At 34.0% G+C, this 72,089-nt stretch overlaps 6 protein-coding genes and 1 pseudogene across 13 annotated transcripts in view; 4 read left to right on the top strand and 3 right to left on the bottom strand.

Annotated features, from left to right (window-relative positions):
- The first annotated feature begins 1,331 nt into the window (after positions 1 to 1,331).
- Positions 1,332 to 1,552, top strand: LOC122276126 (annotated as a pseudogene).
- A 14,199-nt stretch (positions 1,553 to 15,751) lies between these two features.
- On the top strand, positions 15,752 to 28,225 carry LOC122277150 (cyclin-T1-5). Of its 5 annotated transcripts, none has more exons than XM_043087036.1 (8): positions 15,752 to 15,909; positions 17,088 to 17,376; positions 20,640 to 20,721; positions 25,145 to 25,279; positions 25,971 to 26,146; positions 26,241 to 26,392; positions 26,783 to 27,849; positions 27,939 to 28,225. In XM_043087036.1, exons 2-7 carry the CDS (start codon positions 17,150 to 17,152, stop codon positions 27,817 to 27,819), a joined length of 1,809 nt encoding a protein of 602 aa, XP_042942970.1. In that variant the 5' UTR covers positions 15,752 to 15,909; positions 17,088 to 17,149; the 3' UTR covers positions 27,820 to 27,849; positions 27,939 to 28,225. The 5 variants fall into 5 exon arrangements, with proteins under 5 accessions (XP_042942970.1, XP_042942974.1, XP_042942969.1 ...); XM_043087040.1 differs by having other exon boundaries at positions 27,947 to 28,225; XM_043087035.1 differs by having other exon boundaries at positions 26,783 to 28,225.
- A 135-nt stretch (positions 28,226 to 28,360) lies between these two features.
- LOC122277151 (photosystem I reaction center subunit III, chloroplastic-like) lies at positions 28,361 to 31,072 on the top strand. The gene has a single exon (XM_043087041.1). The coding sequence runs from the start codon at positions 30,131 to 30,133 to the stop codon at positions 30,812 to 30,814; it is 684 nt and encodes a 227-aa protein (XP_042942975.1). The 5' UTR covers positions 28,361 to 30,130; the 3' UTR covers positions 30,815 to 31,072.
- Positions 31,073 to 34,584: 3,512 nt separating this feature from the next.
- LOC122277152 (LOB domain-containing protein 4-like) lies at positions 34,585 to 38,382 on the bottom strand. Its single transcript, XM_043087042.1, has 2 exons — positions 37,933 to 38,382; positions 34,585 to 35,422 (listed from the first exon to the last, which is right to left on the bottom strand). The coding sequence occupies exons 1-2, from the start codon at positions 38,107 to 38,109 to the stop codon at positions 35,081 to 35,083; spliced, it is 519 nt and encodes a 172-aa protein (XP_042942976.1). The 5' UTR covers positions 38,110 to 38,382; the 3' UTR covers positions 34,585 to 35,080.
- A 12,982-nt stretch (positions 38,383 to 51,364) lies between these two features.
- LOC122276922 lies at positions 51,365 to 51,973 on the top strand. Its single transcript, XM_043086812.1, has one exon. The coding sequence runs from the start codon at positions 51,365 to 51,367 to the stop codon at positions 51,971 to 51,973; it is 609 nt and encodes a 202-aa protein (XP_042942746.1).
- A 7,832-nt stretch (positions 51,974 to 59,805) lies between these two features.
- On the bottom strand, positions 59,806 to 67,341 carry LOC122277153 (probable phospholipid-transporting ATPase 4). 3 transcript variants are annotated; one of them, XM_043087043.1, is made up of 11 exons: positions 66,740 to 67,341; positions 64,810 to 66,266; positions 64,588 to 64,698; positions 64,094 to 64,370; positions 63,790 to 63,878; positions 63,575 to 63,659; positions 62,868 to 63,077; positions 62,253 to 62,378; positions 61,246 to 61,344; positions 60,975 to 61,166; positions 59,806 to 60,858 (listed from the first exon to the last, which is right to left on the bottom strand). In XM_043087043.1, exons 1-11 carry the CDS (start codon positions 67,145 to 67,147, stop codon positions 60,154 to 60,156), a joined length of 3,759 nt encoding a protein of 1,252 aa, XP_042942977.1. In that variant the 5' UTR covers positions 67,148 to 67,341; the 3' UTR covers positions 59,806 to 60,153. The 3 variants fall into 3 exon arrangements, with proteins under 3 accessions (XP_042942977.1, XP_042942979.1, XP_042942978.1); XM_043087045.1 differs by having other exon boundaries at positions 64,810 to 66,117; positions 66,740 to 66,876; XM_043087044.1 differs by lacking the exon at positions 61,246 to 61,344.
- Positions 67,342 to 69,523: 2,182 nt separating this feature from the next.
- The window catches only part of LOC122277154, a 12,512-nt gene continuing 9,946 nt past the window's right edge, over positions 69,524 to 72,089 (bottom strand). The window contains exons 5-6 of one of the 2 annotated variants that reach the window (XM_043087047.1): positions 71,472 to 71,743; positions 69,524 to 70,068 (exon numbers count right to left, since the gene is read on the bottom strand). In XM_043087047.1, coding sequence (XP_042942981.1) covers positions 69,825 to 70,068; positions 71,472 to 71,743 — 516 coding nt within the window. In that variant the 3' untranslated portion in view covers positions 69,524 to 69,824. Of the gene's footprint in view, positions 70,075 to 71,471; positions 71,744 to 72,089 lie in introns of both variants that reach the window. The other variant, XM_043087046.1, reaches the window with a different exon arrangement.

The raw sequence follows: 72,089 nt of genomic DNA on the forward strand, positions 1-72,089 counted from the left end.
GGTGGTGGATCTTGAACTCACCTTACTCCTTAGCAAATGTGATAGAACAACGTGGAGTGCGGTGGATAACCCACTAGGGCGGATATTGGCATTCTACTAATAGAAACATACAAAAAAAAAAAAGACAAAAATCCATTTTGCTGGTTAAAAAAAAAATGGTTAAAAAAATGAGAATGAAGCACTAGATAAAGGAGTCAATACCTTTTTCAATGATAAGAATTGTTTGATGCCAATTTGTTGAGACACAAGAGATATTATGCATGTATAAAAGTTATATCTATTATTATTAGTTATGGAATTAGCTTTGGGCTTTGTATACTTTTTTTTATTGCTTCCGAGTTTTTGGGATAAGTATGCATAATTTAAGGAAAAAATCTCCAAATTCGATGGAGGGATTCAAATCTTGGACCTTAAGGGAGTATAACACCAAGACCAAAGGTCTTTACCACTTGAGCCAACCCCTAGGAATTTTGGATTTTGTATACTCACCTAAATAAAAGAATTGTTAGAAACTTATATGGTTAAAACAAGACATGCGACAACTCTCTTGATTGTTGCATCAATCATCTTTATTTAGTTAAGAAATTCTGTGGAAAAACCTTTTATTTAGCTTCATTTCTCAACTTTATTTTGTTTTTATTTGTGCTACTGTAGCATATGTAATATAACTCAAAGTGTTGGAATGTAACCACGGTATTCCTCATCCATAAGTGAGGTTAATAATATATATCTTAAAAAAATATATGTAAAAAAGAAATTTATTTGAACCACACACTTCTTCCTCTCGTATCTTTGACCTTATTAACATGTATGGGCCAAGATTGCACAGTTTGTAGTTCTTCTGGTTCTAGGCCTTGTGAAACACGCATTACAAAATGCCAGTTTGTTTGGGTTCTCTCCCAGTCTCCAAACTATGGGGATCTTTGCCTGCTTTTATGAGTAACCAATCGAGTACATTTGAAACAAACAATGTTGCAAGATTCTAGAGAGAAAATTACTTATATGCAATTCCAATTTTCTAAAGCTAGTTCAGTTCTCTTGAAAAATGGCAACAAAATGGTCATTTTATATTGTTACTCAACCAGCCAAAGCCATTTTGTACTATTGTGATTAGCCCATAAAAAGTGTATCTTTTAGAAACTTTAAAGTTATGCCTACCATTGGCGAAGACATTTTACAATCTGGCTTGCACTTTTGGAAAGAATTTGAAACCTCTCTTTTAGTACTTTACTCCCTCATGTCTCTTCCCCAAGTGCACACAACAAATCTATCTCTAACATCCTGCAAGAACTCAAGGGCCTTGAGGAATGAAGAAAAAATCAAAATATCAAATGGGCATGGTGATGGTGATTTGATGCCTTTGATTCTTTTCTGCATACTACTTGGTTTTCGGTGTTATTTCTTGGGTAAAGCCAAAGGTAGACAAGAATTCCGCACCAATGGTCAAATTTATGGGATACCAACTCCAACCCAAAGAATTCCAGGTGTAGGAGCACTTAATTCTTACCCCCTCCAACCCCATTCCAAGCCTCACAACTCTACCCATGTTTGAATCCCTCCACCATGCTTATAGAGCTTCTTTTTTTTTGCTAATCTCATGCACGCAGTTGAGTGAGTCTTTGCCATTAACAGTGAACTTTTGACTTTGATATTTGATGTGTTATATCTGTGTGAATTATTGATATTAATATATAGCTCAATTCGACAGTTGGTTTTGGTTTTGGTGTATATCAGATGCAAGTGGAATTGCATAATTTTTTGCCCTAAATCTGCTTATATAGCTTTTGTTTGGTTGCAAAATTCATAAAGAAGGCCACTCCATAACTTTGGTTTTTTAATGTTGTAATGTCGGTTTATTAGCAACTATTTTAGGGCTCTCTTGGATGTTAGAAGCATCTAAGTGCAGTTCAATTTTAAATTCCAATCAACATCCAAACACACAGTTGAGTCTTCATTGAGTGCATTTCAATTTTAGACTTCATGAGACCCACAACTAACGAAACAAAAATCAAAGTAACTTCTTCCTTCCCGTTTATTCTCTCTCTGTCTCTTTCCCTTAAAAAACCATCTACTTCCCCAATCTCATTATTTGTAGCAGAACCACAATGGAATCGACTTAAGGCTTCATTAAAAGTGTAGCTTGGCTCAAATAATTGTATACACTGGACTTGTCTCTCGCCACAACCCAAGTCTTCATCATTTTTGGAGCACCGCTAGCTACACAGTAAATCCCATTACATCGAACGATAGAGATTGTTGCCAAAACAGCTATGCCGTTACGACTGTAGAACAATGGGAATGGAGACAGACTGACATGCATCTGTTGTAGTCCTACAAGCAACATGCTCACATAGTGTGGTTGCATCCCCTACAATTGATGTGGTAAATAAACACTACCTCTAGCCCATGGTCAAGTTAATCCCCCGCTCCCTCTGCTCTTACTTTAATCAAATCTGTTAGTTTCTATTACATTTGTACCCAACCCGTGATCAATTTTTGAATGCAAACACTGAGAGTGGAGTGTCGTTGTGGATCACCTGGTGTTTACAAATTTCCTCTATGAAAAAACACCTATGCCAAAACCCCAAATCTATGTTCCCCACAGCAATCATCCCTTAAAGTGGTGCTCCTCCATGGTAAAGCTACACTAGAGATCTCTACTATTAAGGAAATCGAGAAGCACGACTCCTAAGAGTCGCTCCTTCCAGGTGAGCAACGATCCACTCCCATTTTGTTAAATTGCACCATACTTAGCTTATAGGAATTTTGTCGAACATGTTGAGTGCATGTTGGAATGTCTATCATTGTGCCATCTTTTATTGCATGTTGGGAATCAAGCTTGGACATCAAACAATACTATGTGATTTGTGTTCAAATGACGGTCTTGGAATGAGCCATATATAGAGTTTGGTATTTTGGATTCGACTAGAGTTTGGACTCTTCTAGTGAGAAAGACATATGAAAATTGAATTATTGAAGAGGGGATAGAATCGTTAAGAAAATATTTGGATTGCTTGGGGGAATGCATTATATAAATCAATAATTAATTGAGAAATTTAGGTTTTCAACCAGTAGCCTTCCACTTTGGCAAGTGTAGAATTTTTTATTGTTAGTTGAGTAAAATTGACAATGGGTATGTTATTTATAAATACACCAACAGGATGTGTTATTTATAAATAGAAAATATTTTAAAATACTGTTATATTTGACGTAAATGAACTTAATTCACATGACTTTAATAGTTTTACTATCTAAATCATTGTAGAATTAGGATATGTTTTGATAATTGACAATTCTTCTTTGAAACTTACTTTCCTACTTGCTTTGTTTAACTTGCATCCATACTTTCTACGCTCATTTGGTAGCTCCTAGTACAAGGTATTATGCCTTGCTTTACTAGCATTTTATGATATACTACATACATTTTATGATATATACAGTATAAATACATCACACTTCAAGCCATATGCATTTAATTACTCAACTTAAATCTTTGTGCTCAATGCATTTACTATGGATATGATACATATCAATACGTTCTCATATGGCTTGAAGTGCATTGTCTATTGTTTGTATTATGGATGACGTAGAGGTCCTATGTGATCGCGATCTTTGCGCTAGTGGGTTAGAGGAGATTTCAGTCGACATGTTGTACCAAGAAATAATGGAGGGTAAATTGGTGGGGTCCAAAAATATCAACCGTGACACAATCCAACTTGCCACGTGCCTCACTGAACTTGGTATTAAACCAGTTGATGCATCACAAGTGAAGGGTAAAATCGCCAGTCATAAGAAGACACACCAACAGTTTATGAATTTAATGGGTCAAATGGGCATGTGTTCGAACCTCGTCATAAAAATTATAATTGGTACAGATGAACATTAGACAAATGCTTGTCAGGTAATTTTTTTTTAAAATCTATTAATATTTTCCATTTCTTAGGTCTGACCGCAGTAGCAAAAGTTCAAAGACTCATGGTTGTCAAAACTATGATGTCCACAGGGGTGTTGCATCATATCTCAACGCAGGAACCCCTCCTCTAGAGAGGAGGAGCAGCTGGAGCATGAATTGAGGACCCGAGGCCCCGTGTTGGGCATAGGCACTGGCACTACCACAGACTCGACCATTGATCTAGTTGACATCGAGATGACTGGCTTGCCTCACGGAGGGGGGTAGCAGCTAAGGAATTCTTGTAGGCGGTATAGGGACCCAACCGAGCTGTCAATCTCACCAAATCTTAGCAATGCCTTAGAAACAATTGCCACGAGTGTTGCGGCACAAACAGAGTTGGATGTTAAAATGTATGAGGCATGCTGTTTAAAGCACAGTAGGGTAAGGGTTCCTGCAATGGGTCTAATACAGCCTATAGCAATATTGCACAGTGTATGAAGTTTTTACGGGACATTATCCCTCCACTACCACTAGACCTTCATCTTAGTGTAGCAAAAGCTTTTATAGATCCTAGTATTCTAACTGTCTTCTAGCGCATGACTTGGAAGTTGAGATTATAGTGGGTTTGGTCGCTAGTCTGACCACGCATCTCAGGCCTAAACCGTTTATTTTATCTCATCTTAATATATTGTAGTTTTCAAACTTTGGTGTGTTGCTTATTTTATTTTCACTACTCTAATTTTAGTTGTCCTGATTTCTAACACCTATTTTGCATTTACTAATTTAAGTTCAAACTTTGCATATTGCGTTTAATGAAAATACTTGCCAAGTTCATAATAATATTTATGAAAGTTGTTTCTAGTATGTTAAACAGATATAATATTTATTGCCTAAAAATGTTTGCATGGACATTCTTTCCAAAAGCGCAGAATGGAAAATGATAGTCGGTGGAATGATGAGGTAAATACAAATATCAACAATGCAAGCGAGGAGGGCTCCAGTAGTAGCCCCTCAAACACATTTGATGCAAATAGATGGGCAGAATGGGAAGCATGGAGAAGCCGTGATGATGATGTCTACAAAAAAGTGGCCCTTCTAACTCTGATCACAACATATCAGCAACTTAATGCCCAACCTCCTATGCCTAGGCCACAACATAACATTGGGTTGCATCGAAGGGAGTAGATCATTGTAGTCTTGAATGGACATTTTGACAACTATTATGAGATGTTTCGAATGGAGGTATATGCATTTTAGGCCTTATGAGATCAATTACGTAAAGATGTGGCCTTGCGTGATTCGTCACGAGAGGTCTCGATTAAGGAAGCATTAGGAACATTTTGCTACATGGTCAAACATGGTGTAGTTCAATGAAATGTGGCTAACCTGTTTCAACATTCAATTGAAACCGTAAATCGACATGTCTATGCAGTAATGTGAGCATTATGCTGCCTATTGTGCTAGGTGATTAAACCAACTTAGATGATTAAGGTGATGTTTAATATCCAAGGAAGTCCTAAACATTAACCATGGTTCGAGATAAATTTTTTTTATTACATTTGCTACTTTAATAGGTTAATGCATTTTAGACGTATACTTTACAAATGTCGTTTCCTGCAATCAATACACGATTTTGAAGTTTATGCAAATTGAACAAAATCTGCAAAAATATCATAGTGCAATAGATTGGGTTATATCGATGTTGTCGTGTCGACTTTAGTAACCAATGTGCATCTAAATCAATATCACTAGATTGCCAAAAATGTCTTATGTACTGTGATTTCAATATAAAATTCATATTCATATACACCAAGTGGGAGGGTACAACCTATGGTGCTTGTGTTTAAATCAATGCGTTAAGGCATCCAGGGAACAATTTTCCATAGCCTCAAAACAGTAAGTTGTACACATTATTTAATTTGTATTTTCCCAATTTGCGATAATTTCTATATACAATAATGATAAAAGACTAATATTTTACTAAATTCTCATGTTAGTAGTATTTAGTACATTCTGCATTTCCCTGCATCGAGGGATTTATGCCTCTATATCTAAGGGCAGGGTACCACAGATCAGAACATTATGGCAATCATACATTCAAAAGATATAAAGATTTATTTGGAATGTCATTGAACGAACTTTCAATATGTTGAAAAGGCATTTCTGAATTTTAAAATTAATGCCCACATACATTCCAACTCGGCAATGATATCTTATTATTGCATGTTGTATGATACATAACTTCATCCACACGGTTATACCTGATGATGTAGTATTTGCGTCATATAGTAATCTTGGTTATTTTCCATATATGAATACGGATTAGAACACCAATGAACAATCTAATGATCCTAACATGTCAAATACATTGACACAGACGATGACTACAATGAGGGATGCTATTACACTACCTATGTGGATGTATAGTACTAGGCAATAAGAAAACACATAATGTTCAATATGATGTAACAACGTTTTTGTTCATGTCAGTAATGTAAAATAGATAAGAAATTGAGGACACTTTATTTACATATATTGATGTTTAATATAGAGATATTGTATTTTTTTTTTTTTTTAATTTGGAATGCACCTGTTGTCTCGTCGTAATTAAATTTGAAGTACAACATCAAATATTGTGAATGGCCCACATCTCGAGCAAGGGTTGGGCAAACTGTTGGTATGAGTTCCGCTCAAGCTCCACTTCAAGCGAGGGTTGAGTGAACTCTCTGTATGTGTTTCAATAGAGCGACACCTTGAGCAAAGGTTGAGCGAACTCTCTATATAGGTCGCACTCGAGCGACACATCGAGCAAGGGTTGAGTGAACTCTCTGTATGAGTGGTGCTCGAGCGACGCATCGAGCGAGGGTTGAGCAAACACTTTATATGAATTATGCTCGAGCAAATCTTGAGTAAACTCTTTGTACGAGTTCTGCTCGAGCCATGTTGAGCACACTTCAACATGTTTTCACTTTCAAGCTCCAACTCATCTAATCATTACAAAAATCTAAATTTCCATATAAAATATAATAAACAATTTAACTTTTTCAAATTCTAAAACAATAATATATTAAAAAATAATACTATAACAATATTTATTCAACTTTCAACTAATACATGGACCTAATCCTGATAGACTCCACATAGGAATCCCACATATAGGTGTAGTTTTGAATAAGGTGGACTATTTTTGCAATCACTGAACAAACTATTAAATGCCCTTAAAGCATAGAGATACAAGGACAAAAAATTATTCGCACATCTTAATTCAATGTCTACTAACAAATCAAGAATAAGAATTCAAGTAGAGACTAGAATTCAAGAAGTACAAAAATTCAAGTACAGACACGACAAGCACATGACAAGCACAATTTTCATCAAGAAAATCTTCTTTAAGAATTAATTGGATATTGAGTTTAATAAAAGAATACAGTGGCACAAAAAATGTGTGTCACAAAGAATTCAACTTTATTTGTTTACATGTTATTTCCCCCGACTGTATCCTATCATACTCCACATACTGCTCCCCCTACATATGATATCACTTCCCCTACATATATAGCACTCTCCCTTTTTGTCATAAAGTGACAAATGGCTCAATGACCACCATCCTGATTATCCTAATTAGTGATAGCAACTAATACCTCCTGCAGTTTGTCAAAGTGTTGTGTCACCTTGTGTTGGAGCCTATCAATATGAGTGTCCAGGATATCCATACTAACATCCACACTATCAAAGCGAGTCTTGATGCAATCAAAATGAGTCTATAAGTCATCTACACAAGCATCCATGCTATTAATGCAAGTATCCAGACGATCCTCAATGTGATGTATGCGAGCATCCAGATTATCAAAGTGAGTACCGATATGATCAAGACAAGCATCGATGTGATCAAGACTATCGAAGCGAGTGTCGATGTGATCAAGACGAGCATCGATGTGACTCAAATAATCAAGTATCATCTGTATGTTAGGCTCATTAGAATCTAGTGCAGAAGTGGACGGTGTTGAGCAAGATGGCTAAAAGCTGAATAGCCTAGAATCGTACGGCTGAGAAGTGGGTGCAAGAGGATGCTCAACATCCAAAGGATGAGGGTGAATGTGTGCACAACTCAGTTGAATGGTCTTAAGACCAATAGGAGACTTAAGAAAGACCAATAGGAGCCTTAAGAGGGATTCTAGGCTCATGGGGAGGAATAGCAACAGACTAAGACAAAGCAATGCAGGTGACAAGACTCACAAAAGGTAATCCAATCCTTACCTTGTTGGACTAATAAGCCTCAAGAATGACCATATAAAGATGACTTTCCAAATCGATGGGAACATCATTGATCAATGCATAAAGTAGAGTGGCTTTGTTAAGGCTGATATCACTCTGATGGGTAGTTAGGTAAAGGTTAGTGAGCAGAGGTGGTGGTATAGGGATTTGGGGGGTCAGTCACACGAGGGGCGTTAAGCAAATCGACTAACATGCCCGGAGTTACTTGGAATTGGATGTTTTGGAGACTGGCGTCAAAAGAACCATCGGGTGAAAATGGCATAAATGTTAAAGTAAAACTCCTGGACCAACTCTACATACGGAGCATGGATACTAGTAATTAATGATACCCACTGGCGAGACTAAAAAATATTAGGCAATATAGTCTCCTAAAGCTCACCTAGAGAGATTTGACGCTCAACAATGGGAATGCGATGAGAAAGTTTTTTAGCGTAAAGTTCTCATGCCTAAGCATTATGAAAGTGTGCTTAGGCAGAAGCAAAAGGATTTGTCCGGCCTCGCACACATCGCATGGTATTTGTCTGTAGGCATCATAATGACAATTAGACACTCCAAAAATTAATGTGAATAACCTAATGTATGCATGTCTAAAACACAGATTAGGTGCCCAAAGTGCCTAATGTGTAGACAATGCGTGCATGCATGCCCAATCTATAATGTCGAAATAAGGAGAAAGAAACATGCCCAATGCATATTCAATTTGTGTAAATGTCAGTTGTAAAACTTTATACATGTGTTATGGCTCTCCTAAGTACTCAATGCAATGCATGATACAAAACCATGTAAATGCATGTGCTTTGACTCTCTTAGGTAACGCATCGAGTACTTGGTGTGCATGCTTTGCGAAACTTGCGTTTCAAACCCCATGGGTGTTCCGTGTTCCATCACCCTTCTAATTTCTAAATACAACCTAACACTAAATGGTGATTAACCCACAACACCTCCCAAACGGTTATGCTAAAAAATCGGTGATGAACATGTGGTGACCAAAACATTATGGTCAATCCACTTCCCAACCCGAAATGCATGACTCATTTAGGCATTTTCTCAAGCACTTGGTGCACCCTCAATACAAGTTAAGAATGAAATATTTATGTTGGATCCAATACTTCCCAAATACAACAAGGACTTAATGTATGATGCAACAACATAAAGAGAATTCCAAAAATCCCTTGGTTAAATCCTAATGAAAAACCAAAATGCCCAACACAATCTTTCCATCTAAATTGAAATCTCTAATGGAAAATAATGTGGAAAATGTAAAAGGATTTGAGCAGGATAGGCTTACCATGAATGGAAGAGGATTTCATTAGATAAATCACTGGAATGACGCACGGTGAGGTGAGAAATGTAAGGAAAATTATATGGAGGAAAAAATTTGCGGGAATTGTGGGAATGGCTCGAGAGGTGCTGGGTAAAAAGTGCTTATATAAGTTTACTCGAGCGGTGTATAAAACCTTAAGCGACTAATTCGAGCTACTGAGCCTGCTCGAGTAAGAGACAAATGTCTCGAGTGCTGCATTGAGCGATGACTCAATTTGCTGGGCGACTATTTATTTTCTCTCGCATTACATGCATTTTTTTTATCACTAATAAAATAATATGCAAATAAATAATAGAATAAGATGTGGGCTTGATACTTTTATATTTTTATTGATAATTATTTTATTTTGTTTTTATAAATTTGGAGTAAGAAAAAATTTGCATACAAAAAGAAGTGGAAAATAATTTTTTTTTACATACATTGAGGGAATTTATGTTTGATTTATGTTATTTATTATTAAATTATTTAATAAATTAATTATTCAATCATTACAACAACTTTTCAATAATTGGTGGGCTCTATACTTTTTTTTAACTTTTTATAAATAGTACTAAACTCATCTTAATATCTAAACAAATTTAAACTGATTTTAGATTTGAATTGAGATCACAAAGTTGAGATGGTGGAGTGACTAAAGAACTCACTTCACCATCTCAGCTCACTATTATTGATAAAGAATTCAGCTCAGTTCAACATTCAAATGCAGCCTTAGTGTCTTGAGCACAAACTCTTGGCATCCATTTATGACTTCATGTCTAGATCACACCAAGCATAATAAAATCTTAGATCTTTTTATCCAGATCTCATCTAGAATGAAAGCAAACATTTCACCATTCCATTGGACTAGACCAACTTAAACACCCATCTTAACTCAAACCACTTCAGAATTCAAAGCACCCATCTTATCATTTCCTCGACAAAAACATCCCAAGCAACTCAATTCAACACGATAACTAATATTCCTTTTAAACTGGAGTTATCACTTAAAAGAAATTCAAAAATTTAATTCGACCACCAAGTGTGATGGACCACATGTAGTGCCATAACTGTGACATAGATGAAGTAAGAAAAATGCTAATTATACTTTAAAAAAACCTTATAAAAAAATTTTCTTCTATATGTGTCAGCTATTGATATGTTGAAAATTATGAAATCTGGATTTAAAAAAAAAAAAACTTATAAAATAAGTTTTATACGTAAATTTGTAAGTACATGTAACATTACTCATTGTTGCCCAGATGACTAACACAAGAGGAGGGTAAATTGTATTGTTTTAAAAAATTAAGAATTATAAACTAAATACACAATACAAAATATGAATAAAATACAAAGCAACATTGAATATAAAGAGTAAGAGTAAGAGAGAAGCAAACTCAATATTTTAATAAGGTTCTGCCCCACTGCCTATGTCTTCACCTCAAGCTACCTCTTAAAAATTCCTAAATTCACTATTCAACATCTTTCAGGTAGAGATAGAAACATATTACACATTTGATCAATATCGCTTTAAAGAATCAGTTTAGAACACATTCTACAATTAAAATCACCTTACAAGTGGTGATTCAATTATTTCATGTGTAGAACTCCTACACTATTTTATTGATACAAAGCTAATAAATAGTTGATAAGTTATCAAATAACACTACTTAATGAGTGAAATGAAAGCAATACAATGCAAACTATATTTATCTCAAAATGAACAAGTGTTTAAGGCTCAATGCTTAGAAAAGATAGATTGACAGCTTTTGATAAATAAATGTTGTAAACCTTGTAGTTGATGTGTGGTAGTGTGAAGATCTCAAATCAACTGCTTATAGACATATGAGACTTCATTTTTAAATTAAAAAATATTCACTATAAAAAAGGAGCACTACTCATTTTTCAAACTTTTCAAATAAAAGCATCTCTTTTGTACAATTGTCAAAGATAACATTATATATTTTTCAAACTTTTTAAACAAAATCATCTATCTTTTGCATATATCAAACTGAGCATCAATGACTTTAAAATTTTCAAATCTAATCTTTTACTTTTCACATATGACAAAATGAGCATTATTTACTTTTCAAAATTTTCAAATAAAATTATCTACATTTCGCATATGTCAAAAAAAGTATAAATCACTTTTCAAAATTTTTAAATCTAATTTTTTACTTTTTATATATGACAAAATGAAGATTATTTACTTCTCAAAATTCTCAAATAAAATTATCTACATTTTGCATATGTCAAAAAAAGTATTATCATTTTTCACATTTTCAAACAAAATATGCACATGTGAAAGTTTAAAAAAAAAATCAAATTTCTAACTTTTTATTTTTTTAAATATGTTATGTACATGTGAAAAATGCAAGTTGATATTTTATGGAAAAAAATATATATTTTTTTATCCTTAATCCAATTTTGACTTTATGAGAGATATACAAAATTACTCTAAAATCTTTATTTGTAAGTTTATTCTCTTTCTTGCTTATCCTTGATTCATTTATGTGCTTGACTATATCATATAGATAACTTGAGTTTAAGACTTTATACTTGAATTCATTTGTTATTATTAAGATCTATATGTATATATATAATTCCATGAAACTTGAAATTTGGGATTAAACACTCATGAAGTAAATGGTGATATTGTGATATGGTAGTAATTAGCTGCCATGTCATGACCAATCAGAATATAACATGTGGTAAACTATGTACAGTCTGTATGCCACATCAGCATGAATAGTAAAACAAATATAAAAAGATCAGGTAAATTAAAAAATTTTATAAAATAAAATAATGTGATAAATTAGAAAAAATAAACAAAATAAAAATAAAAACTCAACTAAAATTTATAAGCATTAAGAAAATATTTAAAATATAAAATTAAGAACTTTTTCTTATGAATTTTAGAAAATCTACAAAATAAAAAACATAAAAACCATATAAAACATTAAAAGAATTTATAAAAAAAAACATGAAATTAAAAAAATCTTAGAAATTCTCGTAAATCAACAAAACAAATAATAACACATAAAAGATTAGAAACATCACAAAATTTTAAAAACATAAAGCTAAAAAAATGAATAAAAAAAAATTTAAACAAATAAAAAACTTTAAAAATATAAAATTATAAAAATACATTTAAAAAACATTGAAAATTTCTGAAAAACATAAATTATAAAAAAAAGTATTATGAGAATTCTAAAGAAATTATTACTAAAATGTTTTAAAAAATAAAAAAAATATTAAAGAAGATAATGAAATTAATGTTAAAGTTTTGAAAAAATAAATAAAATTTCAATTAAAAAAATTAGAAATACGGGGTAGCACTTGGGTTGCCTGGATCCGAATGCCAAAGCAGGGCCTTGGGTGCCACCTCGGCCTGATAACCCTAGAGGGGTGGCCATTTGCTTATTGGATATTGTCAGGCCACCCACGAACTACCCAGTCCTTGCTTAGGCAATCTAATGGGGGTGGCAGGGTGTTACAAAAAATGAGGAATGCTACACAACCTTCTAACACTCCACATTCTATTTTTTTTTAATTTTTAATATTTTTTTAATATATTTTTTTAATTTATTCTTTTTAAATTAATTTAATTCTTTTATTCATTATTTATATATTAAATATTTTATAAAAGATAAAATAATAAAAATTAAAAAAAATGTAGAGTGTAGAGTGTTGGGAGGTTGTGAAGATTTTTTCACAAAAAATATAGGTGAATCGGTAATTTGGATTGGACCGAACTCTGGTATCTCGGTCCGGTTATAATTTTATTTTTTTTAAAATTGATTCATATATATATTTTATTAGTTTATATTATATAATTTATATATATAATATATAATTATAGATAAAATAGTTTTCTATCATATGATAAATTACTAATTAATATAATTTTAAATTTTAAAATCTTATATCACTATAGCTTATTGTATTAATAGTTATATTAATATTATATAGTATATATTAATAGTTATATTAATACTATATCACACTATATTATAATATACTATAACATATCACTATATTATATATTATAATATATTACTATAGTCTATAATATAATTATAATATATATTATAATATACTAAAATATATTATGACTACAGTATTATATATTATAATATATTACTATAGTCTATAATATAATTATAATATATATTATAATATATTAGAATATATTATGACTATAGTATTATATATTGTAATATATTATGTTATATATATTATACAATATATAATATAATATATTAAAATAAAAAAACCGTACTGAATCAGTAAAACTCGAAAAATCGATTAGGAGATCATTGGTGCAGAATCGGTTCTTAAAAATATAAAACCAGTTCATAATAATTTGGTCTCAAATTTTATTCAAAATCAGACTAAACTAGACTGGTTATGTCCCTAACGACAGCATTGACCACCCGTTCCTACCGGTTCACTAGCAGGGTGCTCGACATTGGCCTTCCCTGGTGGCCACTTCCTTGAGGTCATCTCTATCCAAACAAAAATTGTTTATTTTTTATTTTTTTAGTTAAACATTAATTTCGTTACCTTTCATAATATTTTCATTTTTTATTTAAAAAGTGTTTTAGTAACTTTTTTTTAATCAATTTTCATAATAAATCGTTAGTAGTTTAGAAATATTTTAATGTTATTTTTCAAATGTAATTTTATACATTTTAGAATTGGAAAATGCTTGTATGCACACCAAATGTGCATCCCAAATGTTCTTCTAGTGTATTTTATTTTTATTTTTATTATTTTTTTAATGGTTAAGAAAGTGATTTACTAATAAATTTGTATTTTTTTAAATGTTTAAAAATATTTAAAAAAAAATTGAAGGAAAAAGGTAAAAAAATGCAATTACACTAAGGTCCTTTAGAATTTTACATGTTTTTTTATTTTTTTCAGTGTTGTCTAATTTTTCAATGTGACTGTTATAATTTTAAAACTATGCATATCAATTAGAGAATTGTTTAAATCATATGGACCTTTTGAGTAATTTTCTTTCCTTTTAGTTTAATTGGATGGTGATTATATTTAATAAAAGTAAAATTATTTTTCTAAGCAAAAAGCCCAAATCATTAAAAATAAAATAAGCGTTATCCAACTTATCTTTGAAAATAAAATGAAAAAAATAGATTACAATCATCATCAATTTGTTTAAAAAATAAAAACCAAAAATCAGGGTTACTAAATTAAAAGATAGTAATTAATTGGTGAAATGCAGATGTATGGTACCAATAAAAAAATGATAATGATAGGTTTACTATTTCTTATTTCTCATTTGTTATTGTCTTTATTTTTTTTCCTTTTTATTATTTTCTTTTACTTAATGATTAAGAAAGTGATTATTAGTAAAATTATATATTTTTTAATTTTTTTTCTTAATAATTAAGGATTTAAAAAAAACTTAAAAAATAGAAAAATAAAAATTTCAAATATACAATATGCTGTAAAGAGGTGGTAGGAAGTTTATCATGTAAAAAAAGATGTAGATGCCTATGACATACTGTACTTACCATTAAACCGTTATGTTACAGATTTTATTTATCAAAATTTTTAATTTAAAAAATATTTTAACTATAAAAAAATTATATTAAAATAAATTATAAACTGATTTGTCTTGATGTGATAAATCAGATTATAAATTTATTTTTATATTATAAAATATATCTAATAGATTAAATGAAATCAAATTAATTTATAAATTAACTTTGGTATATTTTTTAACATTTTCTCAAAATAAATCTTAAATATATATTTTTTGGATGTCGAGACCTCTTCAAGGTAGAATTTTTGGATCCACCTTTGCATGATTTATGCATAGTATTTTCGTAAGTTTTCTAATATAGAACTGATTAAATCACCAATTTTTATCAGAAGATATGATACTAAATGATTGTTTGTATTCATGAAATATTAAACTTTAAATCTTGAAGAGAGTGATACTCCAAAATCAAGACTTTCACCACTTAGACCAATTGATTATAAATCTCAAATATTAATATATTATAAATAATAAATTATATAAAATAAAGTTAATTTATAATTATAATTTTATATTCTTTTAACAATATTTTCTTAAAAAAATCTCAAATGTTAATATATTATAAAAAAATAATTTACGCACAACATTTTCCACGACATATTATAAGAATCTTCGGCTCTTAGGCTACACTATTATAAATCTCATTAATCATTATTTCAGTGTGAGCCTGTAAGAGCCGAAGATTAAACAAGCCGTGGACTCGTAAGAAAAAGACTTTTTTTTTTTCTTCCTCTTTTAATTGAACCTTGCAATTACCCCATAAATTACCACATACGGAGCAAAAGAAAAAGGCATCCTGCGGCACGCGAAGCGAAGCGCAGCAGCGACCGCGGACAGCACACAGCAGCAGCCGCTCAGCACTTACTGTTCAGCCTGGTGCGCCCCCATTCCCTCTTCTTCTTCTTTGTTCTTCATTTTTCTTTCTAAAACCCTGTTGTTTTCTTCTGTCGATTATGTTCTTCTCCCTTCTCTCTTTTTCACCCATTAAATAAAAAATAAAAAAAAACTGCTTTAGTGCCTCTCGATCTCGATTTGGGAGATTTAGTTCTATTTAGGTTCGGAAAGAAGAGGGATTTTACGCTTTCTGGTTCCAATTTAATTTTCGAGTGGGTTTCGTCGGTGGACTCCCTAGGGAATTGGGTGAGGTTTGCGTTAGTTAGGTCTTGATGGGTTTGTTTGTTTTATATTACGTGGGTTTGTTTAATTTTATGCGTTTTTTTCTAAACATGAATAGTGCATATTAGGTTTGTACGTGTGTCGTAGGTTGTCCATAATGAGAGCTTTTTGTTTTCTTTTCGGTTCCGATAATTTTCCCCTTCTTTGACATTGAAATTTTAGTTTTAGGTTTTTGCCCCAGAACTTGGTTAGGTGTGAGTTTTCCCCTTTTTCACAAGTTTATTTTTTGTTTTATTTATTTATTGTTTAACTGGCTTTGTTAAAGTGAATTGGCACTCCACACAGCTCATTTGTTGTGAACTTCGTGTTTAGTCTGTTGTTCTCTACTAGAGGCTTGTATATTTTACCAGTTTTATATCATCGGGTGATACACCAATCATTCATTTAGGAGAATAAATATGACCTAAATTCACAACCGGCTTTCTTGAATTCCGTGCTTAATTATTCATGAAATGTACATTGTTGATTTGCGGCTTTATACTTTTTGTTGATTGTCTGCGTTTAGGTCAAGGCTGTAATGGTTATGACTGAAAAGATGATGTAGTGGTGTACAATTAATAACTACTAATGGCTTTAGCTTTGTGCCCTAATTTTAAATTCGTTTGATGAAGTTTTGTTTTTGTTTCTTTTTATAAGGCCATACTTATCAAAAAAGCTTTTCATTGTGTACTGTTAAGAGGATTTGCATTGTCTTGAACTTATTTAAGGCTTGCATTGTCATGATGACTTAGTTTAGTGTGTTCTGCCAATTTTTTAGGTCAACTAATTTCTAGTATTCTATATTTGTTTGATTTTTATTTTGTTCTTGATAACTTTAGTACATCATATTCAGGTGGTGCTTAATTTCTGATTGATCTATTTGTTTTGTGCCGGAAAAGGACATTTTCTTGCTGTAGCAGACGTATTTTTGTCCATTATTTTGTACTTTTTGGGGATACACATGGCTGGAATTTTGCCTGGGGAGTCATCTCATCATGTCACGTCTGATGGTGGGTCTTCAAGAAATTCTCTAGATAGGCAAGAGGATGTTGGTCGTTGGTATTTGTCAAGAAAGGAAATTGAAGAAAATTCCCCTTCAAGAAGAGATGGGACTGACCTGAAGAAAGAAACATATTTACGCAAGTCGTACTGCACATTTTTGCAGGATTTGGGCATGAGGCTAAAAGTGTGAGTCCACAATTACCAAATATTTTTTTGTTCTTGCAAGACTTCTGGTTGTTTCAGATATTAAAAAAGCTTTTGTAGTTTTCAAAATGCACAATTAAATCTGATTCTGGTTTTATATTTTTGTTAAATCATCAAAGGAAAAATAAAATGGGAGTTCTTACCTTATGCTTGTGTTGCACTAAAATAATAGATAACAGAAACTGTGTTCTGCATACATGGAGCTTCTTTATGGTTGAAAATGAATTGTATGTTTATCTACACTGTTCATATTGTAGACCACTATTAGATGTGCAAGCAAGTAGAGTGGAAGTTCGTGATCAAGACTGTTATTTTTTTGATAAGTTAGAATTTTACTGATGAGCAGAAAGGCATCACCCTCTTACACAGAGTATACTATAATTCCATTTAATCGTAAAAGTAAAAAGTAAAAGATCCAGAAAATTCTGGAAGCCAAAAGAAAGACAAGTATGAGCAGCTTTAATTTATTTGTTATATAAGATTCTGTATGTTTCAATTTAGTCAGCTCACTGATGGAATAAATTTCTCTAGAACCATTAGCATCTTCATTGGTGAGAATATTGATTTTTCTCCTTTTGATGATGGTAATTTCTCTCTCTAAAGTCACTTATAAAGAAAAAAATCTCTCACTAAAGTCGAAGCATTGTGAAAATTTTGAGGCCAATAGAATGGATATTTGTGAAGTAAAAAAATTACTGTTGGAAATGAGAGTTGTTAACAATATAAGGGATGTTGTAAGTGGGATCTCTTTGGACAAAGGAAATATTTTCCATTTAGAGATGTTAACAATATAAGGGATGTTGTAAGTGGGATCTCTGTGGAAATGAGAGTTGTTAACAATATAATATAATTTTTTATTGGTGTGATGGAAGAGGTTAATATTTTCCATTTAGTGAAAGCATCATATGACTTATACATCTGCCAGAAAGTCGGTTTTCCTTGGTGTTATAACTTCAAAGCGCCCGCACCCCCTAGGGGGGGGGGGGGGGGGGGGTTATTGCCTCTTTCTAAAGTTTGCGAAAGCCCCCTTACGCCATTTGATTAATTAAAGTTCTGTGCTACTCGCCACTCCCTGAGGTCAAGGATGGGGTTGAACTGTCATTCCAAGATTTGCAGTTCAATACATTTCCATTATGTTACCCGGCCAAAGCCGCCACCTCATGTGTCAAAATCAAACAGTTGTTCTTCCTTCTCCCCCTTTTTCTACATATGGAGTAGCGGGGAGAGCACACTATGACTGGCGATGGGTTATCAGAGAAGAGGGGACAACTTCTTTCTCCCTTGCCTGGCTCAATTAATTGTGCAAGCAAATGCCGCTGCACAAAGGGCCATAGTGTAGCTCGAGCCAAAGCTTTTAAGTTTTCCAACGAAGTTCTAGTCGGCCAAGGAGTGTGAGTCTTGAACGGTGGCATCCTAGTGCTAGGGAGTTTTCATTGTGAGTATTCTTGTTATTTGGGATCTTGGGTTTTGTTATTCAGTGAGAGAGCTTTTGCATGTTGGGGAGAATGCTTCAAAGATATCAAAGTATTGATGTGTGGAATTCTATACCGTTATTCTTGATTTGGAGTATATATTGGGATGAAAATACTAGGACTTTTGATGGAGCTAAAGTCTAAATGCTTTAAGTCATTATGTACAAGATCGCTTATTTGATTGGGAGTGTCAATCGGTTTTGCTTCTTCCTCCACGTTGGGTTTCTTAGAATTTTTTTTCTAATGGTATGGAAATCCTCCAAGGCAAGGCCCTTTGAATCCATCCCTAGGGAGTAAAGCTAGATACATGGTCTACCTGTCAAATTGTGTCTCAAGCAGTGTTTTAAATTTCGTACCGTACCGGCTGGTACATACCGTACCAGCCACTGGTCCGGTACAAAAATTTTACCTGTTTCGTACTGGTCCAAATACCTGCCGTACTGGCCGGTATTTCAGCCTTCACTTTTTTTTTTTTTTTCATTTTTTCAAACTACAAGCTCATTTTTTGATCTCAATTCAGACCAGACTATTTATAATTTTTATATATATGTATTTATGTATAATTTATTCATATATAGACTATTATTTTGGAATATAATTAATATATATATTTATATATAATTTATTCATATATCGACTATTCCAAAACGGTACCAGTACTGAAATATTTCGTTCCAGTGCCTTGACCGGTACGGCATCCAGTACGGTATTCAAAATATTGGTCTCAAGTAATCCAAGGGTCCGAGTGTGGAATCGAATTGAGGTTGTCTATATTTACAACCCATCCCAAGCCCACCATTTGACTAGTAGGCTTTGCCTACGGGATTCTTAGAACTTTGTAATTTAGACATTAATGCTTTCTTTCTTTTTATCTGCATCTCTCTTTTATACATCCTGTATACTACACCTAGGCCCTTTGTCTTACCCAAAAAAAAGATGGTTACACAACAGAGTACCTCTTCCTAAATTGTCACTATCAAGAATCTGTGGTCGTGGATGCCATGACTTTTTGGAGAAAAATGTTTATGCGTGGAATACTGGCAAGATACCATATTGTTGGAAAATGTGGATTGACCATAATGCTGATTGCAAAGATTTGGAACAAAGCCCCACTTTGTATCATGTGGACATGGTGGGGAGTGTAATAACAATAAAATTGCATCTGCCTTCATTTTTATGATTGGACACTTTTTCTAGGCAATGTTCATTGTAGCTTCATTTCAGATTTTATTGTATGAGCTTTGCTACTCATCATCCCCACACACCACACTTTTTTTATTTATTTTATTTTTTAAATTTTTTTAAGGGTTTATTTTTCTTAAACTAATTGATTTCTTCTACTCATTATCCATATATCAAACATTTGGTAAAAGGAAAAAAATTAAAAAATTAAAAAAATTGTGGTGTGTGGGGATGATGGATAAAATTTTTCTTTCTTGTATACTTAAGATTGTACAAGTAAAAGTCTGTGACCAAAAAAAGTTGTTTAGATTGATTTAGTTGTCAATGCATTTTCTTGTAAATTATTCAAATCATCTGTGCCATTGTCCACCTTTAACAACTATAACCTATGGTGAGAAATTCTGATAAGACTAACAGAATTTAGTATATGAAATATGAATGGATCATCTGGTGATTGTTTTTGTTAGGTAGACCCGTTGGTAAATTCTTTCACTAGATTAAAAAAAAAAAAAAAACCCAAAAGCTAATGTCAGAATGTTCTTCGTTAAAACGTGCCCAGAGTGACATGTTGATCTGAACTTCACAATGCAGGCCCCAGGTAACCATTGCCACAGCAATAATATTTTGTCATCGGTTTTTCCTTCGTCAATCACATGCCAAGAATGACAGAAGGGTAGGTTTTCTTAACTCTTTGGTATGGATATTATATTGGAGTTTGTTGTGCTTAGTCTTTGTTTAACTTGGTTTATGATTGAATGATAGATCACATGAGTGTCAATGATTTGTAGTGTAATGTGGATATCAAAGCTTCTCCAACATTTATTTTGAAACATGCTCAGCACACAACAAATAATCATTGATGTGCAGAAGATTATATTCTTTGATATTTGGTATCATGATCAAGCACAATTGTTAAATCAGGAGTTTCATTGTTTCCTTATTTTGTGAAGTCCATCCTCTGTGTTCTTGTGCGATAAATGATTTAACGTGCTTTATGTGATGATACAATTTTAAGACGTATTAAGCAGAATGGTTGTGGAATTTGATGTGGTTTTTATATTGGGGACATAGAGCTAGATCTGTTAACCATACTATATGGGCAGGACAGCTTTTACCTTATCCTGCCTGCACCCAGCCCTTACGTTAGCAGTGTCGCCATATGATCTTTACCTCTCGCCTCTGCTCCTATGGCACTCCGACTGCATTTGACCAACAGTCGGGCAGGGTGGGCCTAGTTTATGTCCAGGCCCTTAAAGCAATTTATGGGCTTTTAAAGCCCATTTTGCCTCCTTTTAAGCCCAATTATGGCCTCTTAAGCCAAATTTCAAGCCTGTTAAGCCAGATTATCATGACCATTTTTAACTTTTTTGATACAGTTATAGTAAATAGAACAAATTGAGAAAATGAAACAAATAGACTAAAAGGTTTACAGCTTACAGCCTTACAACACCATGTATTTAACTAGTTACAGCACTGAAATGACAAGTACACAACATCCTACTAAACAAATAACAGGTTACACCACCAAAATAACAAATACACAGCAGTACAAACCCTATATATACAGAATACAATCTATTCCTATTCCCAGAATTCAGAATACAACGCTCAAGTGTCAGTCAACATCTCTACAAATAAAAAACCTGAAAAAAAAAAAACAAGAAGTAACAAATACATGAATAAAATATTGTTGACAAAATATGTTAAATATAAGAAATAGTGAAAAGACCAACTCTTATTCAAGTGATCCGGCCTCAATAGTTCTTTATTTATTTATTTATTATTTATTATTTTTTATAGTTAATAAGAGGTTTAATTACCAGAAATAGGCCCAGCCCAAGTACACAGGAAGTGTACAAGAGAAAATACCTGCATACAGCATCTAAGAAGAAAGGAAAAAGCCAGAAAAACTCCAACAATTCATCACTATTCGATACAAAAGCCTTAGCCCAATGATAAAGAGTTTTGAGATGGCCTCAATAGTTCTTCCCAAGGATATCTCTGCGATAAAATAAGTGTTGAATAAATATGCCATAAAATAACTTTGAATTGATTAATTATGAGCATTTATGTTACGATCCTGCACTACTCAGAGCCTAACGAGGAATCCGATTGGAAGTAACACAATGTTTTCTAATTCAAAAGCTGCTTTATTCCGGAGACTACTTGGCTCTAAGTAGCATTGCAGATAGAGACGAAGTGATAAAGATAAGAACCTAACAGATAGAGATAAGAACATAGCACATAAAGTCTTCATTCTCTTCAGTTTGTCTTCATTTTGTGTCGGTAGCACTTGGTGAACTTATTTAGTAGTTGCATTTTTCCATTCCTTTTCTCCTTTTCTCATGGTAGAGACACTTCATTTTTTTTTTTTTTTGTTAGGCGAAGATTCAAAGCTGTGGTTTAAGTTTTAAATGGAGCACATATGTTAAAAGTTCAAAGAACCATGTCTGATAATTGTATTTTATGTAATTTTTTCACATGAAACTAAGATTAATATGTTGTGATGGTTTGATCTATTTATTTATTATTTATTATTTTTTATAGTTAATATGTTGTGCACATCAGTTTTGAATTTTCTTTGTTTGATTCTGAGAATCCTCGGTGATCCTCTTTTGAACTCAGATTTTAGCAACCTCGGACCACTCGAATCATATAATCAGTATCGGTATATATTTATGGTATTGGATAAGTCAAAAAAAAAAAAAAAGTTGTGCTGACCAGTCTTCCTTAAAGTGGCGTCTTAAAATTAACCACACATACAGGTCATGGAAAATGGTTCTCTTCATTAGATTTTGACCCCCCTTTGTTTATTACATTTTTGTTTGCTTTTTTCGTTGCAACTCAATAATATCTGATGTTAAAGAATGTCATTTTAAACTTTTGTTGGTGAACTTTCACCAGGGTTTGGTTACAAATACAAACGGCAGCAAGCACATTTCAGAATTCAAAGCAATGATTATTCAAGCTTTACATTAAGGGGTGTTATTTGTATTGTGAAGCATCTTAAATAAAAAATCCTTCACATCTAAAACTAATAATTTTGGAAATTTGGATATTATATTAACTATTAGGGTTTACATTCTTTTTTTCTAGGATTTACATTAACAGATCTTTCGAAACCCTCCATAATAAACGCTCAAAACAAGTTGAGAAAGACAAACACCAACAGAAACACAATGTAGACAAACATCAAACATCCGTTGAACTCTGAAGAAACCAAATCTCACTAATTGCCTTTCGGTACATAAATTATCATTAAAAGAACTCCAATATTATTGTATATTCATCACCATGTTGTTTGTGTTTAGCCGACATTTGCAATTTTCTATGTTTCTACCTTTTCTTGTGAACAGTGAGTTATCATCAAAATTTTCCTCACCATGCCTACCTCTGCATGCCCATATCCATAACCATAATACCCATACTTAATTCACATCCTCATTAACTGCTTCTGATCCTCCATCTCTCCCTCTCTTGGTGAAAAAAAAATTAAAAATGGTCAATGGAAATCTTTGTGGGTTGGAGGCAGCAAACTCCAAACTCCAAAACAACCATTATGAGAATGGTTCATTCACCTTTTCCAAGCGCGTGTGATGTTCTCCTTCTTGAGAGTTGCTGATATATGCAACAGCATGATCTTGAACTGAAATACTGTATTGCAAAAATACAGCTTTAGTTTTCTTCTTTCACAACCAAAGACACAGCTTTATAAACTCGTGCTATGTCTGAGATGCCTACGGACTTTTGGACCATTTGTTGGATTTGTTAAGGTGGTGATTGGCCATGTCATCGGCTTCAGTGCCCTGAGGCCATTGAACCCATTAACATCAGCATCCCATGGACTGGTCTTCAGTGCCAACCACTCCTCTAGTTGAAGATGAGCGGTGTATCACATTATCACTGCATTTATTAGGGATTGAATTGGTCATTGAGTTTCTTGAATGGAAGTTATATCTCAGTTCTCATTAATTGCTTGGTGCTGTTCTTGAAAGTTATATCGCGGTGTTGGTTGCATGGGGATTGTACCCGCCGGTTCTCTCCTGTTTCCTGTTTCAACTTTTTTGTTTCGTTATTCTGTGACTCAGTCTATTTATCTTCTCAAGCAATATGTGTCTCGTTATTTGGGTTGTGGTAGGCACACATGTAAAAAACTTAATACTCCTAGTAGGATCATTCAAGTTTTAAACTAGTTAAAGTCTTCTAATGGTGTTTTTTCCTCTTTTCTGGTTTGGTGTCCACGTGCTTGAAATCATGCAGTGCCTTTATATACTTGTATATATAAGATTATTATTTGCTTGCTAGCTGTCAGGGTGTAGCCTAGTTGTCATGGACTTGCAATGAGCTCTAGACTCAGACATCCTAGTTCGATTCCACATTAGGAGTTTCCCCTGATTAACTGATGCATGGCTTTGGCAAGTGGGGTTTTGTATCCGGGGTTACTCCCCAGGGGTGGTTTGAAGGGCCCTTCCTTGTTGCAATTCCATACCTTCAGTATTTTTTTTAATGACCCCTTCATTCAATTTTCCACAATTTTTATTTTTATGACACTAAAGAATCCTGGGATCCATGGTTTCATTCTGATGCCCCTTGATGTGTGATGCTTATTCTTGAAGCACCGTCTTGAAGATAAAAGCAAGCAACATGGTTTGAGAAATGCTTGTCTCAATCAAGTTATTCATTATTGTATTTTTGAGGGTGTTTACCTGTTTCTTTAGTCATCTAGTGTGGTCAGCATCCCTGTGACATACTGGTTTGATCATTTTTTTCTAGATAGATTAGACAGACTTAACCAGACTTTGCATTTATGCAAATTGATTGTTATTTTATTAGTACAAAGGTTTTGGTCAATTGATATATAGTTTATTGACATTTTCTGGTTTTTATAGCTTAAAATATTTCTCTTCCTTGATATTTGAATAATGTATGTATGCTTGACTTGGGTTAAATGTTCTCTTTCTTGACTCCTTGCCCCTATGGACTTTTGTGTGGGAATTTTTTTTTTTATTAGATTAATTAGGAAAATCTAATAAGAGTTGAGTTAAAGTGATCATTATTCTGTTTTTGTGCCTAACTTCATTAATTATGCTTGGCAGACAATTGCAACTGTATGTATGTTCCTGGCCGGGAAGGTTGAAGAAACTCCTCGTCCGCTTAAAGATGTTATTCTCGTCTCTTATGAGATAATTCACAAAAAAGATCCGGCTGCTGCCCAGAGGATCAAACAGAAGGTCTTCACTTACTGATGGTGCTTACACCGGTTTTTTGTATAGTTTCTCAAATTGATGTTTCCCTAGCTGAGTTGTTACTACCAGTATTTCTTGTGCTCTCTCTCTCTCTCTCTCTCTCTCTCTCTCTCTCTCACACACACACACACACACACACATTTTTAAGTAAAAGTTCTGTCCCCTATGTCCTTGTTCTCTTGATGACAGAAAGACCCACCCTTCAGTTTCATTTTCAAACCTAGTATTTTTATTTTTCAATGAGCCAATCTAAGTTAGCCTTGCATTGGAGGGAGTGAGCCTGTACATAGTTGCAGTCCACTTGCAAATAGATTGTATGGTTTGGTAGTAAATTGCTTAACTGCCATAATAATAAATTCTTGCTCAGTCCGCACGAATCAAAATTTTTGCAGTCCATGAAAATTTTTTACCTGCTTCCAATTTATTATTATTATTTTTACATATCAAAATAAATAAATTCTTGCTCAGTTTTCTCACTTTCTCATCAAGAGCTGTACCATGGGTAAACTATATTCCTACCCCGTTAATTCTTCCCCCCCAACACCCCCCCCCCCCCCCCCCCCCCCCCCCAAAAAAAAAACAAAAAATAAAATAAAATAAAATAAAATCCTGGTTTCCTGTTTATGGTATTTGAAATTATTTTTCTTGGTGTCTCATTGCCCTCTCTATAATGCAGGACGTATATGAGCAACAAAAAGAGCTAATTTTACTTGGAGAGAGGGTGGTACTTGCCACTTTGGGTTTTGACCTCAATGTTCACCACCCCTATAAGCCCCTTGTTGAAGCTATAAAGAAGTTCAAGGTTGCTCAGAATGCCCTTGCTCAAGTTGCATGGAATTTTGTTAATGATGGGTATGACCCAATGTTTTCTTTGAAGTTTTAAAACTTCCAGTTCAATGGTTTCACTTCTCTTGCTCTTCTTCACACACTGGAAAATGGCTTGCAGTCTGAGAACATCGCTCTGCCTGCAATTTAAGCCTCATCACATTGCGGCAGGTGCCATTTTCCTTGCTGCCAAGTTCCTCAAAGTGAAGCTTCCATCGGATGGTGAGAAGGTCTGGTGGCAAGAATTTGATGTCACCCCACGTCAATTGGAGGGTTGGTCTCCTTCCCTTCGTTTGGTTGTAGAAATTATCTGGACTCGAGAGAGTCCTTTAGATCTACTTGTGGGTCAAATGCTTTCTGTTTGCTCGTAGATTTTTTGTCTTCTAAAATAGTGGAAATATACCAAAACCAGAGGATTTTAGCTGTCCCTTACATCATTCCTTCAGATGGTGCCTTAGAAATGAAAATGTTGGGCAGTCTGGAAAAAGAATGATAAGGGATGGCTTCTGTTACCTGATGAAGGTGAGAAGAAGTCTCAGCCTTGGGGGGGTGGCATACACTGAATGATGTGCCATGGGTATTTCTGTGCAAATGGTGGGTTGTACTTTTCTGATTTCATTTCTAATTACTTTCTTAAATCATTTTGGTTATTTTGTCTTGCAGAAGTTAGTAATCAAATGCTAGAACTCTATGAGCAAAACAGAGTGCCCCCATCCCAAGGTAGTGAAGTGGAAGGAAGTGTTGGCAGTGGGCCAAGTCATCGGGCCCCGACGAAAGCTCCATCCATGACCGAGGAACAAGCTTCAAAGCAGATTTCATCTCGTCTAGTGTCAGATCTTTCATCTGGTGACAATTACGGCTTGCAGGCAAGAGGTTTGCAAAATCAAGGTAATGAAAATGGCAGTGCGGAGCTGGGTAGTGTTATTACCGAACACAAGGTGGATGTAGAAATTAAAGATGCTCAGCAACCTGAGCATTTGCCCCAAAAGGATAACATCAGAGAAGTTCCAAATAGATCCAAGGTGGGGGGGACAGAGCGACCTGGGGGTGAAGATCAAGAAAGGAATAATGGGAGGAATGAGACTGCAGAACCAGGAGAGTGGAGGGATGATGATGCTTCACGAAAGTCCAGCAGTATGGTTGGTCGAAATTTGGAGCTCCGTGAAGGTCCCCTTGGCCAGTCACCCAAAGAAGCTATGAAGATGATTGACAAGGACAAGCTTAAGGCTGCACTTGAGAAAAGAAGGAAGTCCCGTGGGGAAATTACACGGAAGAAAGATGTGATGGATGAGGATGATCTCATTGAGAGGGAACTAGAAGACGGGGTTGAATTGGCAGCAGAAGATGAGAAAAACAAGCGTGATAGAAGGCAAAGCTGGTCAAAATCTGAGAATTTAGATCATGGGAAGGACCATGAGGAAGTTGGAGTGGGAAACCACTCGGCAATAAAGGGCCAGTCATCAAGGGGGTCGCAAGTAGAGAATGCCGAAGAGGGAGAGATGTTAGATGATGCTTCTCCTATGTTGAACAGCCGTAAGAGAAAAGCTGGGAGCCCACTGGACAGGCAGTTGGAGGGGAAGAAGCGGCATGATTACATACCAAGTTATCACCACGACTCTATAGAAGATGGACACAGGATGAGTCGTGTTGGTTATGCAGATCGGGAGCACAGAAGGCATTCACAGGAGAATAATTTGTGAGTGATAAGGTGCTCTCTATGTACTTGCCAGGTTAGTACGATCTGATAGTCAGTTCACCCTATAAATATTAGTATGTGTTTGGTTTGGATTATCATGCAAGCCAATATATGTCGTACTAGATATCAAGGGATGAAGAGGATGCTTCAATTTTCATGACGGCGGGGCTGCTAAGAAAGTAAAGATGGAAGTGTCATTTATGTAGTCAGCATGAAGAATTAAGTCCAGATCTGAGCCTCCCCGGCAAATGATTTTACAAACCGTGCTATTCAAGAGTGAGGAATGTAGTTTTTTTGCCACATTTTTGGAGAACATATTATTTGTCAGTTAACGTGACAGTAATTATATCAAACACCTGCAATTTAAAGTGTCTCGATCCTGGTTACCAAGACACAAATTGTTACATCCACGTTACTAGTGCATTTATATTATTTCTATGATGAGAAAATCTTTAAACCGGTGCCTCTTATAATGTGTAGTTATCGGAAACCAATGGTGAGCTGACACTTAGGTGATGGAACTTGAAGGAATGAAGTCACGTTGCAGGGGATTATTTTGTTTTGTCCCAATTAGTTTCAGCTCTTCTTTCACCCGTATCCTATCTCGCCTTCGCAACTCGGTCTCTCTCATTCGAGTATTCCGGCCTATCTCTATTTTGAGTTTCAGCGACCCCAATTGGTGCTTCGCAACTCAGTCTCTCTTTCGAGTATTCCAACGACCCCCAATCGGTCTGGTTTCGGCGACCCCAAATGCATTCTCTGGCCTCTCTTTGAAAATCCACATGTACATATTCTCCAGGTCATGCTGAACCATGAAAACATCAAGATTGAGATCAGATTTGTCAAACCCTGACACTCCATTGCTGTCCCTGATAATCTTTGCCTTTGATTTCTCATTCATCGCGAGTTTAAAGTAAAAGTTGAAAAAAAAACCAGACACCCCAAATAGTATCAATCCACTTAGTGCATTTCCTTCCAGCTGAAGGTATGGTAAGAAAACTCTCCATCTCATAAACTTGTGGACCAAGCCCAACATCTAAAATATCACAAGGGTCTAGATTCCATGGCTGAGGAGGTGGAGGTGGATTGCGCTCTGCCGACAAGGGTAAATTGATATCTGGTGGACGGTGAAGAATGATTTGCCGATTCATCTCCAAATCCAAATCGTCGTGTGAGGAGGCGCTGGAATCCATGGACAAGAGCATAGACGAGTGGTGATTCTCCATTGAAAGGGCTGTGAGGAGAGAATCTCCCATTTCTCAGCGAATCTCCTTGGTGATGGTTTTTGCTGTTGGTAAGTTTGTATATTTTGCCATTCCCAATAGAAACAATTCAATTACAAACATCTTCAAGCAAATGAATCAATCCCCAGTCTATCTCCCTTCCATCAAAGCCCTAGATTTATCAATAAGTTAACAAATTTCTCACAAACCCACATGAATAATCAACAAAATTATTCAATAAAACAAATTCAAAGAAAAAAAGGACAAAAATTTAGATTATATTAAAAAAAGAACATCAAATGAAATAAAAAAGGAGTCTTCCGATCAATCTCTACCTAGACCAGGAAAAAGATAAATGAAACGCTAAGGAAAGCCTATAACTAATGAGAAAATCTTTAGTGGTTGGGTTTCGGCTTGCAGGAGAGGGAGGAGGAGACGGCGAAGGAGAGAGAGCAGAGTTCGGCGAAGGAGAGAAATGTAGAGCGAATTCGAGCAAGAGAGAGCAGAGTTCGGCTCGTTCGGAAGTGGGCTTCAATTCGATGATCAAAAGCTGATCCCCTGTTATGCGGTCGGTACCAATTTTTTATGTGCCTTTTACGTGTCAGCTCATCTTATCCAAAATTAAACTATCTCATCTTATCTAAGCTGTATAATCAAACTATGTCTAAGTAGTTGCAATGAAATTTTGTTGAAATCCTAATGTTTTTAAGGTAAAACTCCAAATGAGTAAAGGCTACAAGGTAAAAAACTAAACCAATGTGCAGTTTAATAATAAAAAATAGATATTTTCATCAATATTATTTCTCTTTATCAACTCAAACCTTGCAAGATAGATCAATACCATTAAGGTTCAACCAAAAAGCCCCCCCAACCAATGGCAACTATCCAACTCAGCTTCCTTGCTACTTCCTCCTTCCACTCCTTCTCATTCCACCACCAATCTATTCTTCACAGAATCTAAAAACCTTTTCCCCCGCTGCTCTCACACCCTTTGCTTTCTTCACTCTGCAACACCCTTCTGATATCTCAGAAGAAATCCAGAGGAAATAGTGAGAGAACATAAAAAAAAAAAAATTCACATAAACAATAAAAATGTCTCTCACTATTCCCACAAATCTGTCTAAACCCATGTTGAAGCCGAAGTTGAGCTCTCCATCGAGCCTAAAATCGAGGCCAATGATACTCTGCAGCTCGGCTTCTCAAAACACCAACCCAGAGAAAAGTTCCAGCACTTCACCACTGCAGACCTTCTCTGCTGCACTCGCGCTCTCCTCCATCATTCTCTCAGCGGGCCCGGTACCCGCCATGGCCGACATCGCCGGCCTGACCCCATGCAAGGAGTCCAAGCAGTTCGCCAAACGAGAGAAGCAGCAGATCAAGAAGCTGGAGTCGTCGTTGAAGCTGTACGCACCGGACAGCGCGCCGGCGCTGGCAATCAAAGCCACGATACATAAGACGAAGAGGAGGTTCGACAACTACGGAAAGGCGGGATTGCTGTGCGGATCGGACGGGCTTCCCCATTTGATAGTGAGCGGTGATCAGAGGCACTGGGGAGAGTTCATATCACCGGGGTTACTGTTTCTGTACATTGCGGGGTGGATCGGGTGGGTTGGTCGCAGCTATCTGATTGCGATAAGGGATGAAAAGAAGCCGACGCAGAAGGAAATCATCATTGATGTGCCGTTGGCTTCGAGGTTGGCCTTCAGAGGCTTCAGTTGGCCTATTGCTGCCTACAGAGCATTCGTCACTGGTGACCTTATTGCCAAGGATGTCTAACTTCTTTGCCTTCCGTTTTATTCTCTCTCTCTCTCTCGCAAAGTATTGAGACAATGATTTTCATTTTGATTTTATTTTGGTCATGCTTCTAATTGGGCAGTTGGCATGGGATGTGGGGAGAGAGATGGGGGTGTAGTGCCTGATCACCATGGGAAGTTGTATGAGGAGATGAAGGACTCTAATGGTGGGGAAGATGAATTCTTTGTATTAAAATTGTAAAATTTTATTTTTAATTGATTTTGTGTAATTATTTGCTTATGTGTTGTGTTGGACATCACCCCAAAAAAAACGAAAAAAAAATTCCTTCCTTTGAATTTCAATCCTTATTCACCACTAATACTATCCTACAACATTATTTAGCAGTAGTCTGCATGACCAAAGCCGGAAAGAAAAAGAAAAAGGTAATACCATAACAAGTAGTGCAGGAAAAGTGAAAATTCTGCACCATGGAAATGGGATTTGTATTTTGCAATCTAACTCACATGTATTGTAATTACGTAGGAGACATTAAGATCAGCTACCTAAATCACTAGAATTATTTGGAGGGGATGGGAGACATAAACAAGCACAGTAAAACAAAATGATACGCATTGGCAATGTAGTATCAATTGTATGAACTTATAATTCAGTTGGTAAGATTCTTGAAGTAAAGCTTATAGCATCTAACGATTTTCTTATATTGATATCAGTGAATGTAGAATTTTGAAATTTGAATCTTTGCTTCAAAGGTGCGTACATGTACAATTTTTCTTGAGAAAACTTTCGCCTCTACCAATTTGGATGAATTGGTATGTGAAATTACCTACATATTCCTATATAATAACACAAAGATCTACCAATTCACTCAACAAATTGGTTAGTCGTCAAAGATGCAATTATTTAATAATTACATGAAGTAAATCAATTGCATAACATTAAGATTGGTAATGAAGGAAAACTCTTTAAAGGTAAAACCCTACAGAGGAGACATATTTAGAAAAGTCAATTTTATTATTTGAAAATTAAGTTACGAGTAAGTTTTTAATTACAAAACTTTTGTCAATTAACTTTTTTACTTGACCAGACAAAAGACCCATTTGTCTCTACCATAATAGTAGTCAGAACATCTGACGATCTTTAAATATTGGCTTTTCTCCTGGAACTCCATTAACTGAATCACGATCCATGAATCTCAATCTTGAATCAACGATCACACTCTTTGAGAGAAACCATATGAAAATTTTTCAAGAAATTTTTTCACTAAAATATGTATTGGAAAATATTCTAAAAAATATCCAGAACTCAATCTCTACATTTACTAACTAGTAGGATCCCTTAAATAAACAATCTGAAAGTAGTTTAAATTGCAGTATGATTCTGCTGACGGAGCGACTTTGTCACGATGAACTCTTCTGACGGGATGCCAATACCTAACACTAAATCTTCTCAGCAATAGCAGTTTCTCATTCAAACCCTTTTGTAAATAATTACAGAATTCTTGGAACTCTATTTTTGCACCCTTAACTTATCTAAAACACTTCTTAATAACTTCATAAACTCAAAATAGTTATAGATAAAGTCAAAATATTTTACATTCATCCAAATTACAAAACTAAAAATAAGATGAAGTCTATCATTTTAGTTACCTAATCCTATCAAACTTATCGACTTAGTCACTTAATCCTAGCCAAACTCTTGCATATACAATATGTAATAAGTTAAGGCAAAATTGTCTCCAGAATACAATAATGACCATGAAAGTTCTGTTGTTTAATTGTGTTATGCACTTAACAAAATCAAACCGGAAAACCAAAGCTTCTGTGGTTCTAACAAAATCTAACGACCACCAACACTAAGCAATGAAAAGACCAACACTTAACAAAAAGATATATATATATATATATATATATTGTTTGTTTCCGATTAGGCATGTCTTTATAAAGACATTAAAACACTACTTCAATCAAGTTATGTGACTTTTGAAGAGTAGTTAATAACCGTTAGACGATATTATTATTGATTGGGCAGTTTTCAGCAGTTAGAACATTTTGTGACTGTTAACAAACATAATTTTAATCTCAGTCGTCGGATCGCACTATTAAATAATGGCCATTCAATATTGATGGTTAGATCTAACTTATTTCTCGTTGCACTGGGCAAGCTTCATTGCTCGCCATCACTCCTTGTTGCTTGGGCGTGAGGTTTACTGCTTGCACATATTCATTATTGCTCGAGATGACTTGAGCATGTAACGCGATTCCTTATTTGCCACTGCTTTAATGTGCGGGCTCACCATGCTTATTGTCCACGTGCGAGATAGATTGCTTGCCCATACGTTATGTTGAGTGATTGGGATGATACTCAGTTCCCATCAAAGACTTTGCCCGTATGCTTGAGATGAGCTTCATTGCTTGCCCGAAATTGTGCCCGTGTGCTTGGGGGAGAGCTTCTGCATGCTCGAGATTTCTCCCATAACTACACCCACTTTGCTTTATTTCTTTCCAAGTGGAATTCTTCCAAAGTTAGATTAAATACACCTATTTCAATTTAATAAATTCACACATTTGTATTCGCATAAATATATATAAATATAATAATTTGAAGATTCTAACAACCCCACCATTTTCAAAATTAAAAATTACTCTTTTCCAGAACTAAAAACCTGTGAATATATAAAGGTAACTTGAGTACTTGACCCTTCACTTAATGATAACATATGAAAGGTAAGTAGGAGAGCATTGTAGACGTACCTTGAACTAGTCGTCCTATTTGATTAGCCAGACACATTTCTCACACAAGATTTCTTCTCTTTTGATAATTCCCTTAAGCCGACATGTGAATTGGTCTTGTGTCTATATTTTGATTTATTGAGTGCTCTAGAGATTAAAGCTTAAGTCTCGTAGAAGGCGGCATCACCTTTGACACTTGTATAGGTAAGCTCATCATAAGTATCCTGATTTGAGGTGTCAAGGCCAACCACCAAACTGAGGGCTTCTTCGGACGAAGTCCCAATTATCCACCCAATGAGGAGATGATCGACCTTGCGCCATTGAAGATATGACTGACTTAATTCTTTTGTTATGGTGAGTGAGTCACCATAGGAGTGCTTGGGAGGTGAAGGGGAGTCGCCCATGAGGTGGTCGACTAGATCTTGGCTTTCTACCAAGGCCAACAGTTGCTCCCTCCATAATGGGTAATTCCCTTGGTTGAGTCTCAGAGTAATAAAATTTTCAACACTCAATTAAATGGATGCCACGGTAATCGAGAGGAAGACTCTCTTGCACTCTCACACGTCTCTTGATACCATAAAAACAAATGGATTTAAGTGTTTGTACAAATGTCTCATGCACTGTGAGAACATGCTTGAGAGCCTTGCTTTATATATGGAGTATGTACAAAGGTGTATAAGAAAAATATAAAAACATGGAAAACAAAAGAACGCCACAGAGGAGAATAGAAACAGAGTATTTTGTGCTAAATTTCAACCAGTGGATCTGTAGTGATGGTGGGTGGCTCGGTTTCCATATGGGTGTTTGGAGCCATTGGTGTTGTGTCGTCATCTTCAATAATAGTCCTATAGTTCAGCTCCGTAGAGGGGAAATATTTATACAACGAGCCCTTGGAGGCTCCGATTATCGAGTAAAAGCATGAGCATATTGATTTATTGTCAAATTATTTTCATCAAAGCAACCATCTCTTTAATTTGTTTGACGTATGAAAGGAGCTAGCTAGGTTAGTGAGGAGGAAAAGTTTCATCTCTAATAGGAAAGAAAAAAGAGAGGAATGATAGGGAATCAAAAACTCCATTCCAAATGCATGCTGACATGTCATTGTATATATCCAAACCACAAGAACAAATTACATACCAAATCCTGAAACCAGTAGTAAATGCCACCCATTGATGCTGACTTGCTATCGTACCCAAATCATCTCTTAATAGCGTAATCACTGTGGACAATCCATTCAAATAGTATGATCTCAAGTCCTCAATCTACTATTAGTTCTACTAACTAACTAGATATATCAAAATTACATTTACAAGATACATATAATATTATAACTTAATGATAAAAGACATATTTCAAACCAAAGCGGGCGAATGGCCTCCGCCACCGCTCCAATCACCACCACCACCACAATCACCACAGCCAAGGCAATTAATTACTTCTACCAAGCACAAGTATATTGAGGATATATATCAGATGGATAAAATTTAGGGGGACTAATTAATATTTTAGATATATATATATATATGTAGTAGGGGCGACCCACTAGAAATAATTAAAACTAGCATGACCACATTGACTCTCCCAAGCTGGCCTGATCCACCACCATGTGATCCATGTCAAAGATGGGCTTGACATGTGAACCCATGAGCCTAGATGAGGGTGAGCCGCTACCGCTTGGGCTACCGGGGTGGAACCCATGGGGGGAGAATGATGCAGTCTGCCGCACTCGGAGGTGCACCACCTCGGCCTGAGCTAGTGCCAGTTGGGTCTGCAGCGCATCAATCTGCTGCTGCAGAGAGGATATGGCCCCAACACAGCCATACACAGGGTCACGCAGCCTTGCATTTGCTTCATAAACCATGCTACTGACTGCATCACCTCGCTGGTGCACTGGCAATTCCTGCAAATTACGTTTCACAATATGCAATTTCGTCTTAGCCATATGGCTCCAAACCTTAGGATATATTAATGACATAACTTTTATGGTCTTTTTTTCAAAAAGCTTAGTGCATGCATGCATGCACCTTGTCTTCCAAAGGGGAAAAAGCAAAGAAAATGATCGGGTTGGTAATGGTTAGTTAGTTCGGGTAGTTGAATTATGGGTACTATTTTAGTAAATTAATGGGGGACCAAATTAATTAAAAAAATGAGTGCTTGTTTGACATTTCCTTTTGTTTTTTAGTTTTTTTTTAATGTTTCAATATATGTATGTATGTATGTATGTATAGACAGATACAGATGCACCCACAAACATATCAATCTAACAAAAGGTTACAATTTGTTTATTTATTTTGATCTAATGAAAGCTTGACTTTTACCAATGCAGGGCTAGAGCCTAGAGATATCTACCATGTCTACGAAATTATTTAAATGCCCCTGATCACTGTCTCGTGCTCCGAGCTGTCAAGCTTTGTCTATCTTGGAGTAAGAAGAGACGAGGCAACTAATTTTAAATCACACAATCATAATCATATTTTCTTTTCTTTTTTCCTAATTTCAGGGTATTAATTTTGAAGGAAAATCTCGGGTAGAACGTATCTTTCAACTTTTTGTCATAATTCAGAGATTCCATTTATGGCATTCCTCAGTGGATTTCAATCAATTTCTTTTAATTATCATAAGTTTTACATATTTTAATATAAAATATAATAAATAATTTAATTTTTTAAAATTTTAAAACAATAATAATATTTAAATATAATATTATAATAATATTTTATTCAACTTTCAATTTTTATCTTAATTCAACTCATTATCCAAATACAGTCTTAATCACATTTAGGTGGTGCAGTAATTTCAAATACTCTATAAATAATAGTTAAAAAGTAATAAAAAATAATAATAATAGAATATTTAATAGTTATAAATAGTAGTAAAAATTATACTAAAAGAAATAATAAAGTAATAAATAATAGTGAAATACTGTCCAAAAAATTTCAAATAAGAGATACTTCATTCACTTAAAATACTCACAAAAATTTAAAAATCCTTTAATAAAAAATTATCCATTCTCTTAGGTTGTGTTTGGGTGATGAGATAATTTCATATATTCTGTAAATAATTATGAAAAATTAATGAGAAGATATTGAATAGCAGTTAATAGTAATAAAAAGTAGTAAAAATAAATAAAAAGTAATAATAAAATAAAAAATAATAGTGGAGTGTTTTCTCATAACATTTCAATACCTAAATAAAGCCTTAAAATAAGTTGTGTTTGGTTGTTAAACAAAACTTAATTCATTTTAACTCATCTCAAATCAATTATTGATAGAATTCATAACTTTTTCAACTTTTATAAAAAATTTAAACTTATTTCAATCTATTTCATACATTTTAATTTAAAAAATTAAACTTATCTCAACATAAAAAAATTAAACTCATCTGAATAAAATTTATAAAATATTTCTATTTATAACTTAATTTAACTCATTTCAATATTTAAAATGAGCCTAATTCTCCATTAATATATATATAGTTTTCAAATACTCCCTACGATTTGGATATATTATTATTATTATTATTATTATTGAAATTACACAGAGAGAGAGAGAGAGAGAGAGAGAGAGAGAGAGAGAGAGAGAACATTAAAGTCCAATCAAGAGGTCGAGTTCTTCTTTTTGGCACTACATAATTAAGTCTGTTGGTTGCTTTCTGCGCGTGCAACGCAAACTCATGGGGGTTAGTTGGATTCTGATCTTTGCAATTATATAAACACCAAACACAAATCCGTCCAAAACATTCAAAACGTGTTACAGATACTTTAATTTAAATTCTCATGGTATAATATGGTTAGGGATTTGGAATTTTTTTTAATTAATTGTAATAATATTATATGTCTAATATCAGTACTGATCATGTGTATAACCTACGTACTTCTACTCTTCATATACTATATATTGTGTACGATATGTGAAGAATTCAAAAAAATAAACTTATAAATTAATACAATTTGATTTAATGTGATATATCAAATTATAAAATTATATTTATCATAATAAAATAGATTTAATATATTATATAAATTCATACTAATTTGTGAATTTAATTATAACGATATCTTTCGTATTCATATTATCTCACAAAAGCAATGTTAACATCACGTGAACCTGAAAAGTCAGAAAATTAACAAGAAATATCGTGATAATTAGGGTATCTTCGAAAGCTACTTCAAAGCGATGAGAAGCAGTCTTACGACAGTTGCAACCTTTCAAGGTGCGGGAATTAATGACTTGAACAGATGTGAACTATATATGATCTGGGATCATTCAAATTACGTACCATAATATAGAGTAAAACTCCATTTTTGTGAAGAAAAGTTTGATCCTAGTAGTAGAAGAAAGGCAGTCTTTTTATGCAAGAATTTCCTAACCCAAATTAACTGTATGAAACATATATGAAGGTAGAAATTACCTGTAACATCTTGTTGACATTGCTGGCACCAAACACCTTGTGGACATTTGCAAACTTCTGGGGCTCATCTGCTGGAAAATAAGGAGCAAAAACGCAATCCTGAGCGCACCTTCTCCTGAGCAGTTTGCATGCAGCGCAGGGTGAAGGGGCACCTGCTTTCCTGCCACTCTCCTTCATGATATGTACCTTGTCTCAACAACGAACGTATGTGTCCGGCCTGATGATCTGCACCCCAACAGACTCTAGTCTTCTTAGTTTTTACAGGGAGCCCGAGGGAGGGCAGGCAGCAGGCAGTACTCTTCCTGGAAGGAACCAAAAGACAAAGGCCTGCTGCAGCCTATCTAGGTGTAGAGGCCGAAAGACAAAAGGAAGAGAGATCAGCTTTGTGACAAAAAAGAAAGGGAAAGAAAGAAACGAGAGAGTGAAAAGAGAACTAGAGGGACCATGAAAGAGTCGAGGTGGTGGGCACTATATAACAAGACGGACCAAATTAACACATCTGAAACGGCCCCACCATAGAAACCTTTAGATCTTGGAAGAGCTAAAACCACATCTCTCATGACATGACACCTAATTTGGCGCCATTTTTCTGGCAATTTCCTTTACCATTTACATGCTTGATTCTTTTGTCACATCCAAAGGTCATATATTATTCATTCATTCATTCTTGTACTAATGATACTTAGCTAATATATGTAGAGTAATCCTAGAAATTGCAAAAACCTTTTTATTTTTTTTATTTTTTATTTTTTATTTTTTATCTTGAAAATCTGATGTAGAATTTAGGGTATCCAGCTTTTCACTTTGGACATATCCTATTTAAAGTCTCCCCGTTGACCCCTTATTGTTATTATTTTACAATACATATTCATCTTGCTTCCCTGCAAAAAAGGAATATATATATATATATATATATATATATAATATAAAGTTAAAAGGATGAATGTAAAATTGAAATTGAAAAGTATATGTAGGCTAATTAGTACTATAAGTTACAGTACTGTTGTGTGCAGTAAAAAAGAAAGTAATATTATATTGTTGTTGTAGATCCAATGCATGAAAAGAAGCATCTATAAGTAATAGAGAAATCATAATTATCATCGTGATTATGCAAGCGACACGTAATTATTATAAAAAAAATGAATAAATAAGAAATCTACATGAAAAAAAAAATAACTTTTAATAGTTGACCTCACCATTTTTCAAAATGACTACACACCGTTTATGTATTTCATAACTATATGTTACATTACTCTTTAGTTAATTTGTAGATTAATTAAGTAGAAAGAACTTTTTCTTACACAATGAATAAAATATAAAAGGTTATATTTCATTTCTTTACAAGAAATTTTTCTTTTCTCTCTTCAGCTAAATGCTAAGAGAAGTATTTATTCCAAAAAAAAAAATAGAAGCACCCCAATCCTTTATGTTTTTATGTCACATAATTAATTTCATTAAAACTAGTTACAATTTACATAATTACCCTTCATTTAATTTGAAATATATAGTATTGTCAAACAATAGTTGTATGGTAGTAAGTTTATCATTTTTTAATTTTTATATGTACACATATTATATATAAATTAAATATAAATTAAAACGACAACATAAAAAATAGAGAATAAGGAAAAATTAGTAAACGCCACGGACTTAATTGGACTCACCTTTAGTATCATGAAAACTAAATAAATAAGGATTCATAAAACGGGAATTGGTGTTATTTATAATATGAAAAATGATAAACTTATAATTTGTCTACATTTATTTTACTATTTTACTTAAAATAAAGGGTATTTATGTAAAATTATAATTATTTTTTAATAAAATGTCACAATTACATTGATTGATTTAAAATAAATTATAAAAGCTAGAGTTGTAGGTGTCTCATTATCCAAGAAAATTCTATGGATAGTGAAAGGAAGAAATGATAGAGTTATGCAAATTTTCATTAGATTTGGACTCATAAGCAATTAATGATCCATCAAATTAATAGTCTTTTCATTTGTTTTTTTTTTTTTTGAATTATAAAGCACTCTAGAGAGAAAAGCTTTTGTTTTTGTTTTTATTTTCGATTTGGTCAAAAAAAAAAGTTGGAGGGATGAATATCTAGGAATATTAAATTAAAATGATCGTTTGAGGGCGACATTAATGTTAATTATGACTTAATTCACGTTGCGTACTCAGAGAAGCAACATATTAGAAAGATTGGACATCTTGCTTACTTGCCTTTGTGTGAGCCATAAATAATTGAGTGGTGCTACATCTACCGAAGGATGTAGCCCAAAAACTAAACCAGTTATTTATTTATTTATTTATATTTTTAAATATTTTTTTACAAATAAAAAGATTTATAATATTATTGAAAAAACACTTCCTTAATTACTAAAAAAACATATTCGAGACATTATTTCATATTCAAATTCGGGTTCTAAAGTATTTTTGTAAATAAAACATCTTTGCTAATGTTTGAAGTTGACGTTTTTTATAATTCTTAGATATTTTATGATTAATAGAGAAAAAATGGTAAAAAAATAATAATAAAACATTAAATAGTAATAAATATTAATATAAAATAGTAAAAAATTAATGAATAGTAGTTGAGCATACGAAGAATATTCCACCACTCAAACTGGGCTCAATATTTCACTATTTATATTATTAGTACATTAAATTATAAAATTATTTTTATTATTAAATAACTCTGACATATCATGTAGAGCAATATTAATTTATGTATTAATATGTTATATATAACACGATGGTTATAATAATATATAATTATAATACGAGGCCTTTATTTTGAGTATTATAATGTATTAATATCATATCAATTAAAAGAATATCTTGTATCCACTAAAGGGGGCATTGATATATGCTCTTTTTCTTTTCCCTCTTTTTTTTTTTAACCACACGAATAAAATCAGCACTCATATCCAATAGGATTTGTGCAATTAAAGCTCCATCCTTAATTAATTGACATTAGACTTCTTAATCAGCTAGTTGGAAACAGCCCAAGACAGAGCTAGCAACATGGAATTGTCCTGCACCTACACCAGGGCGCATTATTGCTAAATAGTTACAATGCCATGGAAACAAAGACTTAGGCACTAGGTTACATGTTCCTAAGAGTTAAATACAACCATTTTGTTATCAATTAAATAATTTAAATCGAATCAAATCTTCCCAATTAAAGTCGGTGGATAAGTGTGTACTTTGTATAATTTGATTTTGAAAATAAATTTTAAAATTTAAATCTTGTAAATTAAATTTTACTGTCTAAATGATGTAAATAGTGTGTTCTATATATCAATTTAAAACTAAAATAAAATAAATAGTTTGTCTCAAAGTTTCTATTTCTCTTTATATAGAATGTCTAGATATAATAATAATTCAAAAATTGCAATAGAAAAGAAAAAGGGGTGATTTCTTAAATAAAAAATTGTATGTACAGTCAATTTTACGTATTCTTTATACATTTCATTAATGTGATTAGTTGTATCACTTTTATTTAATATAAAATAATTATTTTAGTCAATTATATCAGTAGAATATACAAAAAGTATTTAAAAATAACTGTATAATACTTATAATATTGATATATAATGCGTCTCTATAATTAGCATTAGATTGACCTCAAATAATAATTGTACTAGCTTTAACACATTTTTTGTTTGGTTTCTTTTGGAAGAATTACACACCTTTTTATTATGGATATTCTGCTAGAAATTCAATGCGTAATTTTAGCACTCAATGCGTGCTAATGAATAATCTCATTTTCCAATTATTTAATTAACTATTCATTTTGCCAAGTTCAATGTTAATAGACTAATCAACATTTATATGTTTTGATGGAACAATATTAAGATATTATTTATAAAAAGTGGTTCTATTGGTTGGCTATTATTGACCACGTTTTGTTCATGAAAAGGGTTAGGTCGGTGTTAGTTTTGATATAACAAAAACATTCTAATAAATATAATATACTTTTAGATATAGAAATAAATCATATTAGACTCATTTGCATTTCTAACTAGAAAATTATATTTGAGAGAAATCATAGTACCGACACTCTACCTCTCAAACTCTCTCTTAGAAATCCTCCAAATCGCAGCTTCCTCCTCTCATTCTCCTTTCTCATTCTCCCTCTCATTCCCTTCTTTCTCCATTTCTCATTTTTATTTCTTTCCCCATTTCCTCCCCTTTTCTCTCCATCCCTCTTTTCCTCCTCTTCTCTCTCCGTCTGTCATTTCTCTTCTTTTTTTTTTTTAATTTATTTTATTTCCTTCAAGACTAAAAACAAGGATTTACAATTCTCCAACACATTTTGTGAGGCACAAATAGCACAAGATACTTCAAAGGCCGATTGTTGAGAAAATAGTAGTGGATCACTGAATCAGAACGTTCAGATCGGACTTTTATGGCTGATTTTAAATTCTACCGAAGTATATCTAAACTGTAATTCGTCATTTTCATATCTATTTTTCTACTTTCATTTTTGTTTCCTTTTGTTTAGTTAAAAAATAAAAATAAAAAGAGATTGTCTCTTAGACATTTTGTCAGAAGAGGTTAAGTCTTCTCCTCCTATAGAGAGTGTGGCATGAGTTTCTATTTTAGACAGAATACTATCTTCTAAACGATTTGTTTGTAGAGACCTACAGCAGTAGTTAAGACAATACCAGTCACAAAAGAATTTGTGTACCGGTGGAATTTAAACGCAGTAATTAACTTATGATTCGGAAATTTCCCTATATGTATCCTACTATGGATATTATTATAACTTTTCTCTGGTGAATGAATGAACTCAATTTCTTTTAAAAAAATTAAAAAATTATATTTGCTTATATGTCGTTGTCAATAGTATGAAAGTTGTGCTTTACACACCAGCCTATACAAGTTAAAGAACTCAACTAACTAACATGTTTCTCGATCTTAGTAAAAGATTAGCTAAGAGTTTAAATTAGTTATTATCGAGCTTATATATATATAAGCATTGTTTATAAGCTTAAATCAAGTTAAGTAGAGCTTAATATACGAGTTTATATCACTTAATACGGATCCGAATCAAAACTCATAGTCATAAATAGGTGTTTTTAAAACGAATCAAAGCTCAAGTGAAGCTTATAGAAATCAAAATCATCGCGTTATTCATGAGGCACGAGTACTTGGTTTGTTTACAGTTCTAATGACACAGCTGATATGAAATTGTGATAAATGTTGTCTCCAAAACATAATTGACCATTGAAACCAACCACCCATATGCATGTAGCCTCGTCCACAGATTTGAGAGGAATATTATTTCAAATCTTTTAAGGGGGATGAACGGTGGGAATATTTCTTCCAAGATGACTTGCAAAAAGTTTATGAAAGCAAAATCATTCTAATTATAGCACTGGAATTTATTTATTTCTTTTTCCTTGTATGCGTTGGTCAAGGAGTTGAACTATTATATATTTGTACAGAGAAGTGCTACAACTATAAATAAATTTTATAAAAATAAGTTCATAATAATGTAATATATATGACTTCATATAACCCATTAGACTTTATAATAAATATAATTTTACAATTTAACATATTATATCAAATCATATCAGCAATATCTTTATAGTTACATTTCTCTTATATAAAGTCCGCCGTTCAATACTACTACGTTTACTTTAAAGGCCAAATCTATATACATGAGATCTGATTTATCAAAGGTCTCGTAGGTATTAGGGAGGTGGCCTAGGTATCTAAGATGACATTTTAACAACCTATAACCGTCCCTTGTCCCCTCTTGATCATCTTCTTCCCTTTTTCCTCTTTATGTCACACACCATGGGACCAATTAAGTGTGACATGCATGAAGCTCCAGTCACCGTCTCCTACATTCATTTCTTATTCTTGCAATGCTTAATTTAGCTAAAAAAAACTTAAAGTAGCATGGAATGACGGATTGAAGTTTCCTTCTAAACTCCGGATAGGTAAAGAACTTCTTCATCATGGCTCGTATCCGAGAACTTGCGCACTTCTCGGATCCGAGAACTTATTCATCGTGGCTCATATCTATATATAATATACCCGAAAATAGATATAGGAGGATAGGTAAATAATATCTAAACGATGAAGATATTAATAGCAAATTAAACACAAGTTATGCTTATGCATATATAGCTATATATAGGACGTTGGGTTCGAGATTATGCTATAATTATAATGATGTTGCTATATTTGCAATATTCTGACTGGAAAACACCTAGCTATTTTGGCTGGCCATGTCAAATCCCTATCCTCCTGTCTATTTTCGCTTGCACGGTGATACAAGAGGATCGGGCGTTGGATACATAGTCAACCTGGAGAGCAAAGGAAAAAGGAAGCAACATTAATTAATTAATTTCCAGTTTAGTAGGGGTAACATAAAAGGGCATGAAATTCAAAGGAGAGGGGCCCCAATTGGAAGAATTTTTTCCCATTTGTAGTCCCCAGAACACGTTCCATTAATTATAATATGATATATCAACAGAATTTTCTTTTCGATCTCTCCTTTTTTTTTTTGTATTTATTTGATATATATATATATAGGTTTATTAGAACCGTTAGTTTTTCAAGGAGAAAGGAGCACATAGATTTGGATATTCCTTCAACCCATCCAATATAGCTGGATTAACATATTCCCTACTTTTCCTCTTTTGTGAGGAGAAAAAAAGGCAATCTAGCTTAGGGATGATTGGATGGGAGAAATAGTTTTGATGAGTAGTAGTACTATAAAAATGTTCATAGTAAAAATCATTTCGAGGGAGTTTTTAATGGGTTTTGTATAAATAGTAGGACTAGGAGAAATGAAATTTGTAGTCGTTGAGTGCACAATCAATGTGCAATCATTTTGAAAAAAAAAAAGTGAGTAAATATGAGATCAACATGGAAAAAAATTAATTTTTTAATAGTAGACCTAACTTTTTTTCAAAAAACTTACACAAAATTTGCATACTTCACAATTATATCTAACATCACTCGAAAAGTTATTTAAAAAAATGCAGCATTCTGATATGGCAAATAATCAGCTTATTTCTAGCTCAAATCTAGGGCACAGATATCATGCTATCTTGTATTTATAATGGAAAATATTAGTATAGTCTTACAATTTGTAAGCTCACGTGTACTTTGATATTTAAAAAAAGGGACAAATTTGAGAGTCACAGAAAAAGAACTTCACTTTTTAATTGTGGGCTTCACTATTTTTCAAAACGAGTATACGAGACTTGCATATATATATTTTTAGAAATAGATTTCATTCCATTCAATGAAACCGAAGTTACAGCTGTGACTTATCAATACAAAAAAAATCTAGACTACAAGCTAAACTGCACAATTGCTCTGGGGCATTCCCACATACAAATTTCTTTGTGATGGATATTATCTTAACTTTTATAAACTCTCTCTTAACAGAGAAAACGCTTTGTAAAAACGGAACTCAACGACTAATCTTCCAAAAAAGAAGAGAAGTACTATCAATCTTCATCCTTCCAAAGAGGATGAAGTACTATCGCTCCGACTCCTCCCAGAGGAGGAATGAGACTCTGCTGCTATGGATACCAAATCTAATAGCCTATTTCTTTATTAATCAACACAAACAAAAAACACATTACAAACATTAAGGAAACACTACAAACATTGTAGAACTGAAGAGAAATTGAACATAGAGGTTGCGGGAGTACATGCATGACACGTGCCAGTCAAGGAAGAAACCAGGTAGATGATCGTGGCGATGCCGAAGGAGCTTGATCCAAACAGCGCCAAGCATAGCACCAAAAAGAGAAACTGGACAGAGGCGCGTGTAGGAGACGCTCTGCTCCTTTGAACGATGTGTTCGGTAGGCTAATAGATCGGCAGCCTTTAAATCCCCCTGTGGGGCGCATGGTGTTCTTCAACCACTAGAAGGTCTCCAACCGGCACTCCACCCTTATTTGGCCTGAGAAAATCAAAAAAATAAAAAACACAACAGAAAACAAGAAAAAGGCTAAGAGGACTAAGGGGAAGGGGAGCGGGGGGGAGGCGAAGCCCCCATCCCTCAAAGGTGATTAAGGTTTTTTTTTTTTTTATAGAGAGAGGTTAGAGTTTCTCTCTCAAGACCTTCTCAAGAAAACAAGAGCAGGATGAATTTGATGTTAAACGGCGGGAATTTGCATATTTTAAAATTATATCTAATATTACTTATTTATAATTTGGTTAGATTATTATTGAGAATTACTATGAAGTAGCATTTGACAATATGACACACACATATATTTATATATTTAGAATCTTACTGTTTTTAGAATATATTTTATATTTTTTCAGGGATTCTGTGGGTCTTGTGCGTGAGGGGTTTCCTGAAATGGAAGCAAACACATACGTACGAGTCCACTTGTATTCTCTATAAATTTTTTCCCAACAAAAGAAAAAATACGAAAAGTAGATCCATTATCTTCGTAAAGAAAGAAAAAGGAAAAAAAGGAAAAGTAGATCCATTGTCTGAAATGCATGAAACGCGCGAACGTAATTTTTTCGTTGTTTTTCCATTCTAATTTCCAACAGTTATTTTTAGTTGCAAAAAAGTTATTTTAACCCTAGAGAATAGATAAATGGTATTTATAGTCATTTCACTTTTTTTTTCAAAAAAAGATAAATTTAAAATTTAAATAAAAAAATATTTTTTTAATAATGACCCTACTTTATTTCTAAAAGAGTACTCATGAAGAACACATCTTCAAGACTATCTATAGCTTTCATTAAAACAAAAAAAGTATTTACTTTTACACTATTTTATGAAAATTAATAGATTTCATTAAAACAAAAAAAGTATTTACTTTTACACTTTTTTATTATTGGATCTATTTTTTATATAAAATAATAATAATCAAATGAGACAAAACACAATATATATATACACATATGATTCATTTTATTAAGAATGTTTTGTTCAAATAATCTATTAATATTCTATTCATAAAACTAATTATTAATAAAAAAAATTGAGTTTGAAAAGATCTTTAGATCAGGAAGGGTAGGTCTGGAATATCAATTTTTTGTAAGACTCGATCCGAATAGATTTATCAATATTGGACCAGCTATATATATATATATATATATAAATATATATACTCATCTGGGAAAAATATATTTATATGTTTAGCTAATTAATTTTATATATACCAATGCATGCGGTAATGTCACCATTCACCAAGATTTTCTCTTGATCATAGTTGTGTGAAGGATCTTGCCTGGACCTTGACATTAACAAATTATTGTTTGTAATGACACTGACCCTTTTATTTATTTATTTATTTATTTATTATTATTATTATTATTATTTTTTATTTGGCAAAATTATCTTGAGAGCTCTCGATCGAGTCTTAATTAGTCGTATTAATTAATCTAAAAGCATGCATGAGTACAAGGCCTTCAACGCGATATAATTAATTAATTAAGTAATAAAAGATTAAAACAAAGAAGCTGAGACTCTGATTGGATGGAGCGTATTAATTAATTTTCTGGGTGAGACATGCAGCGTGTTAAGTGATCTCATGAAGAGCATAATTTTTATTGGAAGGTAAACATCATTGATGGAGAGTAGTGATGAGGTACGTACGTGATAATGAGTGATGAGTTGCCTTGATTCTTAAGCAATATCTTTTTGGTCCAAATCTCCAATATTATCCACTAATTTAAAGTGATTACTAATAAATAAAGTTTATTATTAATTTATATGTGCATTATTTAACCGACACCATGTTATAGTCTTTTGCAAGATTATGATACGATAAGATTCTCCATGTCTTCTACATCACCTACTTTTTTACACAATGTTGTCGACCCCCTCACTTTTTCAATTTTTCTTTTTTCTTTCTTGTTTCCCACCGTAGATTAACAGTAAGAAAAATATTATTATATGTAACCGTAAAATATAAAAATATCGTATAGTCGTTTAAAAAAAAATAAAATTTATTATTAAAAAATTATTATTATTTTATATAAATTCTGTATTGATTTATTTTTATTTAAAATAATTACACTGTACTTATATTCTTATGATTGCAACTATCATCTTTTTAGTAAAAATTAATGCTTTTTCTTCGTCTTGAACTTTTTTTTTTATTCTTAATTTCATATGCTGATATGGTGCGTTTTAAGAACTGTTGGAGAAAAATAAAAAATTCAAAAACATAAAAATAAAAAGAAGTCTTAGAGAATAAAAAATTTTATAAAAAGAAATGATATTTACAGTCGTAGTTGTGCAAGCGCTGCACAGTCTCTTTAAAAAACTGAATTAATACTGGACCTACATGAAAAAAAAAATTAACTTTTTAATCATAGACCTTACTCTTTTTCAAAACGATTGCACGATATTTACATATTTTACGACTGTATGTAACATTATTCAATGTATTGATTCTTTATTTTATTTATAATTATATTAATGGATTCCATAGTAAGTTATATATTTACACACTGAATCTGGTCATAAATACCATATATAAGTCGATTTAATGTCAATTACATACTTAAAGATTTATTCCATTCAATCTCAAATCAATGTGTACAGTACATCATCTACATCAGTTAAATAGTAAAATTTAATTTGTAAAATTTAAGTTTTAAAGTTTATCTTTCAAATTAAATTATGCTATATTAGTATTTCATTAAGTCATGTGCTCTATATACTGACTTAATAATAATATTTTTCTTACTTAAATAGATATATAGCTCATGCTTAAAATGTATAAGATGAACAAATACGGCTAGAGATTAAAAGAAAATTATGATAAATTATAATATTTTCATTTGAAAGTTGCGTTTACTCCACGTAACTCATGTGTATATAACAGATAAGACTTATAAATAAATCTCTCTCTCTTCCTAAATAGGCTTATATAGAAGGAAAAGTATAGTTGCAAACATAATTGTGTATTAATATGTGTATCAATGTGATGTGATTGGTCAAAAAATAGATTTTATTGAAAATAGTGTTAATTTAAATTTTAAGTATGAATAAATCAGTGTTGATACGCAGATTAGTGCGCGACTATGCTTGTATGTAGCAAAACTCTATATAGAATTGCATGGGAAAAGGTTACGTATGTGTGTATCTATCTGCTTTATAGATATGTTCTTGCCTTGTACCGATCAGAAGAAGATTGTAGGCACATCAGTACAGAATTATTAATTCAACACTCAACAGCAAGATGGATTGCGCGGTGCACGTTTCATACGAGGAATACGGCTACGGGAACATGGGATCGAAGAAAAAGATTATATATAGTCTTATATATATGTTGAGGGGGACAAATTTACAAGTCTTTAATCATTATTCTGCATGATCACTCATCTTTTTTGAACCTCACTTTAATATATTTTGTGCTGATCTTCCCTTGGAGCTTACGGAGCAAAGCATGGTAGCTATGTTCATCATGGCATGATGAATTTGACTTTGCAGATTTCTCTATTTCTTAGTGGACTCGTTCTTTATAACTCTCATGCATGGGAGTGGTCCAATCCTCTTCTAGCAGGAAAGTATATTTTATTATATTGAAAAAGAGTTCTGCTACTTATAAATCTGTATATAGACATAGACATCGATATTGCTTGTAACTGTATGTGCGCACACGAGACTCATTAACACTAAACGAAAAACGTAATGTGCTTGAGAGTTTCTTATCAACCGTGGAATGAACTATTGATGTTGGTGTGGGAAGCAAATGGAGTTGCACAAACGGGACATCTCAAGTACTCAAGGCCACGAGTGTTTTTTTCTATTTTCTTTTTCTTTTTCTTGCAAGTAATCCAACAAGTAGACATGTACATGATGGACTAGTTCTACAAGGAAAGATGAGGGGACATGCCCCTTCTTGCAGATGTAGTGGGTTGAACATGAGGGGCCCCGATATACTTTAATGCCATGCGCTCCTCGGAACAAACAAACAAGGCATGGCCAAAAAGCAAATCATGCTCAAATGTCAGGTGCGAAGAAAAAAGAAATTTTGCAGAAATGACTTAACAAATCATCAAATTAAGACTTTTGTTCCATGTTCTTGGCTTCATCTATTCCCCTGGATCCTTCTTTTGTTTTCCTAGAAAATATCCCTTGAGCCCCAGAAAAGAGAAAAATAGAAAATATCCTTCTTTTGTTGTTGGGTTTCTCACCCTTTTATCTGTGTGTGTGAGAGAGAAAAGCTTAACTATAATATGAACGCTAATTCACTTTTCATATTTTTCTCCTTCAAATGTGCATGACAAGATGAGATCACAGGACTTTACTCTTAACTATGAAAATGCTAGGTTGTCTCTAACTTTAATAGTTAGTGCATCTTTATTTTTTTTAAAAATAAAAAATAAAAATATATTCAATATCAAAACCTTTTAAAAATAAAATTAAATACAGTACTAACAATTAAAATCAGCAAGCAAAATCAATGGATAAGGCCATATACTGCAAATCAATTCTATCTTGTAATAAATGATATCTAACAAATGGAGTGGTTGTGGCCATCCTTAACAATCATCACGAGGCTTATTCTCTATACCTGCAAACCAGTTATCATCCATAAACTTTGTAGTGTACTTGAAATTATTAACTTCGGTTGAATGATTCAGAGCATCGATTCTCATCCCATTCTCTAAAATTTTTCTTAAATTTTAAATAAAAAGTACATTCTTATAAATTTATCTTAAATTTTATTCATTTTCAAAAAATTTTCTACATCTCATTCTATATTCTTTATCTATTCTATTAAAATAATATTTTTCTATTCTTTCTTTATTATTTTTTTTCTCACTTCCATTTCCATTTTTAACCACTAATTCTTTTATCTTATTCTCTTCTTTTCAAATATCACATTCTAAATTTATTTATAAATGCTTATACGATTTTTTTTCCCAGATACAATATTATTTTTCAAACCAACATCAATATTAAAAATAATACTTTAGTAAAATATGTACATTTTCCAATGCAATGGCATTTTTTTAATTTGAATTTTTCTGTATATACTTGAGTAATATTTGATTTGCATTTGGCTAATAGTAACTCTTTTCATTTTCACATAATGGTAATATTTTTTCTAGTTTCTCTAACGGCACCACGCATCCGCATATCGTCTTAAAAAATTTTTGCCATTTCTCTAATGGTAACATTTTTGGTCTTAAGTCAGCATCAACGGTAACATTTTTTATCCTTTTTCCGATGATGACATTTTCAATTCCCGCCTCAAACGGTAACATGCTTTATCCTTTCTCCAACGGTAACTTGTTTTGTCTTTTTTCCAATGGTAACATGTTTTGTCCTGTATGTAATGGTAACTTTTTAATCCATAAATTCGGCTTCTGCTAGCATACACATTCTCACAAACCCAAGTCTCATTTGATTTCAGAACCGAAATTCAACATTCCTCCCTCGTCTCCAATTCCCTTTCATCAAATGGCTCATTCTTTCTTCTGCCAATTGCTCAAATATTTGTCCTCTAAAGATAAGTTGGAGGCTGCTCTTAATATCGAAGTTGATGGAGAGTCATCGAAGTATCATGGCAATCGCCAATATCGTAAGTTTATTCGGCGTGATCATATTCAAGGACACGAGCGCCTATTTGGCAATTATTTCACAGAAAATCCAATATATCCTTCAAACTTATTTCGAAGGATATTTCAGATAAGTCGTCCCTTATTTCTTCGTATTCTAAATGAGGTAGAGGCTTACAAGCCGTACTTCGTCCAGAAAAGAGATAATGCCGGAAGACTTGGGTTATCTTCTATGCAAAAGATAACCACAACCCTTAGAATGCTGGCGTATGGAGTTATAAAAGATTTTATAGATGAATACATACGTATTGGTGAAAGCACTACAACGAAGAGCTTAAAGAAATTTTGCAAGACAATGGTAACTGTTTTTTCAGATGAATATTTGCGATATCCAAATACTGATAATATTACTCGATTGCTTGCAGTTGGTGAACAACGGGGATTCCCAGGATGGCATCAACACTACTATTTAGCTATGTGGAGACAAGTAACTTGTCTTCTTCGAGTGTAAAGTTTTCACCCTTGACTGATTTTCTTTAGGTTGTGGGATGAGTGGAGAGTCATCCAAAATGACAGAATGTTGTGAACTTTGACCATCAAAGACGTGGTCAAATCAAGCTCCTAAGCCAGGAGGCTTATTAAGAACATATTTCGATGGTTGGGTGAATTCAATAGCCTCAAAATCATAGTAACATAAGAGAAATGGCAAATTACCGCAATCAACCAATAGTTTCTTAATTAAAAAAAAAAAAACCATACAAACAATCAAAGTGGTAAAGAAGGATTGTAATCAAGCAGCCCCTTCATCACAACAAACCCTTCGTTGGAAACAATCAATCGAGATACCAATATGAACAAAATACCAATAGCCCAAAAAATACAAACAATCCATCGAAATTACAAACTGCCTCAATAAACAAGCAATGTTTTTGAGCATCGATAGCTCATACCAACAGCCCCAAAATCACAATAATTGAAGAGAACTGGAAAACTGCCTTAAGAAACCAACAACCTTTTCATAAAAAACAAACAATCGAAATGGCAAAGAATGGTTGTAATCAAACGACCCTTTCATCACAACAGGCCCTTTGATAGAAACAATCAATTGATATACCAATCTGAGCAAAATACCAACAGCTCCAAAAGCACAAGCAATCCATCGAAATGACAAACTACCTCAATAAACAAACAGTCTACTCACAAAAAAAAAAAAGGCAATCGAAATGGAAAATAAGGGCTGTAATCAAACATCATATTCATCACAAACAACCTCCAATACAAACACATATACTCCGTAACCAATCTGACCAAAATACCAACAACCCTCAACTCACTAACAACCCAATGGTTGGGCAAACTACCTCAATTGTCCAATATTAATAAGAAAAATTTACAAGCAATCGAAATGATAAAGAACAGTAGTGATCAAACAACTAACTTCATCAAAACAGGCTCTTCAATCCATGCCAAGCAATTGCCTTTTCAATCTGACCAAAATTCTCACAAAAGCCCCAAAATCACAAACAACATGACAAAATAGCGAGGTCATGATTTAGAAAATCCATTGTAAATGTTTGGCACATCAAAATGCCAGACCCTAGAGCAAATATGAAAGGAACAAATATTACAATCAAAGATTTCATCAGCTAAAGTTAGACCCAAATGCAAGAAAAACAAATTCTAAGGAAATATGCATCAGAGATTCAGTCATGGAAGCCCAAAAATTGTGCTTCAAAGACGACGAAATCCAGCCATGGGAGGGGTCTTCAGTAGTATAAATCAAAACAGAGTGACAAATACTTACAAAGTTTCTGTTCCGATGAAGAGAAAGCACAATGGTGGCTACGCTGAGAGAGGGAAATATCGAAAAAGAAGGCAACAAAGAGTGGAGAGAGAGGGAACACGCGGGAGCAACAACCGAAAGTAACTTTGGGGATGAACAGTTGTCCCCCATATATGAGGAATCACTATTTGTCTCTAATAGCAAAATCCTAAAATAGGGAATGGGATTTGGTGAGGGGGGGAGGGGTTATCAGCTCTTCCCTAAAATTTTTCTATATAATTTGAGGATAACAGTAAAATAGGACACCGAATAAGGATGCTCTCAGAGATCACAAAAGAACTTATTAATAGTAACATCATTTGGAGAATTCCTCGATCAGATCCATTGCTTATAGAGTTTGCATGAGTAGTGACTTACCCAGGTTTGGTTGCTTTAATTTTTATTCAAATACATGTCAACCTCAAGTTTATTATCATATTTTATTTTATGTTTATAAATTATTTATTTATTTTTCAAATAATTGCGTACTTGTTTACAACCCATTATCGGTCGTGATCGTTAGCCTACAAGTTGCTATGTAAGTGGCAATGTATGCCTATGACAACTCTGATTCTTAAGTCAGTAACAAATTATGGATAATAATTTGAGAATGTGCAATCAGATATTTTGAGAATTACCTGTCACCTTTATATGTAGGCATAGAGACCTATTGGATGAGTGCCATAAACAAATTAACTTTATTATCCATTTGCCACATCGTGAATATTCATAAGCTAAGAATTCATCCCGCATAATAAACTAGGTAACTAGGCTGTATTAAACTACATGGCTTCCTTGGATAGTTATCTTTTAGTGGTGATGGGTCTTGGGTTCTAATTTGGGCCAGTTCAATATTAACCCCTCTCGTTCTATAACTTGATCAACATATTTTGATAAATAAACTTTGGGGTTTTGTGTGTACACACATTAAGAAATACATCCTTTCAGTTACGTAAATGTTCTTATTGTAATGCAATAAATAAATCTATAAAGATAATAAATAATAAGTTATTTAAACTTATACGAGCTTATACTAATTAATTGAGGAGTCAAATTTTAATGGGCTATATGGTTTAATAAATTATTATTTTTTTGTGATAAAAAAACGAATTATTCAATAAGTAAACCGAATTGAGTTTGGCTGTACTGATTCTCAGTAATTTATCGAATAATTTTGTCTATTTATAGTTCTAATCGTTTATAACTTTTGAATGATCATCCTTTTGTTCCTTTAGTGTTCACTTTTATTGTGTCACTCTGTGATACAATTTTATTAATAAGATTCATCCTTTTATATTTTCTTAATTGCTAATTTAACAAAAATCCTGGCGTAACATTCTAAATAGTTAAAAAAAAAAAAAAAAAATTTACCCGAGAACCTTACACTACATAACTCCACCTAACCAATATTATGTATGTGCATATATAATGTGATATCCCTTTTTATGTGTATTTTTACTGAAAGAATTTTTTAATTTAATTAAAATATTAGTTCTTTTATTTTAAATTATCTTATTTTAATTAGATTTATTTGGTTGTTAATTTTTACTAATTATTTATTATATTTTAGCTTGATGTGGTATTTAAATTATTTTAGTCATTTTATAATTTTTAAAATTGTTTTTGTCGGATCAGTTTTTGGACTCCAGATGTGAGGATTGGATCTTATTTCTTTTTCCATCTTTTTTTTCTCTTTTTCTTTTTCTTTTCTTTCTTTTCTTTTTTCTTCTTTTTTCTTCTTCTTCCCCGTTATTTCCTCCCACGCGCGACGTACTCTCTCTCTCTCTTTCCTCACTATCGGTGTTTTTCTTCTCCGCCCAAATCGCCGCCGTCCAGCCACTGTGGCCTACACCACACACCCAGTTTTCTTCCCCTCCGACTAGTGAACCTCCCAACCAAGTTTCACCTCCATCCGAACCACTGTTAGCCGCCACGAGCTCCTCCAAGCCACACTGTTCTTCCCTCATTCCACTACCATCGTTCCACTTCTGGCCACCATTTCTTCACTACTTCATCACCTACCTCTTGCCATCCTAAACCACCTATTTTCAGCTCCGATCCGTTGCAGGAGCAGCTCCCACACGAGCTAGTCTTTGCTTTACCATTTTTTTGCGTCCACCGCCATTTCCTCGGCCACCCACGGCCCATTCTCAGTTCCACTAGTTTCATAAATACTTCTAGGTCATTCCCTATTAATTTCAAGTCTTGGTTTATCCCCATTCAAAAGTAGGTATTTTACAACCCACGACCACATTGTATTTTACACTGTTACGTTGTTTTTTCTCTATCGTTTGCAGCTTATTGATTCTTTGAAAATTATCTTATAGCGCTATAAGTATTTTCCAAACTCTATTTTAGATTTAAATATATTTTTACTTTTACAATAAATTCATTGACTGGTTGGTTATTTCGGACTGAGTCCTAGGAGTCGGGAGTCGAATGGATTTGAGGACGGAATTGTTTGGCTATTATTGATGTTGAGTTTTGTTGAATAAATTGTATCTTGAGGTATGCATTGCATGGTGCATTTATGTGCATGTATTAAATTGAGAAAAAACTAGTTTTATCAGTATAAATAGATTTTTGGATTTGTGTGTATCACGACGCCAAGTCGGGATGGGGTATTATATCGATGGAGCTCCTCTGGTCACTCGGGAGTGGATAATACTGAGTGACATCCCCTGGGTTGTCGCTGGGCGACGACTGGATCGCACGATACGATAACTCTGTCGTGTCGACTCCGTGGTCCCTAAGCTGGCGGGGACTAGAGGATGGCCTGGTCCAGATACGCGCTGGGCGCAGGACTAGACATCGCTCTTTTAGGTGTTACATGCGTAGTCGTTACCTGTTGTGTGGCACAGGAGTCAGAGTGTGCGGATGATCCCTAGGGGAGATCATGATGCATGCAATAAATTGGAACGAGTTTTGGATATTAGATACGGGCCATTTTCTAGAAAAATTGCGAGATTTTGTTTGATATTATTGTGATCCATTTTCTTGGTTTGAACCATTATCTGTGATAATGGTAAGGATTTGTTTTAAATGATATGTTTTGAGCCAAGATAGGATTTTTGGCGTGCGTGGAAAAAATATGGATTTCTGGGATATGTACTTTTGGCATCATTTCATGCATATTATTGAATTTAATATATTTTTATCTTGTGGCGTTTGGAATATTACTTACCTGCGGCACCATTTTTGTACCGTAGACTTTAATGCAGATATGGAAGAAGAAGAGGAGGCTGAGCCCGAGGAGGCGGCTCTGCCAGAGTTTTGACTTGAAGTCTTTTATATTTAAAAATTATCTCTATCAGTTTTTATTACTTGTAATTTGGTTTTGAAATAATATTTGAGACTTGTAATATTTTATTATGTGTGCTTTGAACGAGTTTGTATTTAAACAAAAATTCTGATACTTAGTTATAAAACTTTTATTATCCGCTGCATGATTTATGATACACTTGTTGCATGTACACACACTTGGCACTCGTTGATGAGATGTGTGACTCGTGTTGTCATCGTCCCGAAATTTCGATTTCTACGTGTCCGTATGTGAAAGTTGGGGCGTCACATATCATATTATTGATGTGTGATTTAGACCCAATGGTCTTATAAAATATAAGTAGTGGTAAGTATCTAAGCTTTTAGAATGAAAAATTCTATTCAAAAGCTGGTGTAGAGGACACACATTCTGCATTTTTATTTTTATTTTTATTTTTATTTTTTTGAAGAAAAACTATCATTATTCATTCATTAGATAAATTTAAATCCATGACCGGATACATGTAGGGATATTCTCATATCAACTATTACTGCATAAACCAATTAATGCATTTGGAGCTCTACCAGTAAACTATTTCTTTTTTAAATTGGTTTAGTCTTCACTATTGTTGATACTCTTTACAAACAAATGTCTAAGAAATAATATTTTGCCTATATAGAGACTCAATCTCATCCTTCATAGAAATAGAGGACTCAACCTCTACAGACAAACATCCGAGAGATGGATTTTTTTTAACTAAACAATAAGGAAAACAGTAAGATATATGCAAAAAAGGACGAATTATAATTTAGATCAACTCCAATAGATTTTGAAATCTGTAATGATGCGTAAAGACAACACTATTATTTTTTTCAGTCACAAAAGTTAGACCTGAGAGATTTGATGGTGCCAATTCTGATGATCCGATGCGTGTAGAGAGAAAAATTGTCAAAATGGATAATACGTGAGGACCACACATAGTTGTGAGTGGCGCATACACGTTGATTTTCACAATGAGTAATGCTATATACAGTCACTTTTGCGTACTTCCTGCGCATTCTACTTATATGATTGGTTAGATTAATTTTTTTAAATACACAACTAATCATATCACTGAAGTGCATAAATGAATTCATAAAAATGACTGCATATAAAATTTTTATTTCATAAAAAATTATCATTATTTTTCAAATGATTTGATGGCTGTGAGTCTTTTTTATTGTATTTGTTTTTTGAAAGTTATAGGAAAATTATAGATCTATTTTTTTCAATATTAAAGGAAATAAAATAAACCAAGAAAAGGGAACTATTTTGATAGACAAAGTAAATATATGGAAAAAAGAGAGACGTGAAATCAAATAAAGTAAAATCAAATCTTGAAGTTTTTTTAAAAGAGAGAGACGTGAAATTTGAGAGAGACAAGACAACTTCTACCATATTGACATGACATAATTTATATGTAAAAAGTTCAATTTTGTAAATCAAATCTTTGCCATGTAAGCGGTATGGATAATGTATCGAGAAAGAGTCCCAAAGTTTTAGATATCATTTCGTGGAAATTTACCGTGCTAAATCAATCCCCGCTACCGGATCAAATATCAATCATTTCGGTCAGTATTAGTAAATACCGGTTAATACCGGCCGATTTTCAGATTTTGTCTAGAATAGAAAATCTAAACAACATCATCAAGATAACTACGACAATGGACCATGGAGGTGGGTGTCGACCTGCGACGGGGGAGCAACACGAGCAGATGGGTCTCGTCCCCGTAAGTCTGCCACGGCGTGGAGGACCGGTGTGGTGTAACGGTGTCCTGTCGACGGCGTCGATCTGAAGAACAGAAGTAAATCTGAAAAAGGGGGCAGGGATGCGTTTGAGAAATGGGGACTCTTAAGCCATTATATATTAAGATCAAGATTTCTGAAAATGGTGAAAGTTAGAAACTAAAAATGGAGAAAAAGTAGACCTGAAGATGGAGAAAGTTGAAACTGAGAACTGAAGAAGCCTCACGAGAAAATTGAGAGAGAGTTGACGTAGAGGATTTTAGAATCCATTGCAATACCGAAAAAGCCCTATGGGCTTTGAGTTTCAGAAAGAGTTTATTTACGAAAAACACATTTGAATACACTTTTATTACAAAATCACCATTCACTTTTAATTAGCATTCAGGACCCATTTTTGTTGTAAACATTTAAGCAATATTTTTTTTAATAAATATTTATGCAGTATTGTAAATATACTGATGGGGATATGTTTGAAACATTTCGATAATTTGCCTAAAAAACAATTTTTAACATTTATTGTTGTTATTTTAGAACATAATTTATATATATATATATATATATTTAATTTATTTATATATTAATTATCTTGAAACGATATTAATGTCAAAATATTTTATTCAAAACGGTATTCAAAATTTTGAGAAACACTCCTCTAGAAAGTAAAGCTAAAATTACAGTAAAAGAAATACAGGATTTGGCCGAATGCCAAATAATGAAGAACGTGCGAATTGTGAAAGAAGAAAGAAGGGATGACAACGGGATTTTTCATTGTTTATTTTTTTGTTAATAATAATGCATTTGTGAGATGGTGTGGCATGGTAAATTGGTAATAAGTTTCTACTTCATAATTTTTTGGGTATTAACATTTTTAAGTAACATGGATAAACAAAATAAAAGATATAGAACAAAACATCATATCAGAGTGCGCTTTTGTTACCACGCTCCGATTTTTTAGATCCAGGACTACCGGTTACTTTAGACTTGATTGACTGCTATATTCTCAGGAGAATCACGTGTTGCTATTTATGTGTTGCTACATGTAGTCTCTTGAATTTTTGTCCATAAGAGTGTGTCTCTTGGACTTTTGTCTATAGAGTGTGTCCTTTACTCTGTCTTAGATAGAGTATAGAGTTTGTTTAACTCTATCTTTGACAGAATTATGCTATCTTTCAGATGGCTGTATGTAGAGGTTTGCAGCATATAGTAAACCATGTCAGTCACAATTGTATACTAGAGAGCTATTAATGTTGCAGTTGGCTTGTAATATATGTTTCAGGTCAAATTTGTAATGTCTGTTATTAATGAATGCAATATGTTTTATAAAAAAAAAAAAATTGCTATTTTTCAACAAGGAGATCAAGCATTGACTTAGCGTGATTCCAATACTCAAAAACCATTGCAACCAAAAACAATTCATTCAACTTCTCTTTACTTTGGTTTTTTTCCCCCAATACTTTGGTTGGTTGGCAAGAAATCAGACAAAATAAAATCCTGTTCCCAAAAAAACCCAGGAACTTCAAATGAAATTCCTACAGAACATTATGAGAGGTCCTCAAGGAAGTATTACATCCTTTAGAATATTTAAGAAGAAACCTAAGTATAGAGATAGGAAACTCTTCTATATGTATGAAACTCATTCAACCTCAGATGATTTATTACAATATTCCAACTCACGAATAAACTCCAAACTGAACTTATTGGAAATAAAAAGAAAATGAATCAAAATGATAAAACCCATGAAAAAAAAAACAATGTAATTGAAGAAAATAGGCTTTACAATTAATTAACAATTCGTATAAAAGATTCCAGAAAGCTTGCAGACTCATTGAAATAATGGGCTGCTTGTCAATGACTTGTATATTGGGCTGCTTGTTACTGATCTATATATTGATTTTTTCCTCTGGTGCAAGTGTTCTTTCAAATATTGAATCCTTGCATCAACTCTGGCAGAAAGCCCTATCAGGGTGCTCTTCCTTGAGTTGGATTGCTCCCTTTGCCATACTTGATTGTTGATACTTTCTTTCTTGCAATACTTCATTTCTTGAAGGATATGATCATCCAGGGGATAGAATAAACGTTGGATGACAATGTGCATGAAGTATGGTAGAAGAGAAGCTACTGTGACAATCAATGTAATCATCCAATACACTGGTGCACTGCCAATAGCTTCCATGAAGAGATGGAATCCTTTCTTTGAGTAGGCAGGAGGAAGAGCACCATACACAAGCAGGAAGATGTACCAGGACAATATGCTACCCCATATAAAAAGATGTTGGATCAAAGTAAAGTGACTGACAAGTAGAGCAATTTGGCAATTTACAGTCCAGATTATGCATGTGAATGTAATGCCACCGAGGTGTGCAACATCTGCAACTTCTCCCTGCTGTCGGAATGCGGCAGAGGAGAGTATGTATATATTGGCAAGAAAGATGATTAGAGAAGCTACCACACCATTCAATATCCAACCAATGATGCGCTTCCAAGCAAAGGATATGTTCTTTGGACCCTGTTTATAAAGGGAAGGGAACTGTTCCATTTCAAAAGAATAAATATGTTAAAGCCCTTAAATTAATGTTAGTGCCTGGAAAGCCAGAGAGGAATAGAAAGGAGAATCATGTGTTGCTATTTATGTGTTTCCCCTACCTGGAGGCATATTTCAGAGGAAACATCCTGCTCTAGGACTCCTAATGATATCACTGGCAATGATGTCAAAATCACATTGAACAGCACCAAGTACCAGTCATCATATAGGACCTCCCCACAGAAACTTGTGTAACATTCATAATAGAATAGAGTGAGGCCAAGTACAATGTTCTTGTATACAAAGTAGAGAATCTACACCAAGAAAGTAAACAAGTTCACAATTAGAGATCAGAACTACAGTACAAGGATCATTAAATAATTAAGGACTTACCATTTTGGAAATTCTCTTGTAACACCAGTGCCCATGAACTATAAGTAACCTCTCTAAAAATCGGAATTGAGGCAATGAGAAGTCACTTGCCATTACTGCCTGATGTTAAATGAGAATTTTTAGCGACATTCATAAACCATAGTGCATATCAGAGTCTGTTATTTCTTCCACATAATTCAAGCTGATATTTTTGGACACGAGTACATTTTTTATATTTGAGGCTTGGAATTTCACTACTGGGAATGACATGCAAAATACTAAAAAAAGAGAATGACTTTATCGATTGAATACGTCATCCCCCATTTTGGTGCCATCATTTTGGTCCCATTTACATTAAGGCATTATGATCCTATTAGATGCCCAAGGCTGTAAAGAGTAACCAAAGAAAGAAATCCTGAGTTTATATCGTCAACCTTGTAAAATCTCATGGTCCCCCTCAATCGGGATTAACGTTAGAGTGCAAATGATTCTCTCTCTCCCTCTCTCTCTCTCTCTCTCTCTCTCTCTCTCTCTCCCCCCCCCCACCCCCCCCAAAAAAAAAAAAAAAAGAATAATGTGCAGGTCATTGAACTCTGTGACTTCTTTTTTTTTTTTTTTTTTGTTGTTGTTGTTGTTATGTGTATATTTTTCTTTCTGACTTGAAAGCTAGGTGTAAAGGCCTCCTGCGAGATAGAAGTGGCCTCTTTTTTCTTTCTCTTGTTTTTTTATTTTTATTTTTATTTTTTTCATTTTGTTTTGTAGAATTGCGCAACAACAATTTTCACACCATTCCTTTTAAGAATTTCTGTGTTTCAAGTTCTAATCATAATGGATTATTCTATTCTCTATAAAACTTAAGAACCTGCACGGGGTGCATTTGTCTGTATCATGGTGTACTGCCTCAAGACATTCTAAACTTCTAACCTGTTTGCACTTGAAGTAACTAACGAGCTTAAGGGAAATTGGAAAGAAGATCGAACACCAATGCCTAGCAATCAGTAATATATAAGGAGGACTATAAGGCTTACTTGCATTCCTTCCATGCCACTAATCCCAATACCAATATGAGCTTCTTGAATCATGCCAACATCATTTGCCCCATCTCCAATGGCAAGGGTTGTCTTTCCAGTATACTCTTTCACCAATCGAGTAATCTGTAATGCCACATTTGTGAGACTAACTCGTTTTTTAAAATTTGATTAGTGAATATAGTAACTGGAATTAGATAATTGATAAGATTTTCTGGTTTTAGAAAATAAAATAAAAAAGGTGTACCAACCCAATTTGCACAAACCAGATTCCTGAGATTATACATGGATAAAATGTTTATGAAGTAATTGTGATATAAGATTGACCTCAGGGTGCTAGTGGATGTCGCCTGAATATGGAATTGGTTTGCGCATCACACAACATGGTGATGCAAAAGTCGTAGCACAACCAGATTCACTATGACCACAATTGACTGTTGAGGATCATAATGTAGTCTTCATGAGAAATGCTAAACATTCATATGTTTCAATCTTGTGTTACAATTTTCTTGAAGCAAACTAAGAGGCACTAGAAATGAAGTGGAATTCAGTTCTAATGGGACATAACCTATGTTAGCTTATCTTCTTGTAAAATGATAAACACAAAAAGCTTACCAACGCTTTCTGTTTCGGAGACACTCGACAGCATATAACAAAGGCACAATTAACAGCCAACTGTAAGAACTGGTTCTTTACGCCATCTGTCAAAGCGACTTCAAGAGCTTTGCCATCTACCACCATGGCAAAGGGAGAGTCTTTATTGCATTCTTCACACATCACTTGGTACGAACTTTCAATTTGATATAAAAGGTCTTCTTTCATAGCCTGAAAACTAGAAAAAGAAAAGATGTCAACTCCACTACACCTTCAGGTGCTGCAAATTATATGACTGCATTTTAGACAGAAAGCTCACCATGAAGTCAATTTCACCTCTAGGTTTGGCTTAAGGGTGGGTAGATCTAAATATGATATCTATTCAAGGAAATCAAATAAAAACCTCTAAGCTAACATTCTGCATGTAAACCAATTGTATAGTTCTGATAGGATCTTGTACTTTTTTTTTTCTTTATACAGTCACTTTTCACTGATCCAAAAAGTGTCAAACCCAATAACAAATTATATGCATTGCAATCCAGATTTATTAAAGTTCTAACTGTTTGCCTGGTATAGATGGAAGGAAATAATCTCCCAGGATTCTTTGGTGATGGAATGATTACTACAAAATTACAATTTTACTTTTCATTTCCTCCATTCCCCTCTACTTTAAGATGCTACAAAAATACATGGAATCTTTTGACATCATAGATGAGGTGATTTTTCACCTTCACTTGGATCTTAGTTTCAGCTTCTTTGCTCAAACATAAATGGAACTGCTTCATATCCTGCTGAAGTAAGCTACAAGAAAATCTGCCAATTTGGATGGGGGAAAAGAAGAAGACAAACAAGAAGAAGAAGAAGAAAATCAATAAATGTTAGCTGCAACCTGCCATATGATTCCTTAGATCACTGTAAGTACTGAAATAAGAACAAGTCTCACCCAATATTTACTGCAGTTTCCTTCTTGTCACCTGTGAGCAGCCATATTTTTAGCCCTGCTTGGGCAAGTTTATCTATGCACTCTGGAACCTGGCGTATGTAAGTTCAGGGAAATGTAAGGATAATGAAAATATATGAAAAATAAGAAAACAGAGCGTGGAGCCATAAATGGGCATCATAATTGCATAAAGGCCCAGCTTATATACAAAAGCTTCCCTGTTAGAATAACAGCATATTGAGAGAGAGAGAGAGAGAGAGAGAGAGAGAGAGAGAGAGAGAGAGAGAGAGAGAGAGAGTGGACTGACCCCTTTCTGTAACTTGTCTTCAACAGCAGCAGCCCCCAATAAAATCAGATCTTTTTCAATCATTTCAGATGCTTTATCTAGTAATTCATCTCTTTCAGGACCTATTGTGGTCTTAGCCTGTGAAAATATAGAGTTCCAATGTTCGTATTCTGCACTCTCTATAATCCTATATGCAAATGCTAGAGTGCGAAAACCATCTTCTGCATAATTTGAAAGGTGCAAAGCTGTTGAGTCTTGGTATGATTTACCATTTTCTGCAAGCCTGTCGAAGATAATGCTGAAAACCAAAACCAACATGCCCAATGAGGTAGAAATTTGAAAGAGTTTTAAGTTTTAAATTACAGCCAGACACGAACACACACACACACACAAAGGGACGACTCCTCATTTTGAATTTTTAGAATCAGTTTTAAATTTTTTTTTTTATTTTGACATGGAAGTTTTACATAGCTTCCTGGAATCAACTAATGGAAAATTGTGAGTAGCTAACCTACCTGTCAGCACCTTTGCAAAAGAGAAAGATCTGACCACCTTTATTCCTCACTATGACTGACATTCTCTTCCGTGAACTACTGAACTCCAACAAATGTAAAATCTTGTACTCCCTGAAAATAATCTTAGATGTTATCTTTTAAGCATTTACATGAATGCTATGGAAAGGAACTACTAAAGTGTAAACAAGAAGTAGAGAGAAACACAGTTACTGAATGATTTACCTCTCCACCACCTTTCCAGAGGAAGGATCCAGCTCCTTGAGAACCATTACAGATTGGGTTCTTCGGAAAAATTGGAATGCAAATTCTTGTGAAGCTACCAAAAAAGCCACTTCTTCTGGTGACTCAGCCTCATACTTTAGCTTATCAGTCTGATTGGCTTCAACAGGTATGCCTGTGTGGCATAGAGCCATGACTCTGAAGAACATTATGACATCATATAAGTTGGATCTGTGTATCCATCGATTGTTCATGAGCCTATCATCCCTGAAGTTGAAACCCTTGATAACAGATTCCTTCCCCACAGTAGAGATTTCTGGGTTTTCAGTGCTCAGATTCTCCCCATCTTCTCGGCCACCTGGAATTGCCTTTTCAGTGACCATGATGTCTGCCTCAGATAATTCAGAAAACTCAAAGCTTTGACTGGTGTTGGATTCGTCAATACTGCTTCGACAAGTCTCAGCACAAGTATTCATTCTTCTAGATGCAGCAAGATCAACTTCCTTCATATCACCCCCATATGAGATCCCTGCAATTGAGCATTTTCTAAATTCCATCTCATTACGAGTCAAAGTCCCTGTTTTATCCGAAAGAATAATTTCTACCTGACCAAGTTCTTCATTTAAATTTGAAGTTCGGGCTCGAACAGACTTACATGTTACTTCGTCATACATTTCAATATCTTTGTTGATTAACATGGTTTGTAAAACTTTCACCACTTCAATGGAAACATATAAGGAAATGGGGATCAAGTAGCCATACAAAATTAGGGCCCTTGCAAAGTGCAGAAGACCAGAAACCTTGGGCTTTGAGGGATTGAAGAGTGGATTGTCATCATCTTGCAATCGAAGGTACGACCATTCAAGCATCTCGTATTTCAGAAAGAATGCAGAAGCAATTGCGGTGACTAATGATATCAAAAAAAGAAATGAAAAAAGAAGATAAATCACACGATCCATCTTTTTTTCTATCCGGCTACGTTTAGATGGCGACCTTGTGGAGTTTTGTACTGCTTTTGTATCAGGCCCGCTAAAAACAACTACTCCATAAATGTAATCAGTGTTACGAAGTTTTGAATCTCTTAGAAGCACCTGAGCAGGGCACAAGGCATATGATTCATTTTCAAACTCCAAATTGCCCACAAAGGTGTAAAGATTTGGATTTGGGTCCTCACAACGGACAGTGCCTTTGAATTTGCTGAGTTCCTCATCTTCATTCATGCCGAGTGTTGCTTCTAAGCATCTTTTAACTTTCAGATTTGTTTCTCCATCAAGGTTCATGGTCTCTACATAACAAATTCCATCCTCGTAGCTGGAAGATAGAAAGAGGAGATCACTTGGAAAATATTCATTCTTATGAACTTTAATGACATCTCCTACAGAAAGTTCTCTCCATTTTTTATCAGCAAATCTGCCGTTTCCTACACGAGCCTTTACAGTTCGAGAGTTCACATTCAAGTCCTGCAAGGTGTGATTAATATGATTTTCTACATACTGCAACATCAATGGTAAACCAATGCAACAGCTAAATCGGAAAGCAGTGAAACATGCAAAGAGAAGAAGCTTGAAAATATAGATTTGTGAAGAAGTATTTCCATAGCCTGTTGTAGTGTCAGGAAACAACAAAATATGATGTATATTTTCAATAGAGAGCACTGTGCTAGACTCAAAAATCTATATTCTAACTGATACGGCTGGAGGTGAAAATAAAAATAAATAAAAATAAAATAAAATAAACCATTGAACATATCGGAAAGAACGTGCCATGAAATTACATATCATAGACAGAACATGTTTAACCTGAAAAGATATAAAGCTTACAGGTACAGATAGTTATCATCCACTTCTTTTAACAAGCGTTCTATAAAAAAAAAAAAAAAATGTTTATATTAACTACAAAAACAAAGTTCCCACCATGTTTTGCTTGCAGTTACCTGTAAGAACCTATGCCAATCTTCCACAGCCTCTTTAAGCATGCTAATCCCAATTACAAACACCAAGGGAGCAACCAAGCTTATAGGAGAAAAAGGAGCCAAAGAAGTGACGGACAGCACGGCTGCCAAGAGAAAATAAAGATTGGCAACTCTGCGGAATTGCTCAAACAGTGATTGGGGAAGAAAAGTGACTACATTGTACTTAGTTGTGGATACATAATTGCTGGGGTATTTGTGAGGTTTGGTCTTGTGTAGTTGAGTTTCATTGCAGAGAACCACACGAGAAAATCCTGGCTGACCAAGGTGCTCTTGATGAACAAAATCTGCAGTGGAGGGTCGCAAGCACGTGAAGGTGTACAGTTTGCTCCATCTTATCTTCCCCTTAGTTCTCCTTGATGACTCTGGCATTTTATTTAGGCACCAAAACTGTAAATTAAGCTCTCACTAGCAAGATGAAATCATACAAACCTGAAGAATTGTAACTTAGATTTGGTGCTAAAACTAGCCATGGAACAATCAAGTTTTAAGCACCACCAAAGTAATTAACTACACTTTTTGGTAGTCATGTCTTTTCTACACCATCCTTTCTTTGTTGGAAAATGTTAACATGCGGTCTGAGTTTACCTTCTTATTTTAATCGTTTATATATTTAAAATTTTTTTACTTAATGATTAAAAAAGTAACTTTTAATATATTAGTGTATTTTTTTATTTTTTTAAAAATATTTAAATATATTAAATAAATAAAACAAACAAACAAACAAACTTTGTGGTAGGCGGGCGCCTAACACTACTCTTCTTTATTTTATGTGATTCTTGAATTTCTCGACCTTTCACCATCATCAATATCTTTAAGAAAGAGGAACTCCCAATGCTGAGCTTTGGACTTATTTCTTGGATCTAGTGAGCATTCCACAGCCGTACTTCAAGCATAAACAGCATGTCCCTTTGAGCCACATCAAAGCCACCGCTACATGTGCCTTTGTCCTTAAGAGGACGGTACCCATGTCTTATCGTATAACCCTCACTTATGTTGAAAGATTACCCATGGTTAAAATATAACCGAGGTGTCACCTCTATATGTGCCTTGAATATGGCCAAATCAATCTTACCCCTCGCCACAATATGAATAAAAAATTCCTCATCACATGGTAATTAACTGTATTTTAAGTTTGCCCATTAATTCTGGTTACAAAACCTCGAGATCACCAATCAAATCTTGCAAACAGTAGCATTAGTAGAGTTAGCAACAATCCTCATAAGAACCAGTTTTATGATACGAGTTATTAGGCCCATGAATTTCTTTAATTATATGCCTTCAAAATATCCCATATTCATCTTGCAGCTCTAAAAGCATTTTGTAGAGATGGCTACATTCCATGGCTCTGCATGATAAACTCAACCCAACCACGTAACCATCCCTCATCACTTGGATCATCCATCCCAGATTGCATCTCCATTCCAAAACCTGAATAATTGAGGGATGCAAGTCAACAAATCCAGTAATGCTTCGGATTAAAATATTACTATCACGATCAAATCATCACTCGTTGGAACCATCTTTCGATTATTATAATCCTACTCTTGCTTGGGTTTTGAATAAAGTATGTGTATGGAAACGCCGGCTAGCCAGCCCCAGGTGATGAATAAAAAAAATAAGGATCTCGTGAGAGGGGACAAATAAATACCCATCACGCTACAAGGTGATCACCGCCCTCTTGATATTGCAGGCTTCTTTATTGACACACAACAAACCGTTGAAGTTGACGATGTGTTTACATACCTACTTGTAGATAGCATAACTCAAAACAAAACAAACCATAACTGAGGCCTTGGGAATGCAATACCAACAAACCAAAATGAATCATCCCCCAGATTATTTCTTCATGGCGGGCAGAACTTCGTGGCGCTCTTTAATCAAGAACACTGCATCCCTAGGTTGGGGACATGGCTGTCTAACAATCATGGATCAAGATCCTCTAAAATTCATGGTGAAATCCGAAGTTTTCAGTGGAAATAGAAGATGTAACAGTACAAGTAGTAAACTTAAGACAAGTAATGAGTATAAAACTATAACATGCTTCACCAAATGTGACAATCATGATGGATTGTTTATATGCTGGCATCAACCTATCGCAAAATCAGAATTTAAGAGTGACACAAATGGAATCAAAGATAACATGCAGATCATATAATTACAACTAAATCAACATCTATTGAAAAGAAAAAGACAAATTGATTCAACCTAAGACAATGCTATATATTGTAGGAAATGTAACCAGTGAATGAAGAAAAACAGAAATTACTGGACCAAGAATGAAATAATCTTGCTACAAAGCATACAAGGGAACTCATTGTACATATTATGCTGTCCACCAGCAAGGTTAAACTTCAGGACTCTGTAACCTGGGAATCCACCAAACATACATACATTGATAATGCTTGATCCTTGGACATCTGTTTTTGTTTCTTATACAAAGTTATAGCAGCAAGTTCCATACAAAATTATGTCAACAATTTCCAGACCTTGTTGATTTTCTGTTCGAATAATCAATTAAATTTCATATCCAATACTATTAACAAAATCAATTGATGGTGCACCACATTAGTAGCCTTTTCAATGTAAATCTATGCTTTCAGCTGACAAGAAAAGTCAACATTCTCTTTAGGCTGAAATAATCCATCCATAAAAGACTACTGAGTAGTTTTCCAAGAAGTCTTCGCTACCATACATTTTATACACTTTTTTACTATTATTTAGAGCACATCCTTCACCACTCCTAAATGAATGAATGAATTACCCACATATGCGGATAATTGTCATTAAGAATGATCGTACAAATGCTACCACAGTACATTTGTCCTTTTTCAGTTCATAAAGAACGGACAAATATACAGTGGTCTATGAAAAGTACACATCAACACCTGAACATAAAACAAAAAGAAATAGGAATTTCACAAATGTTCGCCCATTGTAATATTTCCACCTTTGGTGAGATTTATAGCATTATGTACTGCAGTATTCTTTATTTCAAAGCCAAAATCCACTTCCTGTACAGTCATGCTGTTTGGAGGACAGTGAAATCCTAGCTTCCCAAAATTTGATCTGACATTGGGGGAAGGTAATGCTTCCAGATATTATTTCCATTACCCGACACCTGTGGGGTAGCACCACTTCCAAATTGAGAACAAACACTGTTGGGTATGTCGTACCGGATAACCCTAGTATTGTTGATCATTTCTGAAGATGTTGCGGGCGTGACCGACCAAGAATTAGAAAGCTTGAGATATTTATTGTAGAGTGCTAAGACAATGGCTGAATTTTTTCCACTGCTCCTACCAACACAAATTATACAAGAACAAATGAGACCAAGAAACTTCACCTCTGTTGGGAAGCCAAAGGAACATCAAGAAACATAATATCGCAAATTGGAGAAAAAGAAAACTCTAAGAATAAAGCTGTTTGGACTAAGCCCATGGAGGTTTATTTATGTTATTAATAGTCAGAGTTTGAAGGAACTCCCTAAAGTTGGTGCTCCTTTGAATTTGACACTCCATAAATTGCTTCTTGAGACTCCTTCCTGCTTTTCCATTAATTTTTTAAATTGGACATGCATTAAGGGAAAAACAAAATTGACACAGGACGCTAATATGGATGCAGGGAACAGAATTTTCCTGAGATGGCTTAATCCATGACATTGACACTTCACTGATCATCACCAACCAGATGATGGGCATGATTTAATATGTCAAAAATTGTGCCCAACCCTTACAGAGCAATAACTTTGAGGAAACTTTCCATATTAAATACTCTAACTGGTGGAATAAACTCACACTAAACTGCCAAGAGTACCCTGAAGTTTATAAAGGTTTCTCTGGAGCCCTGGCAACTGTTGAAAGCGACAGACACAGAAAGGTAGGATGAACATGGTTAATTACAGCATGACCCATTTATTTTTGGTCCAAAGCTGTTGTATTTTCAATGAAGCAATTGAAGGTTGACACTTAAGTAAACAATCAGACTGTTGGGACTCATGCGATAGTTGAAAGTACACCATCTACTTTAGACCAAAAATTTCTGAACTATGCCACCACCAAAGCCTCCAAAGTGGGCCTCATCCTCACCCACCAAAACTTTCATCAAACAATGAATTCAGTTTTCACCAAGCAGAATCCACAACCTACCAATTCATACTCCAAGTCCAAACCATATCAAACTGTTGCCACCATCACAAATGCTTCAACAGCATCGTTAAATCTAGATCCGCCAAGCAAGATTCTTTGGCACCTAGAATGGTCCTAAATTATAAAAAAACAAGACAGGGTTATATTAATGACTCTGACAGCAGCAGCAATGACTCCAGCAATGGTGTGGTGGCAAAATTCCAAACCAGAGCTCCTTTTCTCCATTTTTTATTTTTTATTTTTTATTTTTTAGAACTCTCTCTTTCTTTAATGTATTCAATCAGGCAGTTGGGATATATACCTGAAAAAATTCAAATGACTTAAATAGACTCATGATCAAAATCCATCAAATCTCCTAACTGGATGATGGTCCCAACTCCCACCAGTCTGATCGTTTACTTTCCAGAGAGGCTTAATTGCTTAATTTGAAATTGCGAAGTATATCAAAGTTAGATGCAAAGTATAGCAGGTCATGCTCTAGTTTAGCCAATATAAAAGAATAAAAGAAAACAAAATCAATTTGAAATGACAAGAGGAGAATTTGAAACCTTTCATTCAAATTGAGAACTTTACTCCACCACAGAAAAGCATCCACAAAATCTCCATCCAATTTTGTTGAATCAATTAAAAGCACACTCAAGTCTGGCGTGCATGCATTTTTCGCATAAGGTGTCTCAGAAACCCAAGGCTTTGAAGCTGATCTCTGAATAACATCCAACACATTGGAATTAACAAACATATCTAATTTCCTAGAGCAGTCCTCTGCAGCTCCAATGGCATAATTGCTCAAAGCAGTTCCAATTAGGTCTTCAACTTTACCCTGCAATACAAGTAAAATATGTTGTTCATTGCAATCTGTCTATGTGATTTTCTCTGCCCCACCCCCCCAAACAAAAAAATAAAAAAAATTAGATTGAGTGTCCATATACAGGAAGGAGCAAGATAAAAAATGTCAATGTCTAATGTTTTGCACCATGTAGTCATAATATGGCTAGAAAGTATAAAAAATAGAATTTTAATTAACATTTCATGTTTATGACACATCCCAAGATTTTGAATGCTTAATATGACGGGTAAAAATTATACATAGAACCACTATATGGAGCACTGTGTTTTGCATGGATGCTGACATCAGTTGTACATATGCTTTCATTGGCTTAAGGCGA

The sequence above is a fragment of the Carya illinoinensis genome, chromosome 9, assembly GCF_018687715.1.
Source record: "Carya illinoinensis cultivar Pawnee chromosome 9, C.illinoinensisPawnee_v1, whole genome shotgun sequence".
Classification (NCBI taxonomy): domain Eukaryota; kingdom Viridiplantae; phylum Streptophyta; class Magnoliopsida; order Fagales; family Juglandaceae; genus Carya; species Carya illinoinensis.

Coding starts and splice junctions, on each gene's coding strand:
- LOC122277150 (XM_043087035.1), top strand. CDS start 17,150: ATGGCTGGAATTTTGCCTGGGGAGTCATCTCATCATGTCACGTCTGAT. Junction 25,280..25,970: donor CCCAGAGGATCAAACAGAAG/GTCTTCACTTAC, acceptor TCTATAATGCAG/GACGTATATGAGCAACAAAA. Junction 26,147..26,240: donor TGGAATTTTGTTAATGATGG/GTATGACCCAAT, acceptor AATGGCTTGCAG/TCTGAGAACATCGCTCTGCC.
- LOC122277151 (XM_043087041.1), top strand. CDS start 30,131: ATGTCTCTCACTATTCCCACAAATCTGTCTAAACCCATGTTGAAGCCG.
- LOC122277152 (XM_043087042.1), bottom strand. CDS start 38,109: ATGAAGGAGAGTGGCAGGAAAGCAGGTGCCCCTTCACCCTGCGCTGCA. Junction 35,423..37,932: donor ATGTCAACAAGATGTTACAG/GTAATTTCTACC, acceptor CGTAATTTGCAG/GAATTGCCAGTGCACCAGCG.
- LOC122276922 (XM_043086812.1), top strand. CDS start 51,365: ATGGCTCATTCTTTCTTCTGCCAATTGCTCAAATATTTGTCCTCTAAA.
- LOC122277153 (XM_043087043.1), bottom strand. CDS start 67,147: ATGCCAGAGTCATCAAGGAGAACTAAGGGGAAGATAAGATGGAGCAAA. Junction 64,699..64,809: donor TCTGGAAAGGTGGTGGAGAG/GTAAATCATTCA, acceptor GATTATTTTCAG/GGAGTACAAGATTTTACATT. Junction 60,859..60,974: donor CCTCTGAAATATGCCTCCAG/GTAGGGGAAACA, acceptor GAAATGGAACAG/TTCCCTTCCCTTTATAAACA.